This window comes from Castor canadensis, chromosome 7 (assembly GCF_047511655.1).
Source record: "Castor canadensis chromosome 7, mCasCan1.hap1v2, whole genome shotgun sequence".
Classification (NCBI taxonomy): Eukaryota; Metazoa; Chordata; class Mammalia; order Rodentia; family Castoridae; genus Castor; species Castor canadensis.
The window spans coordinates 146,498,164-146,557,384 of NC_133392.1; the positions used below are offsets into that span (position 1 = coordinate 146,498,164).

The 59,221-nt window shown below is 54.6% G+C and overlaps 1 protein-coding gene and 1 long non-coding RNA gene across 2 annotated transcripts; one reads left to right on the forward strand and one right to left on the reverse strand.

Annotated features, from left to right (window-relative positions):
• Nucleotides 1-23,025: 23,025 nt before the first annotated feature.
• Epha8 (EPH receptor A8) lies at nucleotides 23,026-54,062 on the reverse strand. Its single transcript, XM_020177100.2, has 17 exons — nucleotides 53,972-54,062; nucleotides 48,968-49,032; nucleotides 42,427-43,090; nucleotides 36,352-36,507; nucleotides 34,031-34,366; nucleotides 30,719-30,843; nucleotides 30,483-30,645; nucleotides 29,719-29,812; nucleotides 28,926-28,993; nucleotides 28,026-28,190; nucleotides 27,654-27,839; nucleotides 27,354-27,415; nucleotides 26,591-26,800; nucleotides 25,699-25,848; nucleotides 25,428-25,618; nucleotides 25,036-25,209; nucleotides 23,026-24,884 (listed from the first exon to the last, which is right to left on the reverse strand). The coding sequence occupies exons 1-17, from the start codon at nucleotides 54,060-54,062 to the stop codon at nucleotides 24,770-24,772; spliced, it is 3,015 nt and encodes a 1,004-aa protein (XP_020032689.2). The 3' UTR covers nucleotides 23,026-24,769.
• A 323-nt stretch (nucleotides 54,063-54,385) lies between these two features.
• LOC141424699 (uncharacterized) lies at nucleotides 54,386-57,910 on the forward strand. Its single transcript, XR_012449545.1, has 3 exons — nucleotides 54,386-54,715; nucleotides 55,428-55,529; nucleotides 57,487-57,910. It is a non-coding gene; the product is annotated as an uncharacterized lncRNA (long non-coding RNA).
• Nucleotides 57,911-59,221: the final 1,311 nt, after the last annotated feature.

Genomic DNA, 59,221 nt, shown 5'->3' on the forward strand with positions numbered 1-59,221 from the left:
CAGGATGGAGAAGCAGAAGTGGCAATCCCCATGCACCTGCAGGATGCCATCAGCCCTCCCAGGCGAGCCTACTGCATGCTGGGCTTCCTACTAGGTGCATAAAGCACTGTCTCATTTTGTCATCAAACTCCAGCAGGCTGGTGCTCTGACAGAGTCCCCTTCCTGGAGCAGGTAACTGAGGCTCAGAGAGGGTAAGGGACTCGCTCAGGCCACAGTAAATGGTGATCTTTCAGTCACATACAGTCATCCTTCTGAAGATGTGCCACTGGTACCCTACGACCAAGGTCTAGAACAGCAACCCAGGAAGTGGAAGGGGAGGCAGGAGATCCGAGAACAGGTATAGACTCTGAGGGTATCTGCCAGCTTCACTGAAAATCCCCCTCCCTGTGCCAGGCATTTTATGTAGGTCTTCTCACTGAATTTACTCAGCGTCCTTGGAGGGCAGTATTTTGGTTCATTTTCAAAGATGGAGAAACTGAGGACTTGCCCCCACATTCTTTATCAGGAGAGGCCATTGTGGATGGAGGCAGTGGACTTGTATACTATTCCCAACTTGTTGGGTGTCCTTGGGCCAAACACCCCCTAGGCCTTAGTCTCTCCATCTGTAGAGGGGAGTTGAAACAAAGCAGTGACTCCCATGGAGCAGTCACCTGGGGGAGCCAACTAAGAGTGAACCTTTGAGCTGTCCCTACCTGCTGCATTGGAATCTCTGTGCTGGGAGACTGAGGCAGGTAGCCCAGTCCCCTTGTGGGACTCTGACAGTGACTAAGTGTCTTGCCAACCTTGGCATGTTGACTGGGCCCATCTGGATCTTATGACCAGTTAGCATTTGACAAGTGGGGAGAAGGCAATTGAGGTGCGAGAGATGCCTTAATGGAGGAGGCCAGGCCAGGTTTATCAGGGGTGGGTAGAAGGGAGGGAAGGCCACTAAATCTCCCAGAGGTAAAGCCATTTGCAGTCTTGGAATTTGGATGTATTTCCTGCATCTAAGTAGAGAATTACATTTTTCATGAGATTTTCCTATGAGTCGGTTGGAGGAAGGGGGTGCTACTGTTGTCATCCCCAATTAACTGGCTCAGAGAAGGTGGTCAGTTACCTGTGTCACACAGCAGAACTCCAATCTCAGGGGCCAGGGCCCTGCCCACTGGCCCCGTCCTGAGGTGGTCCCAGATGGCATCCTTCCCCGGGTCCTTGTGATGCTCTCTGAGTCTCCATCTCTGACCTGCCAGCAGCTATCTGTGGATCTTTGTCCAACACTCCCTCAACCCCAGGTCTAATCAAACTGTGCCCTTTCCCCCAGTCCACGGCATGTTCCAGGGTCACAGGGTGTGCATGGGGCAGAGCCCGGGCTTGAGTGCGGGACTTGGGATGTGATGTGAGGGCTTGCTCTCATTTTTGCACCGCAGAGCCACTCTGGAATTCGGGCTAATGACAGCTGCTCTGCTTCCTCCCCCTCCTCCCAGCCCTCTGCTGATTACAAATAAACACCGGGTCTATGCGGGAGAGTAATTAACTCTCCAATGTGGGGAGAACTAATCAGCCTGGAGTTTGCTGCAGGTGGGGAAAGCGAAGGCTTTTCCTAAGTAGTATGCAAATGAACTGTAGTATGCAAACGAGTCCCGCTGCTGCTGGGAAGGACTGTCAGAGCCGGAGCGCTGGCTGGTGTGGAGGGACAGGTTCTGGTATTAGGGTGGCTGTTGGGGGAGCTCAGTCCCTCAGGTCTAGGAGGGCTGACAGGTCAGAGTAGGAGGAGGGGTGGGGCTCATCTTCTGAGTCTGCAGCACACCTGCCATCCTCCTATGATGCACTGAGGAGGGAGAGGGAGAAATAAGGCTCCAAGTCAAAATGCCACCTCCTCACTTGGGTGACCTCGGGCAAGCATTTCACCTTCTTGAGCCTCAGGGACATGTGCTACCAATCCAAGTCCAAGCCCCAGCTTTGAAAGCTTTGGGAATGGCCCTACTGCTCCCAGCTCCACCCTGTCCACTGCCCAGCCTGGAATTCTGCACTTGGACTAGGGTAAAGAGGTGAGTTTCCCAGGGCATAAAATTTAAGGAGGCACCAATTGTCAGGATGGTGAAAGGGTGTCATCCCTGATAGCGAGCCTGTGCCTCCTTAAAACCTTGCACCTTTTATGTGCACTGTAAATGGAGCTAGTGCCCTGAGTTAGAGGTGGCCTGGGTTAGAGGTGAGGCTTGCCACTCACCCTGTTCTAGTCCAGGCCCTGGGGAATTCCACCCTTGCAGTCATCTCTCTTCGGGTAGGTATTGCCCTCAGCCTGGGTCTCCTTTGAAGTTCTGGGATGGGGTACAGGGAAAGGGGCCTGGAGGCAATTTTCTGGGGTAACGAAATACTTCACATCTTAGCTGGGGTGTTGGTTACTAGGGTGTATGCATTTGTCAGAAATTCATCAAATGGTATGCTTAAGTTCTGTGCCCCTTGCTGTTCATACATCTCACCACCACGAAACAATTGCAAATCAGATGTCGGGCCCTAGGGGAGATTAGCGTGTAATTATCACACTAGCGTCGTTTGTGCAAAGCAGTTACCCAGCTCTGCCCACCACCTTTCTCCCAGTGCTCACTGCCTGCAGAGCCAGGACATCACTTGCCTGGCAGTGGAGCTGTTATTTGAACCCGGATCAGACATCTGAGTCCAAGGCCTTGACCTCTACTCTACAGACCCTCCCAGGAGTGTGTGTGCTGCCCTTCGTGAAATGAGATATGAAATGAGAACTGTTTGTCACATGGAGTCTAGAGATGCTGAGAGGTCCTGCACATCCCCGCCCAGCACTGCAGGGGGCAGTTCTAGACCAGTGCTGTGCAGTGACACCGGGCAGAGGTGACATTGCTGGTGCAGCCCCTCCACAGCACCTGAGTGGTCTGCCTCTCTGACTGCCTGCATGGAGGACAAGTGTCCTGATGAGCCATGGGGACCCTTAACAAGTCTTGCAGGGTGGTGAGTAAACCTTCCTTCATGGCGTTAAGCCACTGAGGTGTTACTAAGTCACGTGACTTAGCTCATCCTGACTGATATGAGCCCAACACAGAATGGTCAGTACGTTGACATTGACGTTGTCTGCATGGTCTTAACCACCCTCCTCCCCCTCTTCACTATCAGGACTGTTGCTGTCTTTGGCAACATTCTCACTGAACCCTGCAGAGGGCACCAGCCCTAGCTGGGACCAGCTGAGCTGTCCAGGGTGCTGACACAGGCTGGCGCTGTCCTCCACGGCCCAGGCTTTCATCGGTTCTAAGCAATCAGAATTCTGAAATGAAAAATATCCAGCCCACCTCTCCAGCTTCCTGGTCCTTACTGGGGGAGGCAGACAAGAGAAATAACTCCTGGTCTGAGCAGGACAGGGCACCAGAGACCCAGAAATTAGGGACAGGTCAGACCAGCATCACCCCAGAGCAAGGATCTTGGGAGACTTCTCAGAGGAGGAGGCAGCAACAACTCACCTTCTGGGTGCTCATCGGCCCCCATCACGACCCAGGTCTGCATCCCAGTTCTCTACTTCGAGCCTTGGTTTTCTCATCTGTGAGATGGGACGGTGAAAATCCACTCTCATGGGGCTGTTATGAGTTTGAATGGGTTAATTTGTGCAAAGTGCTTTACTCAGTGCCTGACATGTACTAAGTGCTGAACAAACAGCTGTAATTGGGCACTGGCAACATCCCTGAGAGAATGGAAATGACTAGTGTCACCACCATTTCAAAGACAGTAAATTGGGGCTCCCCAGGGAGGTGGGACTTGCTTGAAACCACACAGAAGGGAGCTGACTGGGCTTGGCTGGTGGCTGGGCCAGGCTGGGTCATAGCCTGGGCTCACTGTGCTGTTTGGGTCACAGCTTGTGTCTTCAGGCCTTGAATCTCACTGCTTCTGGCCTGGCCACATCTCCCACTCTTTTGATGTCTCCAACTATACTATTTTTTATTGTGGGTTTAGATATGTAATAAAATTACTGCTGCAACTATTTTAAGTGTACAATTCAGTGATATTAAGAAGATTCTCAGCTGGGTGTGGTAGTTCATACCTATAATCCCAGCTCTGGACAGGAGGATCGTAAGTTCAGTGCCAGCCTGAGCTATGTAGTGAGACCCTGCCAGAGAGGGAGGAAGAAGAGGAGGAGGAGGAGGAGGAGGAGATTCACATTATTCTGAACCATCACCACTGTTCACCTCTGGAACACTGTCACCATTCCATACTGAAATTCTGTACCCATTAAGCCATAGTGTCCCATCCCCCCAGCCCCTGGTAAGCACTGTTCTACTTTCTGCCTATGAATCTGACTGCTCAGTAGCTCTTATCAGTGAAATCATATGCTATTTGTCTGTTTGTGACTGGCTTATTTCACTTAGTATGATGTCGTCAAGGTTCATCCATATCGTAACATATGCTGGAACTTCCTTCTTTTTTAGGGTAGAGTAATGTTCCATTGTAGGTAAACATTTAAAAATTTGGGGGCAGTACTGGACTTTGAACTCAGGGCCTCACCTTTGCTAGGCAGGCTTTCTACCACTTGAGACACGCCTCCAGCCTTTTTTTTAATCTGGTTATTTTGGATATAGGGTCTGTCTCGCTTTTGGCTGGGACCTGTGGGGACCAGCCTGGACCATAATCTAGGAAGATTAATAATCTAGGAATTAATAACCCAATAAATATCAATATTATAATTTATAATTAATAATAATTATTAATTAATAACCATAATCCAGGAAGATTACTGAATAGGAATTTAGTGCTTCTTGCCATCGCTGGGATGACAGATGTGCACCACCACACCAAATTTTTTCATTGAGATGGATCTCACAAACTTGTTCCCCCTGGGCTGGCTGGTAAGAATGACCCTCCTCATTTCAGTCTCCTATGTAGCTTGGGATGACAGACGTGTGCCCCTATACCAGTTGTCAACTGAGATGGGGTCTCAAGAACTTTTTTTTCAGGCTGACCTCGAACCCTCATCCTCCTGATCTTAGCTTCCCAAGTAGCTAGGATTATAGGCATGAGCTGCTGTGCCCAGCAGTGTACACGTTTTATTTATCCATTCATTCACTGTGGGTGTATCCACCTTTGGGCTATTGTGAATAGTGCTGCCATGAACATAGGTATACAAAGTCCCTACTTTCATGAGACCCCACTACTTCACCTCCTTGCAGGCCTCTGGAGAGCTATGCCAAGATCCACAGGTTGAGGGTCCACACAAGGGGGGAGCCAGATCCCACCAGCCTGCAGGCCATCTTACTGTTAATGGTTCTGTACCTTTGTTCATCCCGACTGTGCCATCCCTCCAGGAAGCCTCTACTTCCACCTGGAGGCCCCCTCCTGCCTCTAGAGCCCCTGACCCTCTGTCTGTCCCTCACTTAGGCCTTTGATTATTTTAACCTTTGACCTGTGTCTGGTTTCTCCTATCCTTCTTCCAGAACTGGCAATTTCCTTTGGAATACTGTTGATGTTAGCTCCTCTTGCAGAAAGGCACAAATGAGAGCCCTTCCTTCAGAATGTGCCCAGTTTAAGAGACCAAACTTGGCCACTTGTGTGAGTGCAGTGAGTTAGAGGTGACCTGGCTTCCTGAAGCTTGCTACCAGCTATGGCAGTCACCTGCCAGAGAAGCATCCCAGACAGCCTGAGTTTAAATGCTGCCCTGCCTCTCCCTGACTATGAGAGTCAGGCGAGTCACTGCACCTCTGTGTATCCATCTGTGGAATGGGCACAGTAAGAAAGCCACCTCACACGACTGTGATGAGGGCTAATGGAGCCAACAGGGTAATGCCTAGAACAGTGCCAGCCAAACACATAGTAAGTACTCGTGGAATACCAGATATTACGTATTCAAGAACCATATAGTGTGTGTTCAGGGAACCTCTGCCACATTGACTGAGAAGGACAAGAAAGCAGAGGGACCATGGCTTCAAAGTAAGCAAGTGTCCATATCTTGTGAGGGCCCATCACCCTTCCCCCACAGCCAGGTGCAGCACCATGGCTGTTACTGGCATTAGTGTGGGACTTAGGATGAGGCCACATGGGGGAACCCTAGGCCAGAGGCCCTTGGCTCAGCTAGCTTTTTCCCGGGAGAGGGACTTCCCAGCGGCCATCTTGGGAAACCCTCACATTCCTTGGTTGCAGGCAAGCAGGCAGTGACTGGGAGAGCTGGGTGGAGGCTGCCATTGCTGGGGCACGCGCTGCTGGGATGAACCATCTCCCACACCCACCAAGCCCCCTGCAAGAACCTGGCTGCCAAGGCTTCTGGAGGCTGTGTGGACCCTGGCAGTTGGGGAGGGGGAACAAAGGTTGGTGATCTGGACTCTGAAGTCAACCTGGGATGACAGATGCAGGCCCCAGGACACCTGTGGAGCCAGATCAGGGTCACTACTTCTGCCAGGCACAGGAAGAGGGCAGGCTTGGGAGCCTGGAGACCCCGTTTTAGGTATGGCTTGGCCTGGGCTGCCCCAGCCTCATCCCTTCTTTCCTGGGCGTTAGTGTCTTCCTCTCTGACAGGAACTGGACCTGGGGAGGTGACTCTTGACTGATGCTCTTGAGGATCATCCACCAACAAAGCAAAGCTAAGGGTGTCATTGTCCTACTGGCAGGTGACTTGCCCAGGGATCCTCCTGGCAGGAAGTGGAGCCATCCTGCACTTAGATGATGCAAGGTAGGGAGAGCTGGCTGGGGAATCCCTGCTTCCTCTGTGGCTCATGTCCTCGGCGTCACCAGCACTGATGGCAATGGTCAGTCTTTGAGTCCATGCATGGCCAACAGGTTTTGTGGACTTTTTAAATCTAAGTTTTCTCGATGTCCCTGCAAGGTGGTTCATTACCTTGAGATTACAGGTAAAATAACAGGTGCCAGAAGTGACACCACTCTTTTCCCGCCATACACCAAGAGACTCAGAGATCAGAGTCTAGCCTTTAGCGTGTACTGCTGTGTGGCCTTGAGCAAATAGCCAGACCTCTCTGAGCCCCAGTTTCCACATCTGTGAAGTGGAAGCGCTGTGGTGCCTGTAGGCACTGAGTAAGAGCAGGGAATAAAAATCCCAGCAGGCTCTGTTGGGTTTTGAACCAATGGATCTAGGACTTCCTGGCTCTGCCTGTAGGCAGAGGACTGGCCCACTGGGCTCCATGAGCCTTTGCAGCTCAGCGTGGACATTGTCCAGCATGCATGGAAGCCTCCTCACATTTTGTCTCCTGTCCAGTCTTCCGTGGGGGCTGGTTTGGTGATGCAGTGGCCCTCTGGCTAAGCTCTAGTCCCCAGAGCCCAGGCGTGCACAGGGTGGGGGTCCAACTTGGCAGTAGGAGAGGGGTGCGACTTCCGGCATCTGTGAGGGGCTGACTGGGGGCGCTGCTCTACGGGGACTCCCCCCGTCGGATCTCACCAGGAGGGGCGAGCAGGTTACTGTGGTGATGAAAGTTTAATAAATTGAAAGATATGGCTCTCGTTCTGCGCGTAATTAGCTGTGCGGCTGTGCTCCCTCCTAATTGTCTCTCACTCCAGACGGGAGGAGATCAATAGCAAGCGGCCGCTGTGCAGTGAAAGTCACAATTAATTAATTGTCGGGCATGTGTGTGTCTCCATCTCTGTCACATCAAAGGGCTGGGCGGCAGCTGCGCACATCCCAGCAATGCAGAGCTGGCCCAGCCAGAACCCCAGACACGCGTGATCAAGAGCCACGGGGCTTGAGTCTTCCTCCAGCAGCAGGAGGCTCTAGAAAAGGGGTCCCCTGAGACCCCAGGTTCAGGGGCTCCGCTGACAGCCAGCAATATCCCTCTATTCCCACCCTATGCAATCTCTGCTGCCATCTCTACCTTGGGTACCCTCCCCCCACTCCCTGCCTCCCCCACGTAGCCTACCTGGCCTCTGCAGCAGCGGGAGGGGGATCTGGGTGCTAGGAATGAGCTGCCTTTTGACATGGCTGGTGCTTTCCTGAGTATATGAGTGTGTAAGAAGCCATCCTGCTGCACATTAGTGTCAACAGTTGAACACAGAAGACAGGACCCTCCACATCGGTCGTGAGCACCTACAGCAGATGCATCAGGGGTTCAGGAGATGGGGAGCTTGTGGCCAGACAGTGATGGACCCACAGCCCCTGCTCAGACAGGACTCTCCAAATCTTCCCCACCGGCCTTAGAGAGCTAGAGCACACCCACTTTATAGATGGGGAGCAGAGGCACACAGAGGAGAGGGAAGGACCTGAGAAAAGAGAGAGGAGAGGATGGAGAACAGGGAAGGACCGTGTAGGATGGGGGCTCCCCTTGTCAGGTGTGAGCTTCAAGTTTTACATCTCCACCTCACCAGACAGGCCAGTGACATGTCCCATGTCACAGGCAGGGTCACAGGCAGGGAAGCTGAGACTTACAGAATTGTGGCCCTTTGCTCTAGGAGATGCAGGCTGGAGTGATGGGTCAGGTCTGGGATTGGGTTGTCTCACTCCATCTTCCTTCTGCAGGAGGGACAGAGGGAAGACAGAGGAGGTGTGGATGAAAAGGAGTGAGATGGTGTGAAGGGAACAAGTGAATCCAGGAGTCCTCCTGGCCAGGTGTGACATGGAACAGGTGCTGCTTAAGGACACGGGCACACATGTGCACACACACATTCATGCACACACTTCAACACCTTTGTTCCACCCCATTCTTTCTACAGGGGCTTCCTGATGCTCCCCTTGGGCCAGCAAGCCCAGTGATTCCGTCAGTAATGGGGGAGGAACTGTCTGTCCCCAGGTGCCTTGTGCCCCATGCACAGCAGGGGCTTGGAGGGTGGGCTGGGCCCTACTGCACCTTTCACAATGGGCAGGGTCACCCTGGGCTCCCAATGCCCAGCCCCATCCAGGGCCCTCAGCCCTGTGGGTAAAGCCTCGCTTTGGGAGAGGTCAGGCCGTTTATCCCCAACCTTGGGCTCTTGTTCCATGTCCCGTTTCCCCCCCAGCAGGCTCATGGAGGCCGGAAGCCCCTGGCACTCTCAAGTTGACAAATATTGTAACAGTTTCTTTCTTCCTGATGAGGGAGGCGACACCGTCCTTCTGTCTGCCAGCTTCTCAGTGAGAACACAGCAGTGGTCCAGCCTCCTGCTCTCCACTGGTCGTCAGGGGAGGCCACCTCTGCACTCCCACCACCATTGCCACCTGTCATTGAATGTTTGAAGTGGTGCCTCATTTTCCAGTCTGTCTGAAGTCTCTTACTGTTTATGCAGCAGCTGGTCCGGCAATTCCCCCTGCCGGGCCTTTCCATGATGGTGCTAGCTGCTGGGGACTCCGGGAGACAGCCACCAGGTCTCTGGGGGAGTGACGGGAGGAAGCTGAGATGCCATTTCTGTCTTCAGGGTCTTCTAGACCAAGTTTGCTTAGTTTTTGTTTAAAAGGACAAAAAAGGAGTTTCTAAGAAGCCCAAATGTGTGATTTCACTTCAAAGAAAAATGAATAAAGAAAGAAAGTGAAAAAGACTCAAAACATGGGCCAAAGGTAAAGCTCTGAATGTTTTTTTCTTTTTTAACATCTTCATAGTTGTGGCCGTGGCACACGGAAGGCCCTGGACTGGGAGTCCTTTCAAGGATGCTGATGGGCTGTGTGACCTTGGCAAGCTACTTGTCTCTCTGGTCATCAGGTCTCCATGAAAGATGAGGGTTCTGCTGGTTCTGCCTCATTCCACAAACTTGTCCCCCTGCCATCTTTGAAGTAGGAAAGCCACCCATAGCCTCGAAAATCAGAGGGGGGGATCAGCCATTTAGAGGTACAAAATCTCCATGTAAGGACACAGCTCAGAATCAGAGGGGTTAAGCAACTTGCCCAGGAGCCATGGTAGAAGCCGGATTTCTGAGTCTGTCTCAGGGGCTTTTCCTCCCGTCTCATTAGGTTATGGAGGAAGTTTCCAGAAATCAGGGGCCAGGGATTTGAACTCAGGGCTTCATGCTTGCTAAGCAGGTGCTCCACGACTTGAGTCATGCTCCAACCCTTGTTGCTTTAGTTATTTTTCAGATAGTGTCTTGTGCTTTTTGCCCTAGGCTAGCCTCATGCTGTCATCTTCCTACCTATGGGCTCCAGCATAGCTGGGATCACAGACACACACCACTATGCCTGGCTTATTGCCTGAGATGGAGTCTCATTAACTTTTTGCATAGGCCAGGTTCTAACTGCAATTCTCTCAATTTCCAGCTCCTGAGCAGTTGGGATCACAGATGTGAGCCATGGCACCTGGTGGCTGGGACTTACATTTTTCAAGTCCCTTAAGAGTGGACTTTAATGGTGAGAGTTCTGGAGTCAAACAGAATTTGGTCCTACAGCTGCCATTCTGTTTGTGGGACGGTAGCCAATTGACTTCATGTCTGCAAGTCTCAGTTTCCCTAACTGTACAATGGGCCACACTCAGGTGCAGCTGTGAAGGGAGAAGACTGGCTGCATGTGAAGTACCTGGTGTGCATCCCCAGAACACTGGCAGCTGTCCTCACAAGCCTTCAGTGTGGGGCCCACCCTGTCTGTTGCCTTCATCGCCTCTTGGAGGAGGAGGGCACATGGGCTGGTCGCCCAGGACCAGCTGTCACGTAGCATCTCACGCCACACCCCCTCCCACCAGATCCCCTTCCTGTGAGAGAAACAGAGCCTGCCAAGCTGTGTGCAGAGTGTCAACCTCATGTCACTGAGAGGCCACGGCTGACACTGACGAGCTCCAGCAGGCAAGTGAGCAGGAGGCACCCCAGGCCTGGCCTCACTCCCCCTGGGCAGGGCCTTTCTCCCTCTCCCTGTCACAGTGGTGGCTCCAGCAGGGGAGGTGACCCTGCTGGTTGCTTGGGTCAACTGCCTGGGGCTGGGGAGCTGTCATTTGGTGGTAGGCAGGTGGGCGGGGCCCTGTGGGCTCAGAGGCAGAAGGAGCTGGGTTGGAATCGGGCTCTGGCTCCCTCCCTTGCTCACAGTGAGGCCTGGGGCAGGACAAGTGGCCTCTCTAGACCAGGGCTCTCCACCTGACAGGAGTAGGCTGGGTGCTTTCCCCACAGGGCTCTGGGGAAGCCTCGGGGTGCCAGGGCATGACACCGAGGTTCAGAACAAGCTGCGTGGGAAATGCTAGGAATATGGTCCCACTCTGGCCCTTGCGGGTGGGTATGGGGTTCATTCATTCACTCTCCTAGTCAACAAATTTTAGTGCACACTCACTGTAATTAGCCAGACCAGTTCCAGGCACCGGGAAGACAGACACAAAGAGACAGGATCCTCTCAGAGCTGACGTTCTGGCGGAGCAGGGATGGGTCCCTGGCAGGGAGGGTTTGGGAAGTCAGAGGCCCAGTGAGGACAAAGCATGGGGTTGGGCAGCAGCAGGAAATAGAGGAAAGAACACAGAAGACCTGCTTCTAATCCTGATTCTACCACCAACTTGCTGTGTGACCTAGAGTAAGACATTCCCGTCTCTGGGCTTCACATTTGCAAAATGTGCATCGCAAGGAGGCAAGTATCCAGTGAGACCAGTCTTGGGAAGACCCTGGGAGAATGGAGTTCCTCTCTGCCCAGCTCCCTTCCCTCTGGGAACCAGGGTTGGGCAGCTAACAGAGGACAAGTGGTGCCACCTGCAGCACTTCTACTCAGCCTGGATGCCCAGCCCAGCAAATCTCAAAACTACAAACCCGGAAAGGGCTGCTTGAAGTCTGCCCTGAGTGGAGGCAGGAGTTCTGTACACTTTCTCCAGAACCTAGCTCCTGAAGACAAAGACCTCCTCCTTGAAATCTTGTTCATCTCAGTCACCATGTGAGATTCTTTGAATCTGGACAGTCTCACAGCTGGAGGAAACCAGAGCATTCATTGTCAGTCAGTCAGTCAGTCAACAAACACATGTCCAGCATTTACCACGTGGCAACCTCATGCTAGGTTCAGTGCATTGAGGGTGTGTCGATTTCTTCAGGGAACATTAAGTGCGTCCTCTGTTCCAGGTTCTGTGCCTGGCACTGGGGACCAAATGATTAACCAATTTATCCAGTGTTTAGAGATACCTGCCATGAACCCTGTGCTGAGTGTCAAACAAAGATTGAGACTTCCCTCTGTGCCGGGCACTGTGATGGGTACAGGGAGCAAAGGCACACAGTGCTCCCTGAGCACCAGTTCTGAGCCAGGCAGCAAGCGAGGGAGAAGAGCGGCTGGCGCTTTGTATGTGTCTCCCTGTGGCGACTGGACGGCTGGACTTGGTGAGAGCAGCCCAGCCCACCCCCTTGTCCATGGATTTGCTAACTGAGCTCCTCGAACTTAGCCATTAACCCACATTACCATAAATACGGCAGAGGACAGCCGTTCTCAATTGCTGCTCAGTGGTACCGGGGGAAAATCAGCCGAGGAATAAAGCTGAAATGGAATCATAAAACCTCATTTTCACCATTAATTTGAACCTCATCTTCCCCAAATATGTTTAGCTAAGTCGTTCTCTCACGTTCTGGGGCTGGAGAGAGGAGGATGGGGCTGGCAAAAGAGAGAGGCAGTGCCATGGAGGCCGGGATGGGAGGGCTGGGGCTGGGGGGCTGCCTGGGCGGCCTCACTGGTCCTCAGCCTGGAGAGGCAGGCCTCGTTCCTCACATGGAGAGAAATGACGGGGTTAGGGGAATAACAAGAGAGGAAGCAGGGAGAGAGAGATAGGTGAAGAGGTAGAGGACAGCCAGAAAGATAAGAAGACAGGACTGATTGACTGCTGGATGGACAAACACCAATTGGACTGATTGACTGCTGGAAGGACAGACAAACCAATTGGAAGAGAGCTGAACTGTCAGTCTGACCAATCATAGAAGTGTCGCACAACAGCCAGAATAACGGATATGAGGACAGAATACAGGTGGACTGACAGTGGCAGCCAACCTGACTACTGAGAGGACAGACAGACAGATTTAATGGGCAGAGGAAGACTAGCAGAGAGAGAAGCTGGCAGACACAAGGACAACCAGACTGACCTGCAAGAAGCCTGACAACACACAGGCAGACCAACAGCCTTGGGCAGACAGCTACACACAATGACAGTCCCAGAGGCAGGTCAAGGAACAGGCAGGCAGCCAGTCTGTCCATGGAGAGGACGGATGGATGGGCCGACTGACAGGTGTCAGGGAGCGAGGCTGCAGTTGGGGGCAGCCACTGCAGCTCCTGCCTCCCACCCCCTGGATGGGCTCAGTGAGAGGAGAAGGGTCGTCTTTACACTGCGTGTCTAAGCTCCTCGCGTGAGGGAGGTCCCCTGGGCCTCAGGCCTCCCTGCCTCTTCCCCTCCTCCTTCTCACCCTCTCAGCACAGGCAGCATCTGGCACGCAAGGCAGAGAGGCTGGAGCTGCGGCTGAAGTCAGTTCCAGATGGGGTGCAGGGCACGCCTGCTCTCCTGTGGATCATCTGCGGGGGCTCAGACCCAGCTAAGGGAACTGAGGGGTCGGGAAGTCTTGGCCAGGTAGATTCTGTTACTGTCCCTCTGTTACAGAGCAGATGACTGGGGCTCCGAGGGGAAGGCCATGGGTCAGGCCTCTCGGCACCAGGGGCAGGCAGCATACTTTCCTCATGGGAAGCCCACCAGTGCTCTGTTCCACCACAGTGGGCGAGGCTGGACTGGACCCCGGGTTCACTACAAGAATCCTTCCATTCCTTGAGTATGAACTGCACCACCCAGCTTTAGGGGGTCTCCCATCTGGCTCTCAGGTGGGGTGAACCTTCAGTAGTTGGAGCTGTGATCTGTGGAACTCTCTTGCTTGTACTCCAGCTGCCAACCAGACTGGTGGGAGACTTGGGGGGCTTTCTTAAGGAATGAACAAGGCCTAAAATGCAACCGCCTTGATTTCCACCCCTTTCTCTTTTGGGTTGAGAGCCATTGGAACTCCAATAAGAAAAGCTTCCGTTTGTGAAGCCTACAATAGTGGTGGATGCAGTGGCCATTGTTGGGGTAATGAGTTGCCATTTGTCACTGCTGGCCAAGAGGAGGTGGTGAGCCCAGCTCTGAGCCCTGGACACTTAGCTCTCATCAAGAGACAGGCATCATTCCTATGATCCCAGAAGCGAGAAGGGAAACCACGTCTGAGGTAGCTTCCAAAGTAGTGAGAGGCAGAGCCAGCACCCAGGCTCCAGCCCGGTTCTAAAACTGGACTCTTTCTGCCATCTTAGAGATGGAGTCCAAGCTTAGTGGGGCTTCTGAAGGCTGGGGTTGGGCAGGGGTGGCGGATGGTGGGGTGAGTGGGTCAGAGAATCTACAGAGCCAGCAGGCAGGTGGCCTTGGTGATTTAGGGAGTCAGCTTCGACCATCCTGGGCTGCTGCAGGTGAGAAGCACTGTCCCATCTCTCATGGAGGAAACATTGGTGCTAACTGGATCAGGCCTAACACCCTGGGCTTGGAGCCTCATCTATCATTTTTCATTTATTTCTTCCTTAAAACTCAGCCCAAGGGAAAGGGGAAAAGGGAGGGAACTTAGCGAAAGCTGTGGGGGACATAGGAAAGGGGCAGGAATTCTACCTCTTCTGGATTGCCACAGGAATTTTTTTTAGCACTGAGCTAGCAGCTCAGGTTTGGAGTCAGATAGGCCTGTGTGATTCCAGCACCAGCTGTGTGACCCTGAACAAGTCAATCCTGTTTTCTGAGCTTTGGTTTCCTCATCTGTAACCTGGAGCCAATGCTATGTATGCCTGTGGGTTGTGGTTGGCATGTAGGAGGTGTTCAGTAAATGCTTAAGGTCTGGGCTGCTGTCGAGAGGACCATAGAAAGGGGACGTTTTGCCTTCACTGTTAGAAAGCTCATCTCCTCCTGAGGCAAAAAGGCCCTTCACTGAGACACAAAGACTGGGGGAGGGGTTTTCTTGATTCAGCTGAAACCAGAGGCCTCCACCATTTGGCATAGGGAAGAACTAGCCTGAGTTCTTCCTGAAGAAGACGGAAGGATTGAAGGGACTCTCATGTTCTTGCCGGGTCTTGCTGTGATCCGCTCATGTCACTGCTCCCAGACTCCTCCACCGGGCTATCCCTGCAGACACATACAAAGGCCTGTTTTTTCGCCTCCTGAGCCAGGTGGACTGCATCAGCCTCTCCCTGAACCCAGAAGCTTTGAAGGAGGTGCTCAGTTGAAGGTGAGGCAAGACCAGGAGCAGACATGGCGGAAACCCCACATTTCTTGCCTGGGACTCTCTGCTCCTGAAAACCCAGCGCCCTGGCCTGGGGACTTCCTGGGAGCGGTGTTCACAGCCCAGAGCCTGGAGACAGATGCCTGCACAATTGACTTCAGCACCGAGGACAGCTCCAGGTCAGCCGGGGCTGTGCATATGCAAGTGTCCTGCTGGGTCTGAGGTTCTGCAGAGGGTGGAGGCAGCCTTGGAGGAGAAGTGGAGAGTTGGTGACTCACGGGCTGGCAGGTCAAGGTGTCTGGTCACAGGATGGAAGTGGATAATGAGTGATTGTCTTGGTTTCAGCCGGGACAAGAGTCAGGGGAATTAACGAGGCAAGAAGCCCAGGAATGTAGGGGACTTGGGGGACACAATGTGAACTTAAGCTGGAGGCAAGGTGTTAACTTGTCTGAGCCTCAGTTTCCTCAGCTGTGAAAAGGGGAGAAAGGTTACACTGGATTGCACTGTGCTGTATCATATATGGTGTACATGATACGTAACTCTCCCGAGGCTTGAGGATAGAGCCAGAAGCATCTGCTTGACCTGGGCGGGACACTGGCATCGTTTCAGGGGAGAACCACATGCAGAAGTTAAGCAGGCCTCTGAGGTTCCACTGAGCATCTGTGGTGGGCACGTCACGTGCAGGACATCTCCACGAGGAGTCTGGAACTGGGACCAAGTGATTCCTCTTCTTAGCATCTCAACAGGCATAAAACTGTCATTGGGGATAGAGTGGGAGAGGAGGGAATCAGAGATGATCTCAGCTTGGTGTGCACACGTGCATGCACACACACACACGCCCTGTGCACAGGCACGCCACTCACATGCTCAGTCTCACACTGGCCATGTCACACAGAATGGAGGCACACGCACACAACCCGCACACGCAAAATCATATATGCAACACGATACCCGCACCAATCGTACACACACCCCATTTGTGTACTTTGTGTATCTGAGCCCCTAAGTTCCACACACACAACCACCCCCATTCACCAGCCTCAGCCTCCATTGCTATCACGGCACATACTTGTCCATACAGTCATGTCACGTGGACACATGCATAGACACACGTGCATACACACAGACCCTTTCACACAGCCACATGCTACCATAGGCACAAAAATGCATACACAGCCTCTCGCAGCCACCTCTTCACATCTCAGTGCAAATCACTGGCAGTGGCTCCCCTTCCCCTAACCATCACTCATCCCTTTGGCAAGTGGCCTGGGACACTTCTCCCCAGAAGGAACTGGGAGACGGGTTCAGGCAGAGCTGGCTGGGTGCCTCCTGAGCTTCGGTCAGGGCCCACGTGCTTACCCTCCACCTCAGCCACAGGGCCGTTCCCTGTTTCTTAGGAAGCCAGGCCGATCTGGGTTTGAATCCTGGTTCACCACTCACCAGCTGTGTAACATGGAGCAGGTCGCATAACCTCCCAGCCTCAGTTTCCTTACTGGTGAAAAGCAGTATTCTCGGCAGGTCAATGTGAGGGCTGAAAGCACATGCACGGAGAGCACTTGGCACCTTGTCTGGCACAGACAAGCTGCAGTGAGCAGGACAGCTCGTTATTAATAACGTCGAGCCACTGGCCAGGCTCCCATCAGGTACCATGCAGGCAGCCGTCCCCCCACAGCCCCCTCACACTGTGTGTGGGTGGTGGGGTTATAATTACTTTTAGCATCCAAAGAGAACGTCAGTACCGGGAAGGAGGCTGCACCCGGCTCCCCTCCCTTCACCCTCCCAGGTCTGTGGGTCACCTTGCCATGCCTGCACTTGAACTTGTCCTGCTGGTTTCCCCTGGCTTCCTTCCCTTGAGTTTGTACCCCTGTCCCTCCCCCTCTCCTGCCAAGGTCCCCAGGCCCCTTCATCCCTTGGACTCCACCACCTCCAAGCAGGAAGGTGGCTTTGTGGTTTATTTTACATTTTTGGTATTCAGGGAGAAGCTCTTGCAGTAATCTCCCCCACTCTAAATGCTCATCACACTGCTTAAAGCCACAGGAGCTCTCCAGCCTCATCTTTTATTCATCACCTTCCAGCAGCCCCAACACGGGAGACATGGAAATGCAGACCCTCCAAGGACTGTGAATTTCATGCCAGTCGCTGACCCTTCCCCAGCCACCCTGCACACTGCATGGGGGAGATGGAGGGGTCCTAGTGAGGTGCCTGGCCATGGGGACAGAGTAGGAGAGGTGGCCAGCCCTGGGCCAGGTGGAATAGGAGATTGAAGTGATGGCAGGGGCTGCTGGGGGAGCTGCCCACCCCCTTCTGTTCCTAAAGCCTCACCCACATTTGCCAATAGCTCTTTCATTCACCTGCCACCTCCTTGTGCAGCTGTGACAAACAGCAGCCACTATCCCCTGCATCTTTGCTTCATATTATCCTTTAATCCTCATGACCAGTCAGTGAGGTAGGTATACATAGTGACCCCACACAGATGATGAAATAAGGTTCCAAGGGTGACAGATGACAACCTCAAGGTCACACAGAAGGGAAGGATAAGGAAACTGGCTCCTCGGCAGGGCAGATTCCTGGGACCCCTGTGAAGGTTATTTGCTGGTGCATTTATCACACCGAATTCTTACCACAAGCCAGCACTGGACAAGGCATGGGGGAGCCTCTGGCTAAATAGGGATGGTTCTGGCCTTTATCCATCCACAGTGAAGGTTCCAGATCTACCACCGTGCAGTTTAAGTGCGTCACTGGGGAAGCCCTGGGTACATGGGATCTTGGAGAAGGGGGATCCCCTATTGAGAGGAGGGGTAGCAGAGGTGGGGATCTGAAGTGTGAGTGGAGTTGGCAGGGAGGGGACATTTCCTCCAGTGGAAATGCACACATGGCCCAGCCACGGAGGGACTGAGAGTTCTGAGCAGCCTGCAGGGTTTCCTCAGGGCCAGGGTGCCCCTGTGGGCCTGCTGGGAGTAAGGGCAGGAGATAAAGCCAGAGATGAGTGGGCCTGACCAGAAAGGTTTGTTTGGGGACTTGGACGTCTTTTTCCGGGCTCCAACTCCCAGCCATGTTCCTGGCGGGGTGGGAGGGTGGGGCCAGTTTTTCCCACCCTGAGGCCTGGGGGCCGTTCTTCCAGGGGTTTCTATTCAAAGAGGGCAATGTTTGCTCCAAAGAGATGTCGAGCTAAGGGGGACAATTAGACACTGATGAAAGGGGACAGTGTCCTAAGTCTGAGGCTTTCCTCTGTCTTCTCAAACTTCTTCCTTGGGAAATTTGCTGTCATTCAGCTGATGTTACCTTGGAAATGGACCCAAGAACCATGAGGTAGGAGAGGCCCAAAGCTGCTTTGGGGGACTTCTTTTAAATGATAGGTGACCTGGGACCAGACACAGACAGAGCCTCCGATACTGCGTCCCTCTCTGTGCAAGGCAGGTTACTTTAGTTAAGAGACAAGGAGGGGTGGAGAATGATCAAATTAGAATCCTCTAATTCTATGATAAGAGCAAAGGGGATTGATTATTCCAACATTTGGATTCTGTGATTTGGCTTCTCTGTGTTCTCCAGCCTGCCAGGGTCTTTTTTTGGCTGTTGTTGTTTTGCTGCTGGCCTTGAACTCACAGTCCTCTTGCCTTAGCCTCTTGAGTAAGAGCTGGGATTACAGGTGTGAACCACCAGGCCCACTTGTGAGTATCTGGATTATTTTACTTATTCTGGAATCCACAGACTGAAGCACAGGGTATGTCATAGAAGAGGTGCCCAGAAAACATTTATTCATTCAACAAGTCTGTTTTGCTACCTGCTGGGGTTAAAGCATTAAGGAAAGTAGGTGCAGTACCTGGTTTTTTAGCATGTACTGGATGGTGAGGCAAAAAGTAAACAAGTAAATAAGCACATGAGAGTGTTAACTTCCATCTGTGGGAAGCGCAGCAAATGCAATACCATCGGGGGACGTGAGAGGTTGTGACTTGGCAGGACGCTTTTCACAGCTGTGGAAGAACACTGTGGGCAGAGGAAAGAGGGAATGGGAAGCCCTGGCAGGTCCAAACAATAACAGACAGGCATCTATGGGGACAGGATGGCAGGAGGGAGCAGACGGTGTGTGAGGTGGGGGAGTCGTGGGGCAGGCAAGGAACTTAGATGTCATTGTAACCTGATGGATGCCTTTGTAGGGCTGCAATTGGGGACAGCATGACTCGGGTTTTTGCTTTTACGAAGACCTCTTTGGTTGCACATGGAGGAGGGATGTCAGGGACGAGGGGAGCAGGGAGAGCAGTGAGGAGGTTTTGCGGGTGTCTGGGGAGAGGGTGTCACAGCACACCGATGTGCCCTCCCATTGCTGTTCAGACCTGCTCATCCAAGGAGCACAACCAACACCCACCGCGGGCTCCAGGACCCTGGACAGCGCAGCACTACCGTCCCACCCAGCTAGTGCCTCATCTTTCCTGAGACCGGGCTTTGCCTGGGGACAGCCCTCAGAACCCTCCCTTGTGGAATTAAAAAAAGAATCTATTTTTTAGAGCAATTTTAACTCCCAGAAGAACTGAGTGGGAAGTAGAGAGTTCCCACCTGCCCCTGACTTCCTTATGGGTTTTAAACATTTTCTTTTAATCATAGAACATTTCAACATACAGAACATAATTCCATCGGCATATATGTGCCCATCATCAAAATTCAGCAAATTTTGCCCTATTTGATTCAGAGTTCTATCTTCTTAAAAAGAAAAATCAATGAAGTATGATAACTACAGCTGGGGTTTACCTGTCCCACGTTTCGTACTACCCCTACCAGCTATGCGTTCAAAACCTGGACACCTACCATATCAACTGCTTTTAAGAATGACATAAGTGGTGCACACTGTGCATATGCCTCTGCCATTTGGTTTTCACTCCATATTACTTTGGGAGACTCACCGTGACACATGTTGACGTAGGTGCTCATTCTAACTGTGCTGGATCATGTCATTGGACTTACAAAAAAGCAGTTAATTTTCACGCTGAGAGGCAGTTGGGTTTTCTTGCTTTTCTATATACTAAAGTACAAGAATATCCTGACACGGGTCCTTTTGCACGTGAGAGGGTTTCTGTAGAGCGCTGTGGGAAACACCTGGGTGCCACCCAGGTGTCTTTGGTCTGCGGCAGATCCACCCCCAGCTGCTGTGAGTGCTGGCTGCTGAGGACTTGGAGCCGCTCCGTCTTGGGAAATTCCTATCCTTAGTGGGTCGGCCATAGCAAGTGAGTGGCTAACATGGGGTGTGAAATATTGGCTTCCTCGCCTAGGCGGGTCAATCTGGAGTTGCTAATACTCCAGCGCTCCCCATGGCAACTGATGGACGCTAATCTCCAGTGGAAGTCACTACTTAGCACTCTCTCCTGACCTGTGTCCTTGCTGCCTTTCATCTGAGAGCTGTCCCCCAGTGAATCACTGGTAGGTGAAAGAATCCAGGTCGCAGTTCCTATGTGGGGACCCAAACCCAAGGCAGACACACGGTAGTGGTGGAGTTGGCTGGGTTGCACACTTACTCATCTTAAAATTTACTAAGCGTTTCCAAAGTACTGTGTCAAGTTGCATTCCCAGCAACACTTAATAAGCGTTGCTATTCCCCTACCCTCATCAATCAATCATCAATACTAGCATTGTAGACTAATTTTGCTGATCAGATTGGTGCTGTTTCCTTGTTGTAATTTGCATTTCCATGTTTACTAGTTGAGAACTATTTTTAGGTTTTCATTGGCCATTCATATTTCTTCCTCTGTTATCTGTCTGTTTCATATCTGGCCCATTTTTCTATTGCTTTGGGATATTTTGGTAAATTGATTCTTTAAGGGTTTTTTCCTTCGATTTTTTCGGTGCTGGAGATTGAGTGCGGGAGCTCGTGCATCTAGGCAATTGCTCTACGTAGGACTAACCCCCCGAGTCTTTAGAGATTTTGTTTTAATTGTGCTGGGTAGGGGAATGGTCTTTAGACACTTTTGAAAAATTGTTTTGGAAGTGAATTCTCTCTTGGTTATACAGGCGGCAAATATTTTCAGTCTGTGACTTTAAAAAAAATTTCTTTTTTAGACAAGATATTGTTATGCAGCCCAGGCTGGCCTCAAACTCTCTATCCTCCTGCCTCTCAGCCTCCCGAGTGCTGAGATTATAGTTGTGTGCCACACCACCCAGCCAGCCATCCACTTTTATCATGAAGTCTTGATTTTAATAAAATAAGTGCAATCATTGTTTTCCTTTATCATTTTGCTGTGTCTCTTTATTTCCTACTCTAAGATCATAATGTGATTTTCCTGTTTCCTTTTAAAAGTTTTACTTTCTTTTTACATTTAAGACTTCAGCTTGGAACGTGTTTTGTTGAGTGGTGTGAGCAGTGGTGCCATTTTACCTTTCCTCGTGGGATATTGGATTGTCCTTACATCACCCACTAACTCGACCCTATTTTCTCCTTTGTCATGTGCAAGCTCTCATGTATTTGGACCTGCTCTAAGGCATCCTTTTGTTTTTGTTCCTTTTACCTGTTAGTATTGCTGGGACCAAATCAAGCTATCTTACTTGAGCTTCGTAATGACTGATCTCTCTTCCTCCTCGCCCTCTCCTTCAAAATTTCCCAGGGTATTCTGGGATCTTTATAATTCTATATACATTTTGGGATGACCTTGTTGAATTACAAGGAAAACCCTGGTGTGATTTTGATTGGAAGTGAAATGTGCAGATTAACCTGGGTGGGGAACAGCCAGCTTTGCCCTGGTGAGCCTCCCCATCCAGGCACATGGCTGGCTTCTCTTCTGCATTCTTCCTCTCTCAGCATTCCACACTAGAAAATGAACCACCAAACCCTTCTCATCTCTCATGTCCAACTAGTGGATCTGGGTGACAGTCTGGCTGTCCAGCTCTCTGACCTTCCTAACCCTTCTGTGCACCTCATTTCCTGGATGCTGTGCACTGTGTCACCCCACCTAGTCCCTGAGCTGCTAAAGATCAGGGCTTTCTATCCCAGTGTGCACAGCACATAGTAGGAGTTCAATAAGGTCTGATGACTGGTTTTTGTGTGGGTGTGTGTGGCACTGGGGTTTGAACTCAGGGCCTCACTCTTGTTAAGTAGGTGCTCTACCACTTGAGCCCCTCCACCAGCCCTTTTTGTGGTTTTTTTTTTTTTTTTTGAGATAACTTTGAACCATTATCCTCCTGATGGCTGCCTCCCAAGTAGCTACAATTACAGGCATGAGCCACCAGCGTCTGGCCTGATGACCTGATGGCTGGTTTTTAAGGGAAGAGGAAGCCATCGTAAGCTTTTCCTTCTAGGGAACAGCTGGTGTCTTGGTGAGAGACCTGGAGCTGAGTTTGGCCTTTCGGGAGACACAGCAGGCTTGAACTCCGACAACTCTGTCTTTATGTGGGTCTTCTGCCACATGGGACCTTGGCCTGTCCACGCAGGTTTGTATTCTGCTGTGATGGCCTACTTGTTCATCTCTCTGACTGCAGAGACATCACCCTCAAACATCTGAGCCTTTAGCTCAAATGGACAGTAAGGTTCTGTTCTGCCTCTGTCTCCTGCCCAGGCTTTGATGCCACCACCCTGGCTTGGGCCACTGCACCCTCTGCCCCAGAGGGGAGCTGGGTCTTCAGCAGTCTGTGACTATGTATGGGAGATGGTCACACCCTGTTGTCCCTTCTGGGCTCCATGGTCCTGTATGCTGTTCTTTCCTCATGTACTTCTCCATCAGAAGGTGTCTTTTCTCTAGCTGAGCTCAACACTGTCCAGCTGAAAGGCAGTGTGCTGGGTGTTAAGCCCTACTTGCACTTTGGGAGACAGAACCCAGTTGGGGAAGGGGGGGATGGGGAGGTCCCAGCAGAGCTTGGGCTTTGGAGTCAGGCTAATCTGGGTAACATGGGTGCCCTGTTGCTGTCTCCTGGGATGGATGAGAAGCTGGAAGGGAACGATAAGTGAGAAGCACAGCTGTGTCTCCTTCCCTACCAAGGAGGGATGGAAAAAATGGGGACACAGGCAAAGATGAGGCAGAATTTATTGTCATTGGGGGAAGTTCCAGACTCGGGATGGGGGTCACAGAGAGGCTCCTGAGACCCAGAGGGGGACCCACACTTGGGGGGCCAGGCCCCTGTGCTCAGAGGATTCTGAGCCCAGAAACCGAGTGGAGTTTGAGGATGAAGACAGGGTCCTCCCCGGCTCGTGTCCTGACCATGTTTCCCACTTCCATAGGAAGGATGAGCAGCTCGGCTATATAGTAATATATAGAAGTGTGAGAGCTGGCCGCGGCACCTCGGAGGGGCAGGAGCCCCAAATTATTGCAGGAGGGAGGGGCTCAGTGCTGGTGTCTCCGCGGGGTAGCTGTGCTGGCTGTGGGGAAGGGCTGAACAGGTGGGGAGCTGGGCTGGCCTCTCTCTCTGGGTGGGCAGGGGGTCCCCGATGGGGTTCCTTGGGCCTCTGCCTCCCCTGAGATGGGGCTTTCTCACCCTGGGTGCTTTTTATGTGCTTAAAGACCATTTTTGCATTGTCAGGAGTGAGGAAAAATATTCTAACATGATACAAAAAGATATTTACATACCCTGGAGGGCCGTAAGGGGGCAGGGTTGTCTGAAGGGAGGCGCTTCCCAGCCCCTCCAACCCCAGTTATTAGTATGGGGGAAGAGAGTGGCTGGGAGAAAGGAGGCCCTGACTCTGAAACTTTGTTGTCCTGTGACCTTGGACGAGGCATAACCCCTCTCCAGGCCTCAGTCTCCTCATGGTACTGGAAGGGATGGGATGAACCTGGGGCTGGGACACTGGGACCTGACACTCCCTGATTCTGGGCAGGGTGGGCCTGGGCAGTGGTGAGAGGTTGGCAAGAGGCCTCCCAGTGAGGAGACCTGGGCTGTGGAGGGAGGCATCAGAGACAGAGGGGAGCCGATGGCCCCTGGCCCTGGCCAGGCAGCCAAGTCCAACTGAGGGCGTCTCAGGTGCTCTGCTGTGATGCCTATGAAAGGTGACCAGAAGGACTGGCAGGGGAACCCTGTTTTCCTGTTGAGCAGCAGGGGGAGTTGGGGGGCGGCTGCAGGTGGCTCCCCAGCAGGAGGGAGACCAGGACCTGAGATACAGCCAAGGGTGGGCTCACCCAGGCAGGATGGGGTGGGTCTGGCGCTGGTGCAGTTCAGAAGTGGTTGGGGCTCCAGCCTCCAGGCATGGGGGCAATGGGTATGAGTCTCTGCCCAGTCTCTGTGGGTGCTGGGACCTGAGCAGTGTCACACCGAGTTCTCTGCTCACATCTCATTCCTCCTCATTCATGACCAGTCATTCATGGTCACATATATGTGGCCTCAGTGTTAACAGACAAGCACAGACTTGTGCACATCTGTGCTGGGACCTGACTAGGGAGACACACGTGATCATACATTGTTTGCACGGGTGCCATGACCTTGTGAGAACACGTACTCGCACACACACACACACATGCACACACACAAAGTCAGGGGAGTGATGTCTCTCTTGGACTCTGGCTTTGCGACCCCAGACTCTGGATGACAGAAAGCCCTACGTGCTGAGGGAGGCAGGTATCCTGGCCACTCAGCACCAAAGGCCCCTTCTCAGGTACCAGACTCCTGTAACTATGGGTCCTATAACTATAGGCCCCCTGGTGCCTGAGAGGAAGGCAGCCAGCAAGGACAGGCAGAGGCTTGGAGCTGCCCTGACCGCTGGATGTGCCTGCAGATCCTCTGACAGCTGGAGTGACCAGGGCCAGAGAGGCCTGTGCCCCACAGTCGTGGGTCAGAGGTGCCTGTGAGGTCCCTGGGTGCTGGTCATCTGGGCCCTCATGGTCTGTATGCTGCCCAGGATCTTCTTCTGGTGGCCCATGAGGGTGATGCCCAGGGCACGCACATCCCTGTAAGGGAAGTAAGACGCTAATAAGGCTGGGAGCTGGGAAGATAGCACACTATGCCTATCCCTGGAACTGCCCCCTTAACTGGGCCCCACTTCCAGCTCCCTGCCCTCTTCCCCTGCCCTCTGGGGACCACGGCACACCCCTCACTCACTGAGCGTTCATACGCAGCACCATGCCCAGGGAAGAGTAACCACCAGCAGCAAAGTGGTCTCGGTACCGGCCCATCCGGATAGAGTCCAGCCAGTCCCCCACGGTGAGACCTCCACCCCCACCCCCGCCCCCGCGGAGGTCAAAGCAACTCCTGGCGAAGGCAGGCGGTGGGCACCTAGGGACACAGGTCTCAGTTAGTGGCCTGCCTGGGCTTCGGCCTTCTTAGGGGACTCCAGCATTGGCCACCTCAGCCTCTATCCAGGCTCAGCAGTGGGTTCAGGACAGAGTAGTGCCATGTATGGGCAATACTGGGCCTCCAGGGTTCAGGACAGAGTAGTGCCATGTATGGGCAATACTGGGCCTAAAGGCCCAGTACTGGTGGGTGCCTGGTACCTGCCCACAGTGGCTGTGGCTCTGAGGTTCTCCGGGCTGTTGATCAGTGCATCCAGGACACTGACGATGTGGGAGAAGCGAGGCCGCTGGGCCCGGTCCTTGTGCCAACAGTCGAGCATGAGCTGGTGCAGGGCGCGGGGGCAGCCCATGGGTGCGGGCAGCCGGTACCCCTCCTCCACCGAGCTGATGACCTGCAGGCACAGTGCTGAGTTCAGGCGGTGCCTCCCTCCCAAGCCTCACAGCGCCTCTGCCCAGCCAGGCTCGCACTCACATCCCGGTTGGTCATGTTCCAGTAGGGCCGCTCCCCATAGGCCAGCACCTCCCACATGACTACCCCGAAGCTCCACACGTCACTGGCTGAGGAGAAGGTCCGGAAGGCAATGGCCTCGGGTGCTGTCCAGCGGACAGGGATCTTCCCTCCCTGTGACAGACACAGAAGTGTTGAGAGGCTGGGCTCTGGCTTCTTCCCTAACCCGGGTCAGGGAGCTGAACTGTGAGGTCCTGTTTTCCAGTCCAGTGGAGGAGACACAGCTGCCACCTTCCAAGAGCACCTGTCCTGGGGGATGGGGGACTTTCACAGCCGCTGTGAAGCAGGATGAAACAGTGCAGAGCCTAGCATGAGGCGGATGCTCAGTAAATGAGTCAACAGGTTAGCGCCTGAACCAGCACAGGGAACAAGCTTGGTTCCTTTCTAACTCCTTCTCCTCCTCCTTTCCTTCCTCCTCCTCCTTACAGATTTTGTCATAAAATCCTTCATAGGAAACCTGACTCACAGGCCCAGCGGAAGAGGAGCCCCTGCGGCTCAGCTTTTAAGGCAGCCCCAAGGACCTCCAGCACAGCCCCAAACACCATGGAACACACTGGAACACAGCTGGCTTTTAGACAAACATGAGAGACAGATGTGGAGTCTGTGTGTGTTTCAAAGATGTGACCACCTAGAGAGTGACAGTCAAGACTGGTCAGTGTCTCCCCAAGGCACGAGGGGATGGAGGACAGGCAGCACGGTTGTGCCCATTTCCTGGAGGAGGTGGGAGACAGAACTTGCCCAGGTTAGAGGCAGCTCTGAGCTGCCAACCTCATCTAGCTTCATGTGGGAGGACCATGGCCCTAGTCCAAGGCCCCACCCATGCCACCTGCCCTCGGAAAGGGTGTAGGCGACGCACAGCAGTGGTATAGGCAGCGTCGGGGTCATCCTCCAGCGCCCTTGAGAGCCCGAAGTCTGACACCTTGCACACCAGGTGGCCATCTACCAGGACGTTGCGGGCGGCCAGGTCACGGTGAATGTAGCCCAGGTCCGCGAGGTACCGCATGCCGGCGCCCACGCCTCTGAGCATGGCCACCAGCTGCAAGATGGTGAACTGTCCGTCGTGAGTCTGCAGAGGGATATAGTGTGGCATGGCGGGGGCGTCAGGCAAGGCCGAGCGAGGTGCCTGGCTTGAGGCATGAGAACAATGACAGCGCTCATGGCTCTTTGCGGTGGGCAAAGCTCCCTGCTGCTTAGGAAGCCTTGAAACTCAAGGTTTCCCCTGGGCCCCCTGGTCACTCACAGTGATCCTCTGAGGTGGATGGGCCATGGCTGTTCACCCATTTTGCAGGAGAACTGTTAAACCCTGTGCCCGACAGCACCCGGAAGTACATGGCAGTAGAGGGTGGGAATCTAGCCACTTCTCGCAGCTGGTGGTGTAGGTGGCATGGGACCTCCAAAGAGATACCCTTAGCCTGGGGGAGGGCAGCACAGGCCCAGGGAGCAGTGGGACTTTCACAGTAGGGACTAAAAGGCAGTTTAAGATTCCCCCTGGTACCTGCCACCCCTTCCCCAGGGATGCACAGTTCAAGCTAGGGGTGGGCTAGAGGCTTTGTATCACCTCCCAACACCTGGACTGACCCCTCCCCTTGTCCTGTGCAGGCAGCGGGATGGACACACACCCTTAGGAAGGCATCCAGAGAGCCATTCTCCATGTACTCGGTCACAATCATTGCCAGGCGACCTGGATGGGAAAGGGGGAGACAGTGGCACTTGGTGGGAGGTAGGGCTGCTGATCAGAGACCCCAGGAGCTGGGCAAGCACTGAAGGTCCCTGGTAGCCTAGAGGCCCCTCTGGGGTGATGGGCACTGGGCACCCTAGAACCATCCTGGAACCTGAGCCAAGGGTCAGGGCGGGGTAGCTCAAGGAATGGATGCTATCTGGGTAGGAGGGGTCCTGCAGAGTCCTTGCCTGGCACCTACCTCGGGTAACAACACCCTCGAGACGGATGATATTGGGGTGGTCGAACTGTCCCATGATGGACGCTTCACTTAGAAAGTCTTGGCGCTGCCTTTCTGTGTACCCGGCTTTGAGGGCCTTGATGGCCACAGGTATGTCCCGCTGCCCTGGCACCCGCAGCCGCCCGTAGCAGACTTCTCCAGACTCCCCTGTAGACCCCGGGAGGGGCAGGCAGGGGAGGGCAGTGGGCCCCTGCTCCCACTCCTGCTCCAGTCTCCCCCAGCCTCACACACCGAGTGCCTGGCCCTTCAGTCCCTCTCTCCCTCTCCGCTGGTCCCTTCCAGGTGCCCCTCCATGACAACCCCACCCTCACAGTCCAGCCCCTCGAGGCTTACCGGAGCCAATGATCTTCTCAATGTGGATTCTGGAGGCCTCGATCTCTCGGGTAAGGCCGCGGCCAGCCCGGCCTGGCTCCTCGTAGGTGTGGGGCTCTGCACAGAGCTGGGGCTCCGGGAGCTTCCCCGGGGGGTGGTGCAGGGGCAGGAAGACTGGTGGGGGTGCTGAGGAGTGGGGAGAAGGATTCAGTGGGATCCAGGAGGAAGCTCGACTCCCAGCATTCCCAGGGGTGAATGAGTGGTGTCTGGGGGAATTTCTGGATCTGGTAGCAAGAAGTCGGTGCCCCACCAGTGCTTGCCAAGTCAGCTCTGTGAAGTAGGTCTGGGGTCTGAGTCTCCAGCAAGTTCTGAGCACGCCTATTGTTTCTGGGGTCACTTCTAGTCTTTGAGATGTTTCTAAATTGTTCTGGGGTGGGAACATGGTCTCAAACAAACAAAGCTTTCACCATAGCACCGATGTGTGCAAGCGGTTGCCTGGAAGATTGTGTTAAGAAGGATTCTAAGACTGCCTTCAGCCCAGTGCCATGGGTCAGGGATGGATGTGAGTGGGCACCTGCCCATCTGCCTTGTTCCCCGGGATCTCTGTAGGATCCTGAAACTCTCCCTGTATAGGGGTCTTTGTCCAAGAGCACACAAACCCCTTGAAATCATGGGCAACCTGCGTGTGAGTGTGCACATCTGTTCCCCTGGTGAGAGGGTCTCCGAGTATCCCCAGGGGTCTGTGAGCTGGGTACTGGGAATGCACTGGACCTTTGGGCGCAGCTCCGGAACACTTGGCATCTGTCTCTGGGGCCTTGGCCTTTCCTGTAGGCACCTGGCCCTTCTTACCTGGGCTACCTCAGCCCTGTGCTGGATCCCTCTGCACCTGCCTCCTGGTCCCAGGCCTGGGCCCCCACTCACCCTGCCCATTCTGATAGTGCATCTTCTCTTCATCGGAGTCCTGGAAGGCCTTGCTGTAGCCACAGTGTCTGCAGAGGCCAGTGGACAGTCACTGCTCTGCTGGGCCAGGTCAGCCCCAACATCAGCCCAGATGCCTTTCAGGGGATGCGTAAGGGCTCCCTCCACCCTCTCCCCTTCCCCTGGCAGGCCAGCTCCTGCCCTTGGGAAGTCACCATCCTCAGGCTCACAACCCAGCTGAACTATGGCAGCTGTGACAGTTACAAAGCCATTAACAATCTACAAAGTGCCCTCAAGTCCAGCCAGCCAGCAGAGCCCCAATTCACAGGGAACTGCGCCGGGTGGGGGGTGGGATGAGTCTTCTGATGTCCGCTGTGTGACCTCAGCCAGCCCCTTCTCTTCCCAGCCTCAGTTTTCCCATCTGTCGGATGGCTCGTCTCATTCTCACTGTCTGGGAACCTGAGCAGTATCCCACCTCCACCTTCTTCTAGAACAGAGTGGGAGAGGGGAGACTCACTGAGAGCAGGGGCTCTCGTGTGGCAGGCCTGGGTTCGTGCCCATCAGCTGTGTGACTTAGGCAAGTAGCTTAATTTCTCTGGTCTTCATGTACTTACTTGGCTGCAAAATGAGACTGAACTCTACCTGACTGGCATGTCATAGGGATTAAATGAAATTCTGTGTTGGTAGGTGAGCCAGCCCAGGGCACACGGGGAGCTTCAGCTTAGTGGGGCTGAGGGCAGGTGGGAGGCACAGCACTGACAGGAATGGTTGGGGTGGCCAGAGCCATACCACCTACCTCCTCTTGCAGATGAGCAGGAGCAAAAGCACAACTAGGCCCGTGATGAGCGTCAGGCAGATCCAGACGATGGTCCGAGTGTCATAGCGGGGTCCTGTAGGGGAGACCAGTGTGGCATCCTGCTCTTACCCCTGGGCCCTGTGGGCTACCAGGCAGCCTCCTCAGTCCTTGTTCCCATCCCCAATCCACTAGGCTTCCCTTTGAGGCCCTGCTACCCAGCTTCCCAATGCAAGAGCTGCTGCTTTGTGGGGCTGTGCAAACTAGGGACAGTCACTTTGCCTCTCTTAACCAAATAGAGATGAGCCCCAAACACCTGTCCTGTCTGTTACTCTCACAGCACCAAAATACAGTGTGCTGAAAGCTGGGCATGCAGGAGAGCCCTATGAACTCCTCGCCTTCCAGGGAGACCCTAGTATTTCTGATACTTTAGATGAGAAAACTGAGACTCAGGGAACTCAAGGAACCTACTTGAGGCCACATTATAAATGGGATGAAGGAGTTGTACTGCTCTGTGGCATCTGTAAACTGGGGCTGTGGAGAGCACCAACTCACGAGACTCGACTCTGGGAGCTCTCACTGACGCTGTGGCCTTGGGCAAGAATCTTTACTTCTCTAGCCTCAGTTTCCACCTGTAAAAATGTCCTGGCAGCCCCACTTGGAGGGACAATGAGGACACAGTTCAGCCCCCCAGACTCCCTCCTTATCCTCCAGGGCCCTGCACCTCCCTGGCCCGGCACCCTGACCCTCCGGCTCCCTGCACTCACGGGGTTTCCCTGTTTCCACCTCCATGGCCTGGCTGAAGCGGCCACAGCCAGCTGAGGTGCGGGCTCGGACCTGGAACACGTAGCGCGTCCCGGGCTTGAGGCCTGACACAGTGGCGCGGGTGGTGACGGCCTTCAGGGTGGAGTAGCTCTGCATCTCCTTGTCCTGGCCAGGGGACAGGAGATCAGCGAGGCCCCAGTGCTCCCGAGCCCACTGCCCGCCCGCCACCACCCCGCACCTTCTCATAGTACTTGACCTCATACTCCAGGATGATGCCGTTGGGCTGCTCGGGCTCCTGCCACAGCAGTGACACGCTGGTCTGCCCGGCCCGCTCCTGACGGATCACCACCACCTGGGACGGGGCTGGAGCGGACACGCGTCAGCCATCAGGCAGTGGCTGCGCCCTGGTCAGCCTCTACCCCAGCCCTTCCCCAGGCCCTGTCTGGACCCTGCTTGGGCCTGCACTCAGTCTGCTCACTGTCCCACCCCAGCCCCAGGACAGCCAGCAGTTTAGTCTCCCTCTCCCCCTGGGCGGCCTTCCCAGTCAGCCCAACCTGGCTCTGGCCTGGGATGTGGGGTGGGTTGGACCTGGACAGGACTGACTGCTCTGGGATCCCTATCCCCGCTGGGGCCTGGGTGCAGCAGGTGCTCAGGAGTGTGTGAGGAAGGAGGAAAGAAAGATGGAAAGATGGAAGGGAGATGGAAGGAATGCCCTCAGCCCGGGCAGGAGTCCTGGCTGGGATAGCTCTGGACCTTGATGGGAGGGATCCATCTGATCTCAGGATTCTCCCAGTCACACTGAGTAGGCACCCCTGCACCCCTCCTTCCCTCCTCCTTCCTGCATCTCCTCTTTCTGAGGAGAATCTGCCAGAAGGTGTCACATAGAGTCAGCCAAGGCCAACAGAAAGAACCAGACAGGCTGCAGCCCCTCTCCACCCCTCCAGCTTCCAGGCCTTGCCTCCTCTGCTCATCTCTGTCCCACACTCCCTAGGCCCCCACCTGCCCCAACGAGCCAGTTCTTCCCTTGTGTCCAGGTGTCCTGTTTCCCCAGCATGCCTAGGAACTCCCTGAAGGCAGGGATTGTATACAGTAGGTACCAATAAATGCTGTACAGTCCTGTTGGAAGGGTATGGAACAGGGCAACCCCTTCAGCCTGGGAATCAAGAGTGGGTTCATACTAGGCCCCTCCCTCAATAACAGGGATACTGGTTAAGTCATTTGCTATCTCTGAGCCTCAGTCTCCACACTGGCAAAGGGAAGAATTGAGGATTAGAAGAGATCCCTGGATGTGAGCAATGCACACAGCCCTGGCAGGAAGAGCTGTGGGAGTGTGGCAGACAGAGTGACAGGGTTCAGGGGGAAAGGGGCATCGTCCAGGAGGGCTCCCAAGAGGAGGGGCCCAAGGAGAAGAGGCAAAGGGAGGATAGAGGGCAGGGGGTCTGCCTGAGGCCTCTATCCCTAAGCTGTGGGCTTCCACTTGACTACCTCTAAGACTTCCTGAGTGGGTACCACATACTGGGGATGCAGCTCAGGGGACACTGAAGTGATCAGGACATCCCTCGAGGAGTTTCTGGTCTTGTACAGGGACAGGCAGGAGATAAAAAGCCGAACAGTACACTCAGGAGTGGTGGGAAGAGGACCTCATAAGAGGGTTGTGGGGAAACCAAGAAGGCTCAGCTGGACCCTCAGGGTGGCCCCTGCGAGGATAACAATTGCACTGATGGAAGGACCCACCATGGAATGTGCGTGTCTCTGGAGAAGCAGGGAAGGGCTCAGTGCTCAAGGACAGAAACCAAAGGCCGTCAGGATTGAACCAGGCTGGAGGGGACAGATGTGCTGGGGAGGTGGGCAGGTAGGGCAAAGCCATGTGGGCCATGTGACCGAGGGGGCCTGAGCTGTGTGTGTCCTGGCCAGCGCCATCTAAGAACTTTTGTGCCACATGATCTCTCTCTTTCCAAGGCCTGCCAGGGCTGTAGAGTGCCGACATTCACTGTGCAAGGGGGGGGCAGCTCCTGTGACGGGCCAGAGGGACTTTCGTTGTGCAGGGAGACCCAGTGGGACTGGCAGATGGGTGGCTGTGGCATGCGAGAGTCGTGGGTGGTAACTTGGGTTTGGGGCTGGAGTATCTTGATGAATGGTGGCACCACGTCCTAAGATGGGGACGTCCGGAGGGAGCAGGGTTTCTGTCAGATCCCAGGGACAGATCTGTACAGATGAATCATTGGGGGCTGTCTGTCTGAAGGTGGAACTCAAAGCCCTGGGTAGGAACAAGGTCACCCAGCAGAGAGGGTCCTGGACACCAGAAGAGAGAAGGGGGTGTGGGACATGCCTGGGGACTCCAACCTTCGCAGGCTGCTTAGAGGAGGTGGGCTTGCAAGTGGAGGACAGGTAAGCCAGGTAGATGGAGAATGAGGACTGCAGAGACAGGAAGTGAGAAGAAAGTGTCCCAAGGGGGACAGAATAGGGAGGAGCATCAATGCACATGCTGGGGGTGCAGAGTGTGGGGAGGTGAAGGGAGGCCTCTGCAGGAGGAGGTATGGCAGGTGCAGCCCACATGGCCCTGCAGGGGCTCTTATGAGAAGAGAAAGAGGCCAGCGGCTGAAGGGAGCATGGGTTCCAGGAGTTTAAGTTTTCCTTGGATGATGGGCACGCTGGGGCCTCTGCTCATCCCTCAACCCCGGGATGGCCAGCACCTGCCTCTGTAGCCCCGTGGACAGGTGGTAGGGAGGGGCTCTGAGCCCCTGGATCAGTGTTTTGCACTGTGATGTGTACGAGTGCGCTCTGCATCAGCTGGATGTGGGGGGAGGTTCTTGGGAAGATGACACTGGGTTGTCACAGAGAGCCAGGCCCTGGATTCAGGGTGGGAGGCTGCTGCATTTGGGAGCAACAGACCTGAGTTTGAGTCCCAATGTCACTTCCTATGTGGGTGTCACTGGGCCTGCCTCTTCCTTTGTGACCAAGTGGGAATAGGGTTCTCTGGGCCAGACCTGTGTGGTGATCCTGGACACACTTGAGGGTGACTGTTAACGAGGAAGTGCCCTGGGTGGCTCTTGGGTTATGTCTGACAGGCAGGACCCACCAGACTGGAAAGAAAGACCTTTGCGGGGCTGAACTGAGCCTAATGACTAGCTAGAAACAGAAATGGCCGTGGTCAGAACAGAGCAGCCAAACCCACCCCAGAGGTGGCAGCAGCAAGCCATCAAAGTGGCTTTATTTTTGATGATCCTAATGCACAGGTGCCATGGGCCAGGTGCTGGGCTACGCGCTTTCAGTCCTCTCCCAAGTCTCAGAACAGTACTTAAGGCCGGGCTATCTTCCCACAGAACCGGGCAAAGGGATGCAGGCAGAGCGAGTGCTGGGACCCGGCTTACGATGGCACAGCCTGCCTCTGCTTTCTGGATTCCTCCCGTATACAGAGTCTGTTCTGCCCCTGCTCCGGGTCCTGGTGGGGAGGGCAGGGCCAAGAGTGGCAGCTGCTTGTCCGTGGCCCACTGAGGGCCACAGTGGTGCTCGAAGCCGGGGTGGCTGGGGGCCAGGGCACCTTGCCTACCTGCCTGGTTCGTGGTGATGTTGACGACGGCAGCACGGCGAGGCTCAGGGCTCAGGTGGGATACGCCGTTGACGGCCTCAATCCAAAAGGAGTAGTTCATGTGGGCCAGCAGGTTGGCCACCAGGAGGCTGGCCTGCGCCAGGCTCGTCTGCTGAGGCACAAAGCGGGTGCCGCTGCCACACGCCTCGCAGTGGCTCAGGGCCCAGGGGCAGCGGCGGCACACGGCGTTGTAGGTGATGTCACTGCGACCACCTGGGTCCAGGGGAGGGGCCCACTCCAGGGTCACGGATGTCCCATTCACACTGGAGATGAGGTTCACGGGTGCTGAGGGAGGCCCTGCAGGCAGAGGATGACAGATGGGGGAGGGTGTTTATTTGGGCTGGTGCAGTCTCCCCACCATAAGGGAGACCAGGGGGTCTTCTAAGGGGAGGGCTCCCTCATGATCCTGGGGCTCCTTAGGATGAGGGCACGTCTATGTCATACTCTGGGGGCTCCCCTAGGGCAGGGGCATCAGCCTGGAGGCTCAGAGCCAGGGTGTGGATGCAGGAGCCCAGCTCCCACACCAAGAGGACTGCAGGGATTCAGTGGTGCCTCCCAAAGTTTCCACCAGAGCAGGCGGGAGGTGACAAAGGCCTGGGGCCTGCAGCAGCCACTCTATGGGTGAGGCGCCCAGTCATTCATACCCCACCTCCACCCCTTAGTCCCCTGTTGTACAGTCAATGTGAAATGCCACGAAGCACTCATTAAGGAGTCAAGTGGAGCCCAGGAAGCCCACCAAGGGCTCCCCTCATCTGCCATGGCTCCCTATGGCTCTGTGCCAAGCAGCCCCTCCCTCACCCCTGGCATGGGGGCCCCGGTCTGGGCAGCACAAAGACTTTAGAGAAAGAGGGTGGCTGGGCAGATAGAGGGATGTGTGGGCCTGGAGTGACCATAGAGGTTGTAGGGGGCTGTAGGGACCCCAAGACTCAGAATGCCAGCAGGAAATCTTGGGTCTTTAAAAACTAAACCTGCAGGATCTCAGAATCCCAGACTCAGTCAGAAAGAGAGCTGTAAGTGGAAGGTGTGGTACACCAGAGCCCAGCCTTTCATGGCTTGGGATCCAAGTGGCTTAAGGCCCTGAATTGTGGGTTTGGAAAGAAGCCAGGTCCAGTCAGCTGTGTGCAGGGGCCCATGACTGAGAGCTGAGCTCACCTTGCCCAAGGAGCCCACACCTGTAACCCTGACACAGTCATTATCCCACACAGGGATGGTACTTAGGGCTGTGTATGGGTGACACAGATGAGTGTGAATACACCCAAGCCCTTACCTGCCTGTGTGGGGGCTTGGGGCTGGGCAGTAGTGGGCAAGGGAGGGGAGAAGGGATCAGGACCAGGCTAGTCTCCTGCCCCATTGCAAGAACCAGGATTGGCAAATGGGGTGGAGGGAGATAAGCAGGCTATGGCCCCAAGCTGGGGCAGAGTGTGAACAGGGTGAGGCAAGGTGAAAGGAGCCACATCGGCAGTGCCAAGACAGTCACAGAGCCCTGTAGGCACAGGTGCCAGAATCTCTGGAGCCCCTCAGGGACACAGGCCATGCCCACACACACCCACACCCTCTCCAGGCACATGGTTACCTGGAGGGCCGGGCACGCACACACTAAGCTCGCAAGACACTCGTGTTCAAGCTTATGAGTGCTCTCAGGCTCCCTGTCTCTCTCTCTCTCTCTCTCTCTCTCTCTCACACACACACACACACACACACTAAGAATCCTTTATATGCATGAGCACAACTGCACATTGCACACTCACCTCAGTCCTACAAACGCCATGCCAACATCTGTAGGAGCAGCTGCAGACACAGAGCTGTCCCCTTCCTGCAGCACCCCAGGGCACACACAGAATCAGACATACACACGTGTACATGTGAGGCAACTCCAACTGGCCCAGCTAGGAAGATGGGGGGAGGGAAGTTGCTCTAATTCTCACCCTCACTCCATAAGTGAACATCCCTGCTTGCCTACCCTGCCCCAGGACATTGGCATCACTGCCAGCTCAGAAGATGACCAAAGCTGCTCCTGCTGGGAAGGGGGGAGTCCAGCACACATGTACCCTCTGGAGGGAAGAGAGATTCTGGGAGGATCAAAGAGAGAGGGAGCAGGAGACTCAGGACAAGAGACTGGGAGTTCAGAGAGGTCAAGGCCACTGTTGAGGAGTCAGATTTGCCCCCACTTCTGACTGGCCCCTGGACCAACAAAACCACCTGCCCTCTCTCTCCTCTCCCATAGAACCGGCTCCTGAGCTAGGTGAGACCCAGCAGGGGTGTGGGGTCTGGGTGGTACTCACGGGTGCAGGCTGAGGATGGTGGGTCCAGGGCCGCTCGGTAGTAGCTGAGGTCACAGTGGCAGGCCTGGGCGGCTGGAGCTGCCGAGTGGCTGTGGGGAGGGCAGCGGGTGCACAGCTGGTCCCCCGGGGCTGACTTGTAGAAGCCCAGCTCACAGGCTGCAGAGGAGAAGGCAGCTGCAGGTGAACTGGCCAGCCAGTTCACAGGGAGCCACACAGCCCTGTCCTCCGGGGGCTGGCATGTCAGGAGGACACAGGAGGATGAGGTGTAGACAGTGAATGGCAGGAGGGGCCCCCTGCCCAGAAAGGGGATATTGGAGTTGTGGCTTGAAGGGTAAGAACAAGTCAGCCCTGCAGGGAATGGAAATAATCCAGGTTGAGGGGAATGCACACCTCACTCTGTCACTGCCTGTTCAACTCCTCAGAGGCTTCCTCATGGCCAAAACAAGAGAACCTAGCAGCCAACACTTGCCATACCAGACCAAAACCTACCAACAGCCTCTTTTACCTCTCATTCCCAGGTCAAGCTAAACCTGTGACCTTCCCCAGAGTGGCAGGCTGCATCCTGCCTCAGGGCCTTTGCACATGCGGTGCCTTCTTCTTAGGATGCCTTTTCTCCTTCATCTGCCTGTTGAAGATCTCCTTCAAGATTCATTTCAACTGTCCTTTTGTTGCAGGCTTCCTGAACCTCTCCACAATACACACACATACACACACTGGGTCTCCCTTGCTTCTGCAGTCTCTGCTCCATCTTGCCACCTGGGACACTGTGGCTGTACATGCTTATCTGCACGTCTGACCCTCCACCTGGCCTGGGAGGTCCTTGTGAGCACATTCCTGGGAATAGGGCTGGGCTGGTCCCCGGCACTTGGCACAGGGCTGGTCAGAGCAGACACTGAGTAACACTTGGAGGAGTTTCCAAACTCAGCATGTTCCACTGTTACCTGCTGTGGACAGAGAGAGATCCCAGGGGTTCAGCAGACCCAAAACTACCCTGCCAGCAGGTCCCAGCTGTCCTTGGAATTGAAGTCCTTTGCCACAGGGCCAGCCAGGAGCTCACTGTGGCTCTCTCTGCACTAAACGCCATTCCGGAAAATTCTGTGCTCCAGAGAAGTTTATTTAAAAACATCATTCCAGAGCACTTCCTGTCTTTTTATTATAATAATTATAATAATATAGTATAACCTGCTAAAACCAGGTTAATGTCTAAAATTCCACAGACTCGAGAGAAAACCTGGAATCAGAGAAACGACAGCCTCTAAGTAGCTTCAGAGACTCAGCTACAAGGGGCTTAGCAGCTGGGGACAATACACCTCCGTTTGGAAGCATGCCCCCATTCCAAGAGACCCTGAGGCTCAGGCCTGAGTGCAGAGTTGTGGCTCCTAGTGGGCAAACAGTGGCTTCTCCTCTTCCCAAAAGCCCCCCGGAGGCCAGTCTTGGGGCACAGGCTCCTTCTGAGCCGGGTGCTGGTGAGGTGGCACCATCCGCAGAGGGTTCTGTGCATACACCATCGGCAAATGTGCTGTGGTCAGCGACCCCCGGTGACCACATGCCTGTTCTCTCCCTTACCCATCCCTTCGCCCACATCTCCTAGGGACCCAAGATCAGATCAGAGGACTGGCCCTGTTCTCACAGAGCTTTCAGAGCACAGAGGGACAGCAAGCAGACCTGTGGTGACATCCAGGCATGACACAAGGCACACAGGAAGCACAAGAGGACAGCCATCTCTGCAATTCCTGGGTTAAGAGTTCATCCTGTCCTGAACAGATGGGAGTAGAAACTAGGGGACAGCCTAGCCTGTCTGTGTTCCTTTCTCACTTATCCCTGTCACCTGAGCTAAGTGACACATTGTGGGGATGATGGCAGTAACAGCCTTGCAGGCTAGAGAGAGGCTTACATGATCAAAGACGTCAGCTGAGGCCAGGCCAGCGCCTGCCTTGGACGGGTACAACTCAATGCAGTCAGCATCGGTACAAGTGGCTTTTAAAGAAAATTTTTTTAGGCAGAGCTGCGGATGGAACCCAGGGCTTTGCGCATGCTCAGCAAGAACTCTGTCACTGAGCCCTACCCCAACCCAGTACAACTGTTTGACAGAAGAGGAGCAGGGCCAGAGGAGCATCAGCAGCCTGTCCTGGGGGCCTAGCCGAGCAGGGATGCAAAGCCAGGCTGGGAACCTTCAGAGTCGTGGCCTCTCCCCACCCTGCCTCTCCACCCCACCCTGAGCTCAGAGGTGGCTGCGACGTCCTGTCACTCACCAGTTGGTGGTTCCTACACTCAGCTAATACCCATATGGCTATAACGTGTCAAGGCCAGATTAATCCATGCAATGAAAATAAAAAAGTCTTTAATAAGAATACTAATCACCAGGCCTCAGGGAGCCTGGAGGCCTGGAGGCTGGGCTGGGAATTAGTGGCTAAGACAGATGGAGTCGCTCTGGGCAGGGCCTGGCCTTGCCCAGCCACCCAGGGTGCTTCTGGAGTCTGCGTGTGCCTAGGCACTGGGCTGTGGGCCAGGAGGGGCTCCTGCCCCTGCCGAGGGCACCTTGCCCAGGCCGCCTGTGGCCCCGGCCACCTCTCTGCTCCCTCCTGCAAAGAGCTTAAAATTTGACAAATAAGGTGTCCGCCAGTGGACGACCAAAGGAAATTAATTCTAAATCAGATTTTAAACACAGTCAGGAAGGCAAAAGAGCTCGTTGTTCATGCTCCCCCTCTGAAATGAGACTTTGATATTTATAGAAAGATGATTAGGGCCACAGAGGGTGATTTATAGACTTCGTCCAGGTGACAGGAAGGACGGTAACTGGGGCTTCAGCTACAGATCCATGGGACGATGTGGAGAAGCCTCCCCCCACTTTCTGGAGGAGTTGGGGGAGGGGAGGAGAGCAGCCTGGAGTCTGTGGGGAGGCCACTGGGTCAGGAACTAGACAGCAAAGGGATTTGAGATATTATCCCCCACTCTTTGCTGTGTGTTCCTGGGCCAGTCACTTTACCTCTCTGGGCCACCATCATTCGCTGGTAAACTGGATCAGCTCCATGTGGTACTGTCATTTTCACATGGATTATACTCTGAGGCTGAATGCAGTCTTTACAAGGCCTCTAAAGAGCCATGCAACCTGGCAGGGGCCCTCTCCTCCTGGGCTTTACTGTGAGACAGGACGGGACAGGAAGCCTGAGGTGGGAGAAGACCATGTTGTGCCCAGCCTTGCAGGCCCCAGGCTCCAGACCTCTTCTTCCATCTCTAGAAGGAAGGGGCTCAGGGCCAGACAAGCCAGGCACCTCTCCAGCCCTTCCTTTAGACGATCTGCTCACAGAGAACCAGCCAGCAGGAACAAAGGCACTTGGTCCTCAACTCCCTAGTGGCCACAGCAAGGGGCCAGGAAGGGTTCCATGCTGCTCCCACTCCTTCTGGGCCAAATCCACCCCCCTTAGGCTGCCCATCGAGGAGGCACTGGGGTGCCAGGGGGCAGAAGAGCTTCTCACGGGACAAGGATGGGGACACCAGCACAGATGCTGGGGCTGGTCCCATTTGTGAAGATCAGAGATTGGGACCTGTGCTGCTCCTTCCAAATGGCGTGACACAGACAGTCACAGAAGGCCACCAGCAGGGCTGAGAATGTCTCTTCCTATACGACTTCAAACCAGCATCTCTTTCGAGATCTCTCTGCCTGCAGTGCACTAGGACTTAATATTTTTTTATAAAACCTGTAATTATCCTGCATCTAGCGTAATTATGTTGTATTATGATTTAAATGTGAAACTCAAAATTACACTGCAATTCCCTAACCCTGCTTTGCCGTTTCTCTATTATTTTTTATTAATGGGCCAGCAGCAAGAGGCAATCGGCCTGGCCTTGGTCTCTTCAGACTCAGGAGGTCCTGCCGCTCAGGCCTCAGAGTTCCCACCAAGAGCCCTGTCCTCAATGTGCTGTGTGCCCTGGGCTGAGACCCATTCCTCCTCTGAGCCTTGTTACCCCCTCTGCCAAACCAAGAAAACCAAGCATTTCCTGAGACCTCTAAGTCCTTCCCACAAGCCAGCATGTCTCCGTGCACGTGCAAAAAATGACCAGTGTGTTTACACTGGGAACTGAGGCTGACCTGAGTTAAGTGTGCACTAGCCAACCTGTCTGGCGTTATGGCCTGTGCCGTACCTGTCACTAGCCACCTGACTATGACCCAAGGAAGAGGGCAGTGGGCTATGAAGAGGGCTTTGCGAATACAGCAAGAGACCTAGGCTTTGAAGCCAGGCAGCCTGGAATCAGACTCTGCTACTTACATTGAGAGCCTCAGTTTGTCTCATCTGTAAACTGGAGATATAACACCTCACCGAAGGGGATGTTGTCAGTTTGGTGAACTTCCCAAAGGCAGGAACTTCTTTCCCAAACCCCTGGTATCCCTGGTGCCTGAAACACACAGATGCTCAAAGGCACCTACTGTGTAAGAGCCACAAAGGGCAAACAGTGGAAAATCTATCACCAAGGTACCCTAAGCTCTACCAGGAAAGAAAGATGCCAGGGGTGGCCTGGTTCAGATCAAAAACTTCCACCCTGCTGGAGCAATACAGAACTGACTTTGAGGCCCAGCTCCACCTCTCACCAACAGGGAGGCCTGAACAGGTGACATGACCTCCATCTCAGTTTCCCCTACTACAGGACGGCCATGCAATACCTGCCTCACTACACTGGGCAAAGCAGCACTGTGGGATGTGTCCTTGTTGGCTGTGAAGACAACGAGGACGCTGTGGTTAGTGCTGCCCACCAGCAAGCTGAGAAGTGCCGGATATCTGTGATGGGAGCCACGAGGGGCAGTGGCCTGGACACCTGACAGTTGGGGGTGGAAGGAAGCCATCGAGCCTCAGGGAAGGGCTGGAAGGCCTGGTGGCTAGAAGACTTGGCCCCAAAAAGCTCTGGCCAAGACAATACCCAGGACTCAGAACTGTCTGCGTGTCACCTGAAGTCATCAGCCTACATGCCCTGCTCTGTCCTGTTAGCACAGAGTGTGGGGGGGGGATGGGGGTGCTGAGAGGAACTGAAGGTTCCAACCTCTTTCTGTGGCCCCCAGGCCACAGGTGCTGTGTGCTCATAACAAAAGGCTAAGAGGTTGACAGGGACACAGCCCCAGTTTCACAGAGGGTGTCTGGAAACAGGCTCTGGCCTCTCTGATCTCTGCACAGGACCATCCACTCCCCAGCACTTCAGCAGCCTGGGGGAACCTATGGTCTCAACAGCCAGACTTCACTGTGCCCTGGTGGCTGTGTGGCCATGTTTCCAGCCTCTGGGGATCCAGGGAGGGCAGAGGGAAGCTAGTCTGAACCCAGCACCCGCTGTGCACCAGCTATCTGCCCCCAGAGCTCTCGGGATGCCTGGCCACACAACCCCCACACAGGTCTGCTGACCACACGCAGCACACAGCCTGGGGTCTGGGCCTCCCCATGCACGCACTTGTTCTTAGTATCAGTACACACAGGTGCTCAGCTGTCCTCCATAGGACCTTGCTGTTGTCTCCTTCAGGCCCCTGGACAAACTGCCCTGAGGACAGGCAGTCTGGGTCTGGAGCCCAGTGACAACAGCCTAGACTGTCTTCCCTGGGTGCCCCTGCCTGCCTTCACTTCACCTCGGGGCCCCAGTTCCACCCTCCACTCCACAGGTTGAAGGCTTACTAATATCCAGCATGGACTCTGGAGCCAGACTTCAGGGTTCACATAATAGCTTTGCCACTTCCTACCTGTGTGACTTTGGGCAAGTCGCTTCACCTCTCTGTGCTGTCCAGTCTTCATCTATAAAACCAGGATAACAACAGTTCCTCTTTCATACGAGGGTGGTGGGGATTAAATGAGTTAATTAGCCTGTAGTATTGGTCCCTGGCTTAGGCAGCATACCTGGTCACACTGGTGTCCTTACCTGTGCCCCTGGACAGGTGTCCACCACCTGTGTCCACACCTCTCCCCAACACGCATCCAGGTGCTCACTCTAAGCCCTCCTCCCAGGTGCTGTGCGCACTGGCGGACGCTCCACCCACCCTGCAGCCCCGCCCCGACCACGCCCCCTGCCGCCCCGCCCCGCCCACCCTCGAGGCGCGCTCACCCACACAGGCATCCCGCCGCTCCTCGAAGCCCGCGCTGCACACGCACTTGCCGATGGGCACCAGCCACTCGCCCTCCGCGCTGCAGTACATCTTGGGCGTGTCCCGCTCCTCCGAGTGGCGCACGCACTGGCCCCGCACCTCCACCAACGAGGACGAGTCGGCCCCGGTCACTGCTTCCGAGAAGGCCGCCAGATTGCGCACCATGGCGGGGCATTTCTTGTAGTAGATGCGGAGAGACAGGATGGCGAGGCAGGCGCCGATGTCCTGGAAGGCCAGGTAGAAGCCGCGCTTGCTGAGCGGCCCCACGCCGCGCACCTCCGTGTTCAGCTTGAGCCTCCGCACGCCCAGGTCGGCGCCGGTGAAGCTCTCGTCCGCCGCGATGGTGTCGATCTTGAGGAACTGGCTTTCCTGCGTGCTGGCGCCCAGGTCGCGGTCCGACTCCAGGTAGTAGAGGTTGAAGGTCTCCTTGCAGGTGCCCAGCACGCCCCGCATGCTGTTGCAGTCCCGCAGGGTGAACTTGATCTCGGCGTAGACCCGGCGGGCGCCGTCGCGGGGCACCCAGCTGGTCCGCAGCCAGTTGTTCTGGTTGGGACTCATGACACTACATACCTGGTACGTGTGGATGGGCTGGAAGGCCTCGTCCACCTCACTGATGGAGTCCCACTGTGGGCAGAGAGAGCACAGCCCGCTGCAGCACAGGTGGGACCTCACCCTCTCCAGCCAACCCCACAGCAGCCCACACTGCTGTGACTTGACCTTCCCGTGGATGGTCACAGCTGCCAGAGGTCAGGCACCTGCAGATAACACACAGAGGGACCTTACCTCCGGAAGCAGTGACTTGGTACAAAGAGGAAACAGAGGCTCAGGCCACATCTACAGATGTGATCTGTAGGTCACATCTACAGAGTGAAAGGCCCTGGAACTCAGACCTCTCTGAGTTCCCTTTGCCCATCCTTCCCAGATTTGATCTGGGGAAATTGCTGCCACAGGGGTCCTTTTAACCAGGAACCAGACCATGTGGCACAGTGTTGAGCCCCCGCCTCAAATCCTTCAGCAGCCCCTCCTATGCAGTGCTTGCTGAGTGACTGCCTGATGGACTCTTTCTGTACTGCCATGTTTTTTTATTGTTGCTTTTTATGGGGTTTTTGGTAGGGATTAAACTGAAAGACTTGTTCGCTAGGCAGGTGCTCTGTCATGTGAACCACATCCCCAGCCCTTTTTGTTTTAGTTATTTTTCAGATAGGGCCTTGTGGTTCTTGGTTTGTGGGGTTTTTTTTTTTTGGCCTGGAGCCAGCCTCAGACAGACATCTCTTACCTATGCCTTCCTCATAGCTAGGGTTAAAGGTGTAGAGCCACCATGCCTGGCCCTGACCTGTCATTCTTAAGGGCCCCCTGCCCTCACCCAAGGCTGAAACTCCTGGCCTGGCCTGGGTCCGACTCATTCAAGTCCCAGATGCTGGAAAGTTGAGAGCAGTTGCTTCCGTACTGGCCGTGGCCGGGCAAGAATGATTGGGAAATGGACCAGGCACTTTCTGCAGAGTGGAAAGGCAGCCCAGGAAGTAGGAGAAAATATTTGCTAATCACATATAAAGGAGAACCACAACTTAACAACAAAAAGCAAACAATCCAGTTAAAAAATGAGCAACCCACTTGGATTAGATGTTTTTCAAAAGAAGACATACAGGTGGCCAAATAGCACACCAAAAACAAAAACAAACAAAACAAAACCCCAAAAACTGGTTAACTTTGCTAATCACTGGGGAAATAGAAACCAAAACACAATGAGGAACACTTCACGCCTATTAGGATGACTATTATATTTTTCCTAAACCCCAAACTGAAAATAACACCTGTTGGCAAGAACGTGAAGAAAGCGGGCCCCTTGTGTGCTGCTGGTGGACAGCAGAGTGTGCAGCCACTGCGGAAACCAGTATGGTGGTTCCTCAAAAAATCAAAAATAGGCTTACCGTGGGATCCAGCAATTCTGAGTGCACACCCCGGAGAAAGGAGAGCAGGTCTTGAAGAGATATTTGCACACTCGTGCTCACGCAGCACGTTTCATGAGAGCTAAAAAGTGTGACTAGGATCGCAGCATGGCGCAGAGTGCTGGGTTTGATCCCCAGCACAGCAAACAACCAAAAACCCCACAATAGCTAAAATGTGTTCATCAACAGATGCGTGGACAAACCAAAGGTAGGACAGACATACAACGGCCTGGCATACTGTTCTATCTTAAAAAGAACGAGATCCGGATACATACAGAATCATGTTGCAACATGAATTAGCCAAAGACATCATACTAAATGAAATAAACCAGTAACAAAACGCCAAACATCACACAAATCCATTTATCTACGGCTCCTGCTTCGTCCAGTCACAGAGACAGAATAGAATGGTGGCTGCTGTAGGCGGTGGGGAGGGCTGACTGCAGAGCTGTTTAATGGGTGCAGAATTTTGGCTTTTACAAGACAAGAGTTCTGGAGATGGATGGGAGTGATGGTCACACAGCACCGTCAATGTACATGACCCTGAGCACCAAAACCGTTAAGATGACAACATATTTTCCATGACATGTATTTTACCACAATAAGAAAGAATAGTGCTGGTGGTGTAGCTTGATGGCAGAGTGCCTGCTTGCTATGCTGGAAGCCCTGGGTTTCATCTCTAGCATGACAACAACAGAAAAATGAAAAATGCCAGAAATCCTCCCTGCCCCACTCCCCCAGTGAGGTGGTGCAGGGCAACCTACCTAAGGGAGCTAGGAATCAGGTGGGTGAGACTCTCAGCGCCTCCCCGCCCTCCTGGATGTGGCATCTGTACGTTTCCTGGCCAGTCTGGCCCTGGGTGAAGCAAGGACCTTGTACACAGGCAAGGAGGAAAGAACCCCAGATCCCAGGTGCCATTACTGTCTGGCCAGGAGTATACACTGAGTCCAGAGGGCCCTGAGGAGCAGCTGGGCTGAGGAAAGGGCTAGGTTGGGCCCTGTCACAGATGCCACACTATGACCTTCTCTGTGGGACTCCATGTGCAGCTGTCCTGGAGTAAAGATCCTACTGCTTAGAGGAGGTGTGGGGGGGGCGGGACTTGCAGACCACTCCTCGTGATGCTCTGAGAATCTGCGCCCCAGGCAGTAGAGCGGGGGCCATGGGCACCCTAAGTCCTTTCCTGCCCAGCACAAGCCCTCCATCGAGCCTCATTCCTGCCAGCCATGTGGTCGCCACCCCTATCACCCACCTCTGTGAGCAAGGATGCAGTGAGAACATGCTGCAGAGGGCTGTGCTCAGGCCTGGCACAGGAAGACACTCGAGGAATGGGGTGCAAACATGCTGACAGCATGTCCCCAGTCCACCTGTCCACTTCCAGACCCAGTGGGAGAGGTCCTTGACCAGGGGGGCCCCAGGGAGCACAGCTTCCTGTCCCACAACCTCAAGAAGGATCCCTGCCTCACACCCCCTCCTGCAGCCAGAGCTCTAGGCAGCACTGCACCACATCTGGGGTTAAAATCATTGTCACAATTAATGGAACACCAAAGAGCCTGCCAGCTGCTCCCTGTCTATTTCCTGCCAGGGTCCTGGATGAATTCATCAGCTTGATCTGACCCTGCTCTGTCGCTCTACTCGTGCCAACAGCCTCTCCCACCCCTGCCAGCCCGGCAGCTGCTCAGACGCCTGGAGCGGCCAGGTTCCTGGAAGCCTTGGTGCAAGTGCAGATCAGCCCTGTCTCCATCTGGGGCACCCCATCCACACTCGATGCCATCCCACCCGGGCACTGACCTCCACACACTGCCCTCCAACCCTGTCCTCATCCTGGAGCAGGATGCAGCAAACCAGCTGTGTGGCCCTGGGTACATTGTGCTCCTCTCTGAGCCTTGTGAAATGGGGTCACAACTGCCCGCTTCTTCCATGTACTCCAGGGAATGGTGAGGCTGTGGATCAAACGTGTGCCCTCACTAAAGCAGCATGGCCCACTGTAGCTGTTCATTCTCTGTGTAAGGTGCAGGATGTCCCAGTGGGTAGAGGTCCCCAGGAGCAGAAGGAGGGATGCGGCCTGTCTAGTCATGGCCCAGACCTCCCCCAGCCTTAGCAGAGTAGCTTAATCTTGGAGCCTCTAGATTCTCATGGGTCCAAGGTCTTTTTCATGCATCTGTCATTGACAACAGCTGCACGGAGAGGATCTATGATCGTCCCATGTTAGGATGAGGCCGGGAAAGTGACCTGGCAGAATCACCTCTGTAAGAGGAGGCCGAGCAGCCTTGCCCCTGGGGCTGTACAATGCCTGACAAGCCGGTAGCTTCTTGATGCTGAAGACGCCTGGGCGGCCTCTGTATGAGGATGCTGAGCAGATTCCAGAATCAGGGCAGGCAGAACTCAAGGATCACCTCTAAAGGTTCCCCTCCTGCTGGGCAGGAGAACACTGAAAAGTTATTAAACAGGAGCCCCTGGATAGGGGCTGCGTGTTCCACCTGCCAGCCTGGCCCGAGCTCAGGGCTAGAGTTTGGGGCCAGACATCACACTCCTCTTCTTTCCTCACTGGGGAGCCGCAGGCTCCAGGGCAGAGCTGGTCCCAGAATTAGCAGACAGCATGGGATCATCTGCCCCTGACAATGAGGGCAGACTGGGTCACACCTCGTGCATTAATAAGGTGATGTAGGGACTCCATGCAGGCTGTAGGCCCAGAGAGACCCCAGTTCAAGTCCCAGCTCACCATCGCCAGGAACCTGTCACTTCTTTTCTCACTGTTCTGAGTTTCAGCAGCCTCATGTGTGGCATGGGCTCTTTCTACCTCAAAGGCTTGGTTGTGGGGTGAAACAAGATCACAGCTGTGAACTGTGCAAAGCAATGTGGACATACGTTGTGATTATTTGTTCTAAATCCCAAGCCAAACGAGAGGACACTGAGCTGTATTTTCCTGTCCTGAGAACAAAAGGACCTTCCATCGTCCCAGTGCGAGTGACCCTAACACCAGTCCAGCCATGTTCCCCACGTGTTCAATACCCTGTTGACTCCCTATTACCCTAAACACCAAGTCCTATGCACTGAGGGGGACAGAGACATCCAAAGCCAATCTGGGGCCAGGTGTGCCCCATCCTAGCTGCTGGAACCCAGACGGATGGCAACTCAGTCAGCAACTGGGCAGTGAATATGAACCAGGCTTTGAGACCTGAGCCCCCATGGGTCGGCCTCTGTCACAGGCTCTTCCACACCCATGCTCACCCATGTGTGGGCAGCCATGCCAAGGGGCATCGTCTCCCAGAGCAGTAGGTACCCCAAGGACCCACCCTCTGTCCTCAGGCTGCAGCACTGGGTTGTGATGGCCTAGAATGCTGGGGTCCTCGGGGGTCTATGCCACCAGCTCCCAGAGTGTGATGCTCTGGACAGATGACTGCAGCCCAGCTCACTGAGAGCCCGGAGGGAGAGGGGCAGGGCTCTGTCCTCTCCTCCAGCCACAGACCACAAAAGATCCCCGTGAAAACCCTACCCCGAGGACAAGAAAGACTTGTCATACATGTGAACTCCTGGAGTCACTATCAGCATTACCATTGTATTCCTGTCCCCTTCCCCAGAGCCATGAAAGCTGAGAGTGTTCGTGAAGAAGTCTGTGTGCACCAGGTGCTCACGTCTGTGCTGGGACAACAGGGTGTGTGCGTGTGAGTTTCTGAGCACATCAGTGGGAGGAGCCTTGTGTGAGATAGTGACACAATACACACTATAAAGTTAATCCTAATAAAAGCCTACGTCTACTGAGGCCTCACGCTGGGGAAGGCACAGCCCCCACCCCCTCCACAGTGGACCTAGGAGGTCATCACACGCCCATTCCCTTCTACAGAAAACCTGAGACCCAGGGAGGTGAGGTGGTGACCCAAGGCCCCCAGCTCATGGATGTCAGCGCCAGACCTTGCCAGGTTAACAGCTCACCTTTACTCTGCTGCTGGAGCCCACGGGATTTGGAAAAGAGAAGCAGAGCGCGTGGGCCATGCACCTTATCACCAAGGCTCCCTACCCAGGAAGATGGGAGGGGCGTCCCTGTGAGCACATAGGCCATATAGACCTGACTGGCTGGGTCCAGGGCCACCAGATGGGGCCTGGGAGCCTGGCCTCAGAGGGGTCAGGAAGCCCCAGATGGTTCTGAGAGCAGACAGCAACACACAGGGCTCCCAGGCTCAGCAGGTCCTCATGAGGATCTGATAGGCGGAGGGAGGGGGCCAAGCCTGATGGGAGGAAGGCCTCGTGGGGGCCCTGTTGCCATGTCCTTGACCCGGCTTTGGTAGGTTGCAAATCCACAGGCTCAGGGCACGCATGTGAGGATCCCCAAATCAGGACCTCAGAAATGAATCAGGAGTCCAGCACCAGAATTAGTTCTAAAATTCCAAGGGTTCAAGTGCACTAAACTGTTAAGCCAGCCACTTGTCTCCCACTGCTATGTAGCTTGGGTAAATTCCTTTACCTCTCTGAGCTTCTGCTTTCTTTTATCTGTCTGATGCTAAAACTCTGAACTGCAGCCTTTTAGCTCACAGAGGGAAGCTGTGACTCCATCACTTACCCCATGAGCTGGGTATGTGAGCCAGCCCCAGTCCCCGTGGATAGTTGATGTGTCCAGCAGGTTCACTGAAAGACAGGAGGGAGGAAGACGTCAGGCCGCTGTGACCCTCTTCCCCTCAGAAGCCAGCTCCACTGACCATTCCCAGTTCCCCACCCACCTCAGTTGTTCCTGGTTCCCCCATCCTTCAGGACTCAGTCCAAATGTTCCCACCTGGGTCCAAATCCCAGTTCTGCCACTTAAGAGCTGCATGTTGCTAGCCAAGTCCCTTCCCCTCCCTGAGCCTCAGTTTCTTCCTCTGTAGAATGGGAATGATGGTCGAAGGGCTTGGTGAGGATGACTTTGCCCCTATCTCACTTAGGGAATATGGTGGCAGTCATATATTATTCTGTGGGGTCACACTGCCCATCCAAGGACAGGCCCTGCTTTATGGTCCTCTATGTCCCCCCATGGTGCCTGGCATCTGCAAGTCCTCTGATTAGTGACACAGAGGAATTTCAAAGAGACATGTTGCCTAGTGTGCACCTACTGTGTGCAGAGCTCAGCAAGGGGAATGTTAGTTGCCTCATCTGGGAGCCTCCCAATAGCCCCAGAGGATGAAAGATGTGAGTCTCAGAGACATTTGGGAACTTGTCTGGGACCTCAAGGTGTCACAGGCCAGGCTGACATACAGGCCACCTGCACACGGCACTACACACAGTACCAATACCCCGCCAGGCTGGGCCCAAGAAGCAGCACCTCTGGGAAATGCCCCATGGAGAAGGAGCACTGTCCAAAAGGCAAGTCCATTCTAAGTCAGGCCCTGTGCCCAGGGGACCCTGTACAACTTCAACTACAAGGCAAGAAGCCCTCCTCTGAAGTCAGGCAGTCCTGGGCTGTTGTCTCAATGCAGAGATAAGCCACTCATTAGCAACTGACCTTCACGTCTCTGAAACCTCAATCTTTTTCATCTGTGAAATGGGTTAGTAACATGTTTGAGTGTTAAGCCATCTGTAAAGCCTAGGGCCGGTGCCTGATCCAAAGCTAGATCTACCAATGTCACTTTCCTTTTTCTAAATTGTGTCTCTCCCCATGTCCCCTGTGCCCACCCACTCACTTATGCAGATGAAGATGTGCTAAACTGTTCAGAAGTCAACTCCAATCCCAGCTGTCTCTATTGCTGAGTGTCCTTGGGTAAGTTCCTCCATCTCTCTGGGCCTCTGCTTCCTTTTGATCTTTCTAGTGACAGGTAGATGAGAGGGATTTTGGCTCTGGAGTCCCACAGCTTCCATTTCTCCCTCTTCCATGAACCTCCTCTCCCAGCCAACAAGCACAGACTCCCCACTACCCCAGCAAGCAGGCCTGTGCAGGTCACAGAGGACTGAAGCCAGGTCCTCCCGGAACTTTCCTTCAGGAAGGGGGGGTGTCCTGCTGCCTGAAATTTGCATAGCTCTGAGCCTGGCCCTCAGTGATGGATACAAGTGCCCTCACGAACCGGAGGGAGTGAGGATGCTCTTATCTGCTAAATTTCTTCTTGCTCTCACCCTCCCACCCCATAGTCAGAGGCCCCAGATGCTGGCTGGAGAGGGGACTGGCAGAACCAGGGAGAGGGGCTCTGTGTTCCTCCCTGGGTCCCCAGGGGCCAGGTGGACTCAGGGGACGGAGCAAATGTTCACCATGGGATCCCCCCTCCGCGAGCCAGCCCCACGCCAGGGGCACAGGCAGAGAGAAGGCTTCCCACCTCCCTCCCTCTCTCAGGCAATGAAGAGAAAACTGGGTCAGGCAAGCTCTCTCCTCCTGCTGGCTGGTGGGAGGGGGAGGGGGCCGCACTGCAGTTTCCCCCAGACCAGAGGCACCCCATTTGGAGAGAGGGGAGGGAAAGGACACCTATGGGCTTCCCGGCATCCCAGGTGTGGGTCTCAGGCAGAGGGTCCCTTCTCCCTGCATGTAATGGGCCCCACTTACACTGCCCCTACCTCGGGGCAACTCTCATGAGTCCACTGCTGAGGATTCCCCTGGGGAATACCCCAGCTTCAGGGCCACCTCTGGGCTCTTCCCTCCTCCAGGAACCCCACCACATTTGTGGCGGATTCCCCATCAGCCAGCCAGGGGCTCAGATAATCCACAGATAAGTCAAAAGTCGATTCTATTGGATGCAGAAAGGGGTAGAGGATTCCAGGGCTGTTTGTTCCAATTCCTTCTAGATCCTAATCTCTACCTCCCCTCCCCTTCCCTCCTTCTGGCCCATCTCCACCTCTCAAGGGAAGCCCCAGGCCCACAGGTTTGATCAGGGCTGGATGGAATTTCAGTATTAAGCCTGCCTGGCAAAGGCCTGGTTACCACAGCCAGCCTCTCTCCTGCCTCTTACACTGCCAGCCATGGAGTCAATTCCCCTCTCCAAGCCCGTCTCCCCAAAATGGGAGATCTGGACTCCATGGTCTCTTGGGGGCCCTTCAATACAGAACCCCTCTGGCCTCAGTGTCCTCATCTGAAAGACCCACAGCAGCCCTCCTAGACTTGCTGACCGTATGGGTCCCTCTAGGGTGTGAGCTGCACAGTTAATTCCTCCGCTGCTCCCGTTTGACAGTGGAAGGCATTATGCGATCCCCTTTTTTCTCCAGCGTGTCACCTTCCCCCATTCCATTTCGCTGAGACTAATACTTAAATTGATTTACATTCCCCGAGGACACAGCGCGTGATGGTGAGGCTGGAGAATTTGGGGTGGCCAGGAGATGTGAGCCAGGACACGAATGCCTTGGAAACCATCCCACAGAGTTGGATAGTCCATCCCAGAGAGGGATAAAAGGCCTTGAGCTTGGAGGGGCTTGGAGGAACTTGGCAGGTACAGGACCCATCCCAGCTCATGGTTGCCCCAGTAGAGCCACTGTGAGCAGTGGGCACGTGGCCAAGCTGAGCACTGTGACCTCTGCTGGACCCCAGAGCCTCCTCCCTCAGTTCCAGCCATCTCCCTAGCTGGATCTCATTCTGCACCAACCCAGGGACAATACTGGAAAGGACCTCCTGGAGGTCCCAACCTGGCACACAGGTCAAGGTCTTCATTCTGTAGCTGTCTTGACTTGTGCCTGGCTAGACACTGTTGTGTTGGCCACACTCTGGCTTGGGCTGCCTTGCTGCCTGGCTCCTTCCAGACTTGCCCCATCCCCAGCTGTGGTCCCTCTGCTGCCCACACATCCCTCATCCTGGTCCAGGCCTGTCCTCAGCATGCAAGCCTGGGAAAAACCCCTCCCCAAAGGCTTTGGGACTCACAGCCTGCAATTCTAGAAGGTGCCAGTTCCTTTTCAGAAAACTGAAGCAAGGGTTGGGGTGCACACCCAACTACAAGAGCCTTGCTGAGGGCTTCCTCAGAACCTGCTAGGTCCTCCCCCACCCCGCCACTATATCTCAACCCTGGGAAAACTGTCTTCTAAAGCCACAGCTCTGAGGGTCCCAGACCCCTTAGGCCCCAACCCTTCTCTCATCCCTAGGCAGCTAGCCCTGCCCTGTCTCTCTCGGTATTCCTGGAACTGTGCTCTTCACTGCCTATCTGGACAGTTCCACTCTGCCTACCTGCCATCCCAGCTACCTCAGCCACCCTGCAGTGGCCCTACTTCCTGCTGGCCCCAGATTCCTTGGGGAGTAAGATTTTTACCTGTCTGTGCACAGGCATTTCAGTGACCGTGATTGCAAGTTTGAGAGTCTCCTTATATATGTTCTGTGACACATATGTCATGTGGATGGTTCATGGGTATGACTGCACACTTCGGCTGCCTTACTGTGTATATGACTGGATGGGGTGGGGGCTGTCCATGTTTGCAAGTCTTACTGGCCTGGGTCTGTCTGTGTGAGTCTTGGTGAGCGTGGGGAGGGGGAGATCGCCATGTTCAGTGTGAGGGGCAGCTCTGTGGGCTCTGCCAGTAGAAGAGCAGCCCTGGCTCGGGAACTCCTGTGCAATGAAGTCCACCCTGTCTGTAAGAACTCAGCTCTGGCCCTGGACAACAGTTCTAGCCCTCTGCACACAGGGACAGCCAAGGGGTGCAGGCCAGAGGATGGGGTAGGGAGCAGGGCCTGGCAGCACCTGGACTGGGCCTGGAGTGTCAGGGGGAGCGGAGAAGGGTAGGAAGCCCCAGTGCCTCTCTCACGTCTCCTTTTCCCTCCTCCCATGAAAAGTCACCTCCCAGACTCTTTTGGTCCCCATGACTCAGTCCATCTCCTACCCCCTGCCTCACTCTTCCCACCTCTCCCTGTCCCCCTGAGTGACTGGGCCATCCTGGCTTTGACCCAGACAAGACCCTGCACTCCAGGGCCTGCCTGCTCCAGTTTTTCATCGTCCTCCCGGCCCTGTCCTCACCAGCCCCTATTCCAAGGCCTCTCCTCCTGCCCATGAAAAGCCATCTCTCCTCCAGGTGATACTACTCCAGTGTGGTCCTGTCTTCTTCCTCCTGGCCAGCCTAGGGCCCCCAAGCCTCCACCCCACTCCCAAGATCCCCTCATTCCTGTGTCTCCCAAAGCCCTGTCTTGTTCACTGGCCCCAGGTTCTCAGTTCTTGGCCCTGTCTCTCCATGCCATCTTCAGCCCTCTTCAGTCCTCTGAACCTGTTCCCCATTCTTGTGTCTGTCTCCCAGTGCCTGCCACTCTCTTCTGTCCTCTGTCCCCATCCCTGTCCCCTGCTCTCTCTCAGATGCCTGCCTCCTCTCTTCTCCGAAGCTCTTCTCTAGTCTTCTGTCCAGTCCTCTCCCCCATATCCGATCTTCAGTCTCTGTCCCCAGCTCCACAACCCTCAGCACGGTCCCCTTGTCCTATCTTCCTGTCTCCCAGCCCCCTGTGCCTCCGTCCCTCATCTCGAGCCGCGGGTTCCCATCCCTGTCGCCCTGTCCCTTAACCCACACTTCTGCTACGGTGCCACCCATGCCGGCAGGCCGAGGGCTCCTGGCGCTTTGGAGCTCAGGGTCGAGGCCAAGGAAGTTGAGCCGCAGGCAGGGTCGCCGCGCCCCGGCCCCTCGCCACCCCCGCCCCGCCGCCGCCGCTCACCTTCGCCGCGCGCCGCGGACACGCAGGTGGCCGCCGCCGCGGCCGTGAAGACCCAGAGCGCGGGGGGCAGGTGGCCCCGGGCGGGGGCCATGACCGGGCGGGCGCCGCGCACCCTCGGGCTCGGCCGCGGCGGCCGCGCGTGGCGCGCTCCCTCGTCTCCCGCACCCCGGCCGGGCGCACACCCCGGCGCACACGCGGCACACAGCCACACGCGGGCACCCGCGCCCGCCGCCGCCGCCGCCGCCGCCCCGGGCAGGGGCCGGCCCGTCACGGCGCCGAGCCAATCAGCACCGAGGCGGGGAGGGGAGGGACACGGAGCCCACACCGCGGCCACCGGCCCGCGGCCACCGCCGCCGCACGTGCGCACGCTCGCGGTGATCACTGCTCGCACCTGGGGGGCGGCGCGGCCTCGCGTCCGCGGTCCCCACGTGGACTCGGCCACCGCGCGCGCGCACGAAGCCAGGCAGGACGCCCCGCTACACGGGGACACACAGGCCCTCGCGGGACGGGAGCCAAGACACCCAGCACACTCACATGCACGACCCTCAGACACAGCGTGCCTGACAAGGTGACAGCGGATGCACGCACACTACTCCTCAGAGGCAAACTCAGCGGCACTTTTAGGTTTTTTTTTTTTAATCTCTCTGGGTCCCCTGCCAAGGACTGCGTTTCAGGTAGAAGTGGGATGACTACAGGCTCAGGAACCAGACAGACTGGGTGGAAATCCTGGTTGTGTGGGCTTGGGTAAGTTTCTTAGCCTCTCTGAACCTCACCTTCCGCATTTGCAAAGCAGGGATCACAGTCTCTATGTTCCAGGGCTGTCGTGAGAACAAAATGAAAGGCATACCAAACTGCCAGTCACACAGCCAAGAGGCCACCAATGGCAGGTGTCCTGCAGTGGTGGTGAGAATTAGTCTTTGCTTTTCCCTATTCTGACCATCCCTAGAATAGGGGTGTCATCCTGGGAAGATGCAGCTATGCCGGGGAAGAGAGGGGTATAGGGACCCTTCCCAGGGTGGAGCTACTGCCTTGGAGCCCAGTGTGCATGGGGAAGACAAGCAGCCAGAACACCTATAGTCTCTTGCAGGCTGCCCTGAGGTGGTGCCCTCCGGCTCCTGACCTGTACAACACATTGTTTTGTCTTCTGCCTTCCCTTTGGGCTAATCTGGGGAAAGTGGGAGACCCCACACACATACCAAGGCTGGAGGACACATCTAGTGATCACCGCCACTTGGAGAGCACACACTGTGGATCCAACTTGCTTTAGGTGCTTTGCACACCTGCTCTAGTTAAAGCCCCAACAACCCTGCGGGGTAGGAGCAGGTATGGAAAGTGACACCCACAAAGGCCATCAGGTTAACTTAGGTCACACAGTTGGTTAAAACACTAAGAGGGGGCCAGACCGGATCCTGGCTCCACGGCCCTTTTCTTTCCTCTGCACCTTTCTCTGTTGCAGAAACGGGGACTGCGGCTCCAAAGAGAAGCCCTTTCCAGCATCTGGAACTGAAGTGCCTCAAAAATGTAGGGAGCCTCCTATCAACCAGAGGCATCCAAGCAGGTACTAACTGAGAACGTTCAGGATGCTTGAAGGGGTGGGGAGGGTGAGGAGCAGATTCAACTGGCCCAGAGTGGCAAACTCAAATGCCCACGTGGGACGGGCAGGCACCTTGTGGCACTGACTGGAATGGTGCCAACTCCAGCCCGTAGCACCAATGGCCACGGGAGGCCAATTTTCCCTGCATTTTCAACAGTATTTGTCTATCTGGAATTTTTTGTGTGCTATCTCCTGACTTTTATAGTTAGCAGCTAACTCAAGCACTCTGGCAGCACCACAGTGGGGTGGTGCCATCCCAGGACTCTCACACATAGAGGAGCCCCAGAAAGGCTGGAAAATCACCCTGGGCGTGGGGCATGGGCAGAAAAACACAGAAGACTGCTCCAGGTCTCAGTCCCAGCTTGCTGGTGAGGAGGCTGTGCTAGGGGTGTGATCTGCATCCCCAGGTGCAGGGGAGGAAACTGAAGACAGTGTGCATTCCAAGCTGGGATCCTGGAAGGACTTGGAGAGCAGCTCAGTTGTCCCCTGCCCCTGTGGAACTCCCAGATGTGCCTTCTCTTGCCCCTCCCCTCTGCTGTCCTGTGTGTCAGAGGGGAGGAAGAAGCTTCTAGACCTATCCTACACATTCCTGCCCTTGGCTGGCTGGCACCTTGCATCCTTTCCTGAGCAGCTAAGCAGCCACAGGGTATTGGGAGGGTCAAGAATAGCCCCAGGGCAGCATCACCTAGCACTGTTATTTGCTGAACACCTTCTAGCTGGACCCTACACTCCTTCTCTCACTGAATCCCTACAGTGTGGGGCTTTTACCCACTGTAAGACAGCGCAGTGAGGCTGGGAGGACCAGTGACTTGGGGGTGAGAGGTCTGGGGGGTGAGGCTGAGGATGAGAGCTCTGGGAGTGGCAGCTATGTTTTGTCCCCTCTTGCTGACTGGATTCCAAATTGTGGGAGCGCAGAGCACATAGCAGGGTCCTGGCTGGGTCCTCTTGGTATACAACAGGTATACCAGGAATGTTTGTTGAATGACCGAGTGACTGAGGAACTGATGTCCAAGAGGCCCCCACCTCACTGGCCCAAGATACCTGGCAGACATTGCTGGCAGCCATTCCTGGGGTCTGTCTCTCTCCCTTTTTAAAATATTTATTTATTTATTTTTGTGACACTGGAGTTTGAACTCAGAGCCTCATGCATGCTAGACAGGCACTCTACTACTTGAACTGCTCCACCAGCTCTTATTCCTGGGTCTCTGGATTACTGCTTGATTTCTGGCTTGCTGTTCAGGTGTGCTGACTGGATCCACCAAGGGACTCAGTGGGAACTCTTTGAGGGGTGATCCAAGCAGCTCTCACCCTCTCACCTCAGAACAGGGGGACTTTGATACACAGAGCAGGCGACCAGGATGGGCTGGACAGGGGACCTGGCCAGGTAGGGCAGTCTCTGAGCCAGTCCCTCCCCTCTCCAAGGTCCCTGCTAAGAGTGGGATGAGAAGTCACAGGGGACATCAGACAAGCTTCACATGTCAGCCTACCGAAGGGATATCCTCTCACCTTTTTGGGCCTCAGTTTCCCCAACTGTACAAATGAGGAGAGAGGGTGGCAGTGGGCTGGAGGGGCTGACGGACTGAACAGTGTTACTTTATTATTAGTCTTTTAAGGGAGGGGCTTGGGCTGAGCAGCCCCCCATCCCCAAGGTGCATCACTGTAGACACTGGCAGAAGATGGTGTGTACGTGAATGTGGGGGGATGGAGTCATCAGCCAGAGGCTAAATCCCCACCCTTCCTGGAGCCACCCTATCCCCCCCATCTTGTTATCTCCTCCCCCACCTCACTCAGAGTAGGGCCTGAACTAGACTCCCACAGAGAAGCCCCGGTCCACCTCTCATTGCTGGCCTGATCTACCTGTGAGAGGCTGGAGGGGACAGGACACACCTCACATGTACATACCAATCTCTCTTTACTCCAGGTGTGGATGTGGAGGATGGAGCCAGGGGGAGAGCCATGGAAGAGCCTGGGTTCCTGATATGAGACCATGTCTCCTCCTCGATTCAGGCCTCAGTTTCCCACCTGTAATATGCCTTGCCTAACACAACTGGAGTTGCAATGGGCACAAGGAAGCTGTGACACTAGCCCTCCACTGGGCAGTGCTGGGTTCCCAGGTAACAAGGTGTGACCTTGCCCTTGAGATGCTGAGGGCTGAAGGGCAGGCAGCTCTCAGCAGCATGGAGGAAGTGGTTTATGCCCCACAGCAGACTCACCCAGACACGGGCACAGTTTTCGAGCTTCATCCTCCACCTCTAGCATCCGGGCAGAAGCATCAAAGACAGAAATACAGTGTGTATTTTTTTCCAATATCACATTAAAAAGTAAAATGAAATAGTGAAAATAAATGTGAGAATATATAATGAAAATAAATGTAAGAATACATTTGTTGGCAGAATGTTGCCTGGTATATAGCATTAATTTATTAATCAAGTCAGTAATTCAGCAAATGTATGTTGGACCCTCCTGCCTGTGCCAGTTGCTGACCTAAGCGAGGGAACCACAATGACCCACAGTGTCCTCTTGGAGCGTCGGTCCACAGGGAAGCAGATAAATAAGCAAGTAACAAGTCCCCTCCCACATAAGGAAATACTGCAGAAACTGTAGGCACCAAAACTTAAAATCAAATTTACAATTTAAAAATATATATTTTTAAAGTCCTTTTAAGCACAAATGCTGAATGCAATTTAACCCTTCCTTGTGTCTCAGAGTCATTAATAATACTTGTCTCAGTGCAGAAAGGACCCAGAGATGAGGTAGTCAAAGCCACTGCTGTGGACAGTCTAAGGCAAAGGTGCCGCCAGGGACACGGAGATGGGTAGACTTATTTGTCCCTTCACCGAGTGACTCTAGCCACTCTTGATTTCCTTCTTAGGTTCTTCTCTCCGCTGTAGGGAAACAGTTTCCAACTGTCACCTAAATTACTGGTTCTAATGTATTGTGGACTTGGAAAAAAATTAGTGCTGATTAGAATTATATGTGAAGCAGGAAATCAATGGGTTCCAAGTGAGCAAAGATTGTGGGCTCAGTGTTTCTGGTTGAGGCTGCTCGGAGGACTCTTCTGCGTCTTCTTGGCTGTTCTCAGGATATTTTTTCTTGGGTTGGGGGAAAGAGAGGTATTGTTATAAATACATAAGAGGCTCGTTAATGGCTGGGCATGCACAGACTAATTGCTTCCTCCTGTTTACACACAGTCAATCACTTCTACCATTTGGAACCACTGACAAGCAGTAGAGTGCAGTACAAAGACACCTGGGTGGGGATGAGCCTGGGCTGTTCTGTCCCTCAAGGTCAAGTCTTTCCTGTTCTAAAAAAACAAACCAAAGCTCCTGGATCCTTCATTCCTCTGGCCTATGGCCTTCTCCCTCCCCCCTCTTCGCTCCCTCCAAACTTGAAGGACTTGCCTGCTCTCATAGGTTTTTCCAGTTCCCTACCCCCACCCTCCTCTACTCACCTGCAATCCCCCCACACTTCATCACAGCCTCTGGCACCCACCCCACAAGCCTCTGGCAGACAGACACACCAGGTCCCCCAGCCGCACAAGTTAGGGACCTGAACTGCATTTCTTTCTTGACTGCACCTCCAGGACTGCTCATGCCACACTCCGTGGGTTAGACCACAAGGACATGTCTGGAGCACATCTGCACCACCAGCCTCAT

Bases quoted from the DNA above. Each gene is read 5' to 3' on its own strand.
- Epha8 (XM_020177100.2), bottom strand. From the start codon at position 54,062: ATGGCCCCCGCCCGGGGCCACCTGCCCCCCGCGCTCTGGGTCTTCACG. The intron at 29,813-30,482 runs GTGAGTGCAGGG...TCTCCCCTACAG, and splicing joins GGTGGAAACAGGGAAACCCC to GACCCCGCTATGACACTCGG. The intron at 27,416-27,653 runs GTAGGTGCCAGG...TTTCCCATCCAG, and splicing joins CGAGGGTGTTGTTACCCGAG to GTCGCCTGGCAATGATTGTG.